This window comes from Ammospiza caudacuta, chromosome 12 (assembly GCF_027887145.1).
Source record: "Ammospiza caudacuta isolate bAmmCau1 chromosome 12, bAmmCau1.pri, whole genome shotgun sequence".
NCBI classification, from domain to species: Eukaryota; Metazoa; Chordata; class Aves; order Passeriformes; family Passerellidae; genus Ammospiza; species Ammospiza caudacuta.
The window spans coordinates 17624879-17696967 of record NC_080604.1 but is presented as its reverse complement, the minus strand read 5'-3'; the positions used below and the strand labels follow the sequence as shown (position 1 = coordinate 17696967).

The 72089-nt window shown below is 43.1% G+C and overlaps 1 protein-coding gene across 1 annotated transcript; it reads left to right on the top strand.

Annotated features, from left to right (window-relative positions):
• Positions 1–30900: 30900 nt before the first annotated feature.
• TAFA4 (TAFA chemokine like family member 4) lies at positions 30901–71524 on the top strand. The gene is given in 5 exon segments (XM_058813085.1): positions 30901–30920; positions 30922–30975; positions 33957–34072; positions 67581–67736; positions 71373–71524. Coding segments are annotated over 5 exon segments (498 nt in total).
• The last annotated feature ends 565 nt before the right edge of the window (positions 71525–72089 follow it).

Sequence of the window (72089 nt, the reverse complement as noted above, 5' to 3'; positions counted from 1 at the left end):
TAATCTCAGCCCTTGATGGAGAAGATATAGTGAAATGTTGACTTTAATTGCCATGGGACATAGATTAGCAGATGGTCCCATGGATAGGCTGCTCTCCATGTCTATAAATAGCATAAGTTAATTTATGCAAGATCTTCCTTTGCTTTTACAGCTATCTCCCGATGTGTCAATATCTCATTGGCAGGAAGGATCCAGCCCTGGAGATGGAATGGAGGTCCTGTTTCCAGCCCTGCTGTCCTGTGATTATGTTACAGCAAAAAAACACCTGATCGAGTAACTCCTGGTTGAACAGACAGGCTGTGACAGTCTGATCTGAGCACACCTTCATTTCAAATGTAACTATCAGGTATCTGCAAGTCAGCTGGAATGATGGCTGGGAGCACTGAGGGAGGCAGCACTCAAGGAGCTTCTCCTGCTTCCCTCTCAGGCTGCTGATGGTGTTTTGCTTTGCACATTTCACCCAGCCTTCATTTTCCACCTCCCACTGCTGGGTGAGTTCCTTTGCTTGAGATCTCTCTGCCACAGTCACAGGTGAGTGGTGAGAAGGTTTTGGGACCTGCCATGGCTTGTGATGGTGTTTTGCTTTGCACATCTCACTCAGCTTTCCTTTTCCACCTCCCACTGCTGGGTGAGTTCCTTTGCTTGAGATCTCTCTGCCAGTCACAGGTGAGGGGTGAGAAGGTTTTGGGACTTGCCATGGCTTGTGATGGTGTTTTGCTTTGCACATCTCACCCACCTTCAGCTTCCATCTCCCACTGCTGGGTGAGTTCCTTTGCTTGAGATCTCTCTGCCAGTCACAGGTGAGTGGTGAGAAGGTTTTGGGACCTGCCATGGCTGTGTGCAGCCAGCATCCTTCAGCCTGGCCCCTCTGCACCAAGTTTGGCCTCCCTGCACTGCAGAGACACAGCTGCCTCTCAGCTCCTGAGCACTGGAGCTCCTGTTCCTCCTTTCTGGGCTTTCCCAGGCCTCCCATTCTGTGTCTCTCTGCCCAGTTTCTGTCATGGAAACCTCTCTTTTTGGTTCACAGCTTTGGCTTCTCTGTCATTCATGTTTGGAACTGTCATGGGGTAATTTGGTACCAGAATCTCATGGATGTTTCTGCTTTTGGGCTTGTTAAGCCATTTGTGCCTTATCCAAAGAACTCCTAGAATCCCCCATTTTTAAACTCTTCATCCATCACTGTGCAAATGTCAGCATTACAAATCAGGGTCCAAGCAATCTATTTATCCAGTTCTCCCTTGCTACTCCAATGAATTAAAGAGGTACCAGTAAATACAAAATAAGCAAAGAATTTTCTAAGCCACCTAAGTACAGGCAGTATTTTAAGGCCTTTAAGCACTTTCTTTTCCCAACAGTGTCATAGTATCTCTAAGCCCCACAGAAGAACTGAGACATCCCCCTTCACCACCTGGACAGGTAAATGAAAATGTAATAGAGGACCTGCAGTGACTTTGTGCCCTTTTGAGCATATCCACCAAAATCAGCCACCAGAAATTTGTATTGGTAGATCAAGGCCCACAACCTGCTCCATGATAAATCTGAACACCCTTTGGTTCAGTAGGGATATTCTGGATTTACCTACATGTAATTTAGAGCAGATTTTGGACCCTGCCCACGAGCATTATGCCTTTCCCTACAGGAAGGAAGATTGATTCTGACCTTACTTAAACTAAGCAGCTTTAATCATTTGGTATAGAAACACCAAGACTGGGCTGGGGGCTGGGGACACAGACATGGGAATCCTATAATCTTTGGTTAAGTTGTAATGAAATTGTCCAGGATGAGAAGGAAACAGATGGATTCTGATTAATTTCTCACAAGTGTAGACCTCAGCATCCAATGTAACATATGTGGTGAGCAAATGTCACTCATGCCTCCAAAGTGCAGAAAAAATCACTATTGTCAGGATATATTCATTGGCATATTGGCTGCTGAACTCCCAAGGGTGCAAGGATGCTGTGCATTACATTTAGTCCTGAATTAAATATTCAGAGGCAGAGATACCTAACCCTTTCCTGTATGCCTCACTGGTTATCACAGTTGAGCTTAATGAATTGAAAGAGGGAGGGGAAGGGAGATTTCCCCCCCTCCTTTGTAAATCATTATTTACTGTGGAAGGAATATCAAGATGAGTTGGTGTTTCTGCTTTAGAGTGTTCAGCTGACTACCAATGGAGCCTGAGTTAGGGAAAATAATGCAGCTTTGAGCTGTAAATGAGCAACTACACCACTTTTGTCTGGTATTGATAGAAATCAGAGCCCAGCTCTGTGTTTGTGGAGTTGTTCTGGGTGTTGTCACTTCTATAATCTATTCCATGTAATTGCATATTTAAAGAAAATGTAGTTCATTTATTGATTGCCACTATATTGTTTCAGGCAGGTAAGATAAGAGGCCAGAGCTGCTTTCTCTTGTCTCCACGCAGTCTTAGGGAGTGGAAGGAGCAATGCATGTGAGTAAAGCGAGGCCCCATCTGTGCTGAGGAAAGAGATTCATTACAGCTGACTTGTCCTGTCAGAATTACTGCCCCAGACTGTTTCTGGGAAAAGGATGTCACTGAGATATCGGCTAGAGTATTTCAACCACAAACTTGAGGGATGAATGTTGAGCACTGGGGCTCCTCTGTGGCTCTGCCCTTGGCTGCAGCTCCCACTTCCAGTCCCTCCCTCTGCAAAATCTACTGATGTGTCTGGCTGTGTCTTCTCTTCTAAAAATTAATTCCTCATTCGAAAAATGTGGGAAAATGCATGTTTTGCTCTCTAACTCCCTGCAGGTTGAAATATAAAGCCTGTCTTAACATTTCCCTCTCCACCTTTGGCAAACACTGCTCCACTGACATTATGAGCTGGTTTGTTTGTCTTAATGATCTCCTATTTAACAAGTGAGTGTGCATCTTTTTTGGTGGAGAAGCTGAATAATCTCAAAAAGAGCTTTATTTCTGATTGAGGAAGATGTGGCTGATGAGGCTGGGGAAATCTTGAGACAGCCACATCAGCTGCTGTCATACACTGTTGAAATTGGCCCTTCCCATGCAGCCTTTTGTTTTTCCTGAGTGGAAGATGCAGCAAAGCTCAGTGATAGCTGGAACTATTGGCCATGAAGGCATAAGGATCTTACACAGAGCTCTGAGGCATGTCAGTCATATTGCTAATATTCTGTGTGGGTCCCCACTCACAGTCCCCATCTGCTGAATCAGAACTTTCATTTTGAGACCCCTAGTTTTGGAAAACTCGACCTGAGGTCCTTGTTTCCCTTTCTCACTGTTCAAAGCTGTGACCTGTGCTGGACTCTGGGCTCCTCTGGCCTTGTGGTGCACAGCAGTGTCTGGTTTGACTCCATTGCTCATTAGAGACAACTCTATGCTTAGTCTCTATGCTTAAACCTTTAAAAATTCTAATGAGACAAACAGACTCTGATTTCTCAGGAAGCTGATATGCAATTCACTGTTGGTTTTGTTAAAATTCCTGATTTTTTTATTTTCTGGGTTGTTTCCAAGGTTTTTTTCCTGTCATTGCCTTAATGATGTACCAAAAGGAGGTAACAATTTGTGCATCTGCAAAGCTTGTGAACACAGTGCTGCTCTTTGTCAGATGGAAACTCTAGTTTTCACTTTTTCTGTTTTTTTTCCATGGTGCCTGACAATGCATCACTTACAGTTCCCTCCTTTAAGCTGGAGTCAGTGCAATGAGCCTAAGTTTGATAATTGCTTATTGCATCCAGACTGCACAAGGCAAAATCACTTAAATCCTCCAAAGTCACTGAACAAAACTAAACTGTCTCGTTTTTCCTTGTTTTAGTACATGGCACTGGAATTCCTTATAAATGTCCTGGAGACCAGGAGCTGTGCTGGGACTCCTTGGCCCATAAAGGTGACATTGCAAAGCTACATCAGGACTTTCTGACCCAGCTTGTGTTGTGTGAAAACCTCAGAGTCTCCTGATGCCACTCCAGCTAAATAAATGGTTTTGCTGGACAAACCTACCCACTGCTTTGCTTAGCAGGGGTTTTTGTGGATGACCAGGCAAGCCTGAAGCCATGGGAAGAGGTGAAGGAGCCAAGGAGAGTGCTGGGAGATGGATTTGTAGGGCAGATAAAATGGTGGGTGCAGAGATTTGTGTTAATTATTTACAAAGCTACGGAGAAAAGGAATTTAGAACTAACACAGAATTATCTTGTGACCAAAAATATTTCCCTAAATCAGATAAGTGAGAACCTACTCACTCAAGTGAAGCCATTTCCAAGGAGCAGAGATGAGGAAAGGACCTGAGTGCACGTTGCCTTTGTCTCTCCAGCTGAGGCATCACACATCAAAGTCCCAATTGCTGCTTCCTGGGTACAGCAAAGCAGCGGAGATATAAAATTGGAGCATAATGATGAATGAAACTGTGGGATGTGTCTTGATTATCCCAGGTTTCTAATGTATAATTGAATTATTTTCTTAAGTGTATTTCAAGCCCTTTGATTTCTGGCCTCTGTTTTTAATTACTCAGCCCCCTCTTGCCCTTGTGCATTATTATGCTGCTCATTAGCATTCAGTGAGACTACAGAAGTTTGACTTCTGAATAAAGTAGCGTACAAAAGAGAAGGGATGCTTTTTATCTCTCCACTTAATAATTTAAATGCAACCCTTTTCTTTAATCAATGTTTAATAGTACAATAGTTGTTTGTTTAAACTGTGCTTTGCCTAATTTTGCAAACAAAAAAGAGAGGCAGGATAAACATGTTTAGAAATAATAAGCTTTGTAACCATTTTAATCTTCAGAAGACTTAAAATATCTCCAGCACTTCTAATGTCGGTTCATCTCAGCAAGACAGGAACGTGGGCCCTGAATGTCTCTGTATCATTTATGCAGTGCTAAGAAGCACCAGCCTATTTTTTTTTTTTTATTTGAGGGAAGCAGAAAACCTTGCTAATTGCAAAACTGAAAGCTACTCAGCAGCGTTAATATTGTTGGCATGGCCGCCAGCTGTGATGATTAGGATGTGTGACAGAGGGAGAGATAATTTGATCACAGGCCTGGGCACCAGAAGCTCCTGTGTCCTGCTCCCTCCCTGTGCACCTGCAAAGGCAAGGAAAATACAGGGGGAGATTCAGTATTTGTGAATACACAGAGGCCAGGATTTGTGGAGGGTCCTGCAGGGCACAGGGGATGCCAAAATTTAGGGTGTAACTCCAGGATGGGGAAGGGGATGGGAGCTGGAGCCCGGGCATTGACATGCCAGAGGAAATAGCTGTCTGGGGGAGTAGTAATTTATTACTAATTGGGTAGTAATTAATAATCAGGTGTGGAGGCTCTGCATGTATGGAGCTTGCTCTGTGTCACCAGCAAAACGTGGCTTTGGGTGGGATCAGACAGAAACTGATGGCAAGGTCAGGGGGACCCTCAGAATACAACATAAAAGGGATGGACTAAAGCCTCTGTCCCTCTGCCCTCCTCCTATGCAAAGCAGGAATTGATCAGGGATATGTTGAGGATTTAGGGATATCTGGGGGCCGCTTTGGAGACATTAAACCTAGTGAGCATAATATCTGCATTTCAAAGTACTCTTTGGACCTCTTAATTCGTTTTGACAGCAACCCAGTGCTAGAAATGGGGCTGTCTCTGCTGAGTGGATGGGAAAACTGAGGCTAAGAGATGGGAGGGAATTAAGAGCACAGGACAGCACCAGGCCAGGGAGAGCTGTGAGCTGCTGTCCCCTGTGGCTCAGCAGCCCAGTGAAGCACCCACAGCTGGTAAACTGCTCCCTCCACATATCAGGGGGTTGTTGATCCTGCATAATCCCTGTCTGATGTCCTGACCAACTTACTTTCAACAAACTGCACCCCAGACAGCAAGATGAGACCTTTCTTCCTGCTAATTTGTGTCTCCTGTCCTCTAAACCTTTCCATTTCCCATCAGCACATCCAGTTCCCTCCCTTTTACCCACATCTGCATCTCACATTTCTTTATGCAACCTTGGAGCTCCTTCCTGCTTCTGCCTTTTCTCTCTCCCCTTTTCTAGGCTCCCTAAAGGTCTGGAGGGGTGTTAAGTGTCAGGAACAGCAGGCAAGAAGGTGGCAGGTGAAGAAGCTCCTCAGGTAAGGATTGAGATGGAGAGATGTGGTCTCATGCTGTGGGGTTGCTCCCTCCTATTTTGACTATATAGCAAGTCCTGCTGATTAAAAGAGCACAGCTGAATTGTGCTGACATGAGATGAGGGAGAGCTAAGGCTGGGGATTTGGACCCTTTCTTTCAGGCTAAGTGAATTTTCCAGGATGTGAGAGTCTGCTTCTGGATTATTAATTTTCTGTGAACGGTGGTGTGGAAGCTGCTGGGATTTTTACTGCTTTTCACATGTGGACTAGAGAACTTGCACAAAGACAACTGGAAAGGCAATTTGCCATTCCACAACAGTAGCCAACGAGGGTTTTCCTGTAATAAAAGTAGCTTGCTCTGTTCCACAAGGCACTTTTCCAGTGGTTCTTGCAATTAAAGGAATGTTTGTCCAGGAGGATGACGATTTGTATCACAACAGGATTTAGGTAATAGAGTCGAGATCAACCTACTGTTGCACTGAGCCCTGTGCTTACCTACGGTGAGACACTGCCCTCTCTCACAGAAATGAGACTCCATTCTGCACATATTTAAACGCTGACAGCCCCCGAGCATTTATTTGGACGTCACTGTTTAGGTGAGCGGCAGAGCCACGGGAGAACCCGAGGGTGTAAAGTGGGGGGATAAAGGCTGTGCAGAGCCAGCGGCAGAGCAAGGAGGAGACTCCGCTTGCCGGGGGCTGCTGGGGAAGCAAAGTGACCCCGACTTTGTAGCCAGGGAAACACCGGCTTTCATTTTGAACATTAAAACCCAATTTGTGAAGATGATGATTTATTGATAACCCGCAGGACCGTGGACATGCAATAAGAGGAGCGGGGAGGTTACGGCCTCAGCCCCGCTCCCTTCTCAAGTTGCTGCTGTTTCCCAAAGATGCCGCGAACTCCGGCCCGGCTGCGAGCACGGAAACATCGCCCGCTCCTTCCCTCGGCTGAGCAGCGACCGCTCGGATGCTGAAATAAGGTCAGGGCTCCGTCAGGCGATTAAACCTGGGCTGAGCGAGGGCTGTGTCTGCGGGAGCAGCGCGATCGCTCTGCCCGGCGCGGAGGGAGGGAGGGAGGGAGGGAGGGAGGGGCGGCTCGCCCGAGCAGCTCCGGCTCTGCGCTCCCTCCGGGGTCAGGAGAGCCAGGGGAGGATGCTCCGCCGAGCCGGGAGAGACGCCCAAGCCCTCACACCGTGCTTCCTCCCCAGGCTCTGAGGAGGAGGAGTGGGAGGGGAGTTCCAAAGCCACTTTGGGCGCTGCGCCGCTACGTGCGGGAGTGTGTGCGGAGCATCCTCCGGGCAGCCTGAGCGCCGGTGCTGTTCCCGCTCCCCCGTGGGTGATTTCCCCTTCCCCGCACGCCGCTCCTGCCTCCGCAGCCGCTCCGGGTGATTTCCCCATCCCCGCACGCCGCTCCTGCTTTGCAGCCGCTCCGGGCCCAGGTGAGCGGGGCTGGGGCACCGCGGGGCAGGGCAGGGCTGGGCTGCGGGCTGCGGGCTGTGCTCGGTGCCGGGCACGCCGAACTGGGGCTGAGGCTGGAGCCGGGTTCCCCCCACTATCGGGGCCGGGAGGTGCCGGGCCAGGCTGGAGCCCCGTTCCCCCCGCTGTCGGGGCTGCGCGTCCCGGGCGGGCGGTGCGGGATGCGCACCCGGGGCAGGCACTGGGAGAGAAGCATCGCTCCAGCTGCCCGGTAACTTGTGTTTCGGAGTGCAGTGTGGGGCTGACAGGGGTTTATCTGCTCCCAGAGAGGCCCCGGGGGCTGCCCGGGCGGGGCAGGGGGATCCCCACCCCGGGTACCCCCGAGCTGGCGGTGCCAGCGGTGTCGGCGATGCCCAGAACGCCCGGAGCGAGCCCTGGGGCTGGGCAGGCTCGGGAGAGCGGCGGTCCGGAGCACTCCAGGGATCGGTCCTGGAGTTCAGTCTGTCTCTGCACTGGGGTGTGTGCGCCACATTCATTTACTGCCCCCGTTACTCCAGGGTGCCGCCAGCAAAGGGTCAAAACCGCCCTTTAAATGTCACTCCTTCCCCCCTTCTTTTTCTTTTTTAAAAGTGTTTATAATTTCAGCTACCGATTTTATAGCTCCTTTCATTTCCCAGAGCAGTCGGTTCCCCACCTCTGGCACTTCCACCTTTTTGAGTGGGAGGATTTACTTTCTCTAAAACAGCGCTCTAACAATACTCACTCCTTCCAGCGAGGCACGTGTCATCTCCTGACCCCAACAACTTCACTCTGACAAAAGAAAAGTTGGAAATGATCACTTAAGAGATGCCACTTTGTCTGTTTCAACAAGTTGCTTTGTTCTCTGCTCGGGTAATTTCCTCCAAGGCGCGTGGTCATTGTGGCTAGCAGAGATGGGGCGATACGTGTGGTGTCAAACCTGCAGTCACCGGGGATTAATGCACGGCCATGACATCACCGACAGCCAATGAGGGGATGGGTTTGGACACGTACTGACCCGAACTGGCTTCCAAACTGGTGATCCTGCCGTGCTCCTGGGGAACAGCGCCGGTCTGTGCAATCGGTGAGGGGTCCTGGCACGGTGTCACTGTTCCTCAGCCTTGTGTGCTGCTCTGAGATAGTCAACAACTCATTTAGTGTGTGGTTAGTCTGGTTGGCTGAAGGTTTCACTTCTTGGGAAGGGATTATTGCAAATGGGCATGTCAGTGCCCTGGCACAGGGGGAGCTGAGCTGGCATAGTGCAAACACCAAAGAGTTCCCAGCCTTGTGGCAGCAGAGCTGCCTGGGCAGCGTGTTGGAGCACGCAGCACTGTCACCTGGAGGGAATTGCTCTCCTTTGCCTGATTGCTCGGTGCAACCCCTCACCTTGGTGCCTCCAAGGAACAGCAGGTCTGAAGCCCTCGGCCTCAGCTCCTGTCCCTTTGCCTTAGGGTGGCTCAAAAACTCGGGGTAGCTTTTGGAGAATCACAACAGATGTTCCCTGGCACGGTCTGGCTGCTGAAATGTTCATTTTGGAGTTCAGGCTGCCTCTTCTGTCTGATGTTTCCTTAACCTTCAACATTTGCTGCAGCCTCATCCAATTCCCCTGCAGGTCAGGCAGGGGCTTCCCCACAGGCTGTGCAAGACCCTTTTGTGACTATCACAAATATTTGCACTCAAATCACTTCTATTTCTGTTTGCTAGAATTCTCAACGCTAAAACATAAATTTTGGGGTCCAGACTTCACCCCTGAAGTCTTTTAATATTTTTGGTTTGTTTTGTATGTCGGCACACACACACAGAGTCCCTTATCAGTGCCGTTGCATCGATAGCCCTTTGCATTGAGGGACCCACACAGAATATCAGCAACATGACTGACATGCCTCAGAGCTCTGTGCAAGATCCTTACGCCTTCATTGCCAACAAGACGTGACAGGATACATCTAATGAATTACCTTTAAATTAGAAAGCAGTAAACAAGCCATTATTGGATTAGAGGAATATTAAAATTAGAAGAACGTAACCGTCTTTTGATATCCTGTGGCACATTTTCACCAGCTAGGAAATGACATGGGGAGCTGCAGAGAGAGAGAGGGTCTCTAGAGAACTGTAATGATTTTCATCTGTGTGAAATAGATTTTTTTAAAATGCTATTACTTAGTGTCTTATGTTTAGATGATGCTGTAGCAGATTTTTTTTTCCATTCTAGTTTCATATTGATGTTTGATATATTTGTCTGAGTGACTTCAGTGCTTGTAGGAGGTACAGACTTGACGTACTCTGATGGCTAAAAATCTCCCAATTATTGAAGAAAAACACAGGCAAAAGGAAACAAGAGTCTTGGTGATAGATTTTAATCCAACACTGAAGAGCCTTTCCAGGGTGCAGAGATTGTCTGGGTTCATGCCACTTTTTCCATGGCCCTTTTCTTCAGCTGTTTAGAAGGCTGCTCCAGCTCTGGTGATTGGGGAATATAATTTAAATTGCATAAAAAATTTCACCTGGATTTCCCTGAGTTTTATATAAATTGCTGAGAATCCACCAGTCCTCCTGGTCTCCCAGCCCAGGTGCAGGTGTTAGCTGTGCTGCCTTCCAGATGTGATTGCTCTGCATTGGGTCTGAATTGGCAACTGGTTGGTGGTACTTGGGAGCAGCCCCTGATCTCCCCATGCCAATCTTTTATTAATTGAAGGCCAGCACCTGCTGTCTGTCCTCTCTCAGGCAAAGCTTCCCAATTAAGGACTGGGCTGAGAGTGAAAAGGGCAGAATTTGGCCAGTACTCCTCCAGTGTTAGGAAAAAATTGTACATGGAGAAGTAAACAGTAAAATACTTGATGGAAAGGAATTAATTTGTGAAAAATCAAGTTTCTTATGACATCTTGAAATTATTGTGGTTTTGTAATTTCACCTACCTCCGCTGGCCATGGAAAAAATGAGCTCTAAATCTAGAACTAAACTTGAATTTGTGAGTGCAAAAAATGGTTTTCTTTGGACCACCAATATTTTATAACTCTTTAAGACCAATCTTTTATTCCTTTAATCAATATGAATATGGAGCAGCAAGATACCTTTGAGTCCTAAGCCTCAATCCATTCTCTGGAGGAAAATCTCGAGCATAATGTTTTGTCCTGGATTTTGGAAGCGCACTCAGAATAAAGACATCTCCTATACAAGTACTTTTCATCCGAGGTATTGGATTTTCCTTGCCTCTCTCTCTCAGAGTTTATGGCCCTGGGACTCCTTTTCTCAAGGTCTAGTAGAACTCCTTCAGCATCTCTTCTCCCCTTTGAAAATGCGATACCCATCGCGCAGGCGGCTGCTTTGAGGCCGGTGCCAGCCCTGCAGATCAGGAGATCACAGCTCGCTCTCACCTGGGGTCAGGCAGCTGGGGCTGAGCTGCTTTGCAGTGCCAGAGCATCCCGAGGGCTCGCAAGGACAGCGTTCTGTCAGACCCGGGCTCCGAAGCCTCTTTGCTATTCTGAAGAGGCTCGTGAGGAGGAACAAAGGGCTGCGGATTTCACCCGTTTTGCTCTATTTTATATTTTCCAGCGGTTATTTTGGAAAGGCTGTGAGCTGAAAGGCTGATTTTCTCAGGCTTGGTACAACAGTGGCAGAGTAAAGCTCAAATGAGGGAAAGTAGCACCGGGTATCTCCGTGACTCCAAAGGTGACCCGTTGTTTTTATTCCCCTTTCTGTGGTGTTTCAATTTCACTTACACTTTACAGGGAACATCTGTGAATAAAAACTCTTCTGGGGTCAGGTCTTTCTCCTAGAAGGATATTTCCCCCTGCACAGCACCAGTACAAGTTTTCTCCCTCCTTCCACAGCAGTTGTGCTACGTGTGCTGTGAGGTATAACAAGGATAAATACATTAAAGGGCAGCAATCCCACCCTTGGTGTTACAGGATGGTAAAAGGTGGGTAAAGAATTTATTCCTCAACCCTCAGTGCAGAGCTCTCGCCCCTTTTTTGTTCTCCAGCCTCTTGCCAAGCATGACTCAGTCATGTTCTACATCCCTTTGAGTGAAGAACATGGAATCAGCTTGGACTTTCTGGTTCTGGAAGCAGCAAACCTCCTCCTTATAGAGGAGAGAGCAGAACTCAGTGCTTTAGCTCTTTAAGCATTTGTAGGCTTTTTTTCTGAGCCTGCAAGAGGCTGCTAACTGCTAAACCAAAATCATTTGAGTAATGCCTAGACATGGATAAACCAATTAGGAGGAGTTCTTTTGGCTTTTTAAAACAAATTACAAATTTCAGGTTCGTATTTGCATAATTCAGGTTATTAATTCATGTGTTTGCATTTCCTAAAGTGCGTGCCAAATTCCCATTTGGAGCAAGTTTCAGAGTGTTGATCTCGGTGTAAAGGGGAAAAGGTGGAAATTGAATTGTTGCAGGAAGCACTAAGTGATTTTTCTTTTCAACAAAATTAAGCAAGTTCCTTTTTTTTTTTTTTTGTGCTGCATCAATTCATTGTCACCTTAAATATTCAGTGAGAAATCCAGAAATTCTTAATTGATAGGGTACCCAACCTCTCCTTTGTGCATCTCTGGGATTTATATATATTGCAAGTTAACAAAGCTTCCAGCATCCATTCTGTGCACGTGTAATTAAGGGTGGCAGTGCCTCGATGTCCTTTGCTGTGCTGTGTGATTCCAGGGGTGAGGATCATGGAATTTTATGCTGTTGAGCACAAGGAGGAACATCCCTGCATGAGTGAATCTGTTTGTAGGACCAGGCTGTGGCTGCTTCAGTCTGGAGAGCAGTTACCCTCAGATTTTCCTGCTGCTTCCATTACTCACTGAGAGTTATGTGTGTTTATGATAGTCAGCAAACACAAGTGTGTTGCAGATGCAGATATATTGGGAAGTACAGTGGTTTACATTAATGGGAAGGATTTATCTTGTTGCAGTGTTAAATTTATGATGCCAAGCTGTGATATTTCCCTGTTTCAAAAATGTTATATTGCAGCAGGCTGGTATCAGGGTGATAAAATAAATGTTTCTTTTTTAATTCAAGCTGCTGTAAGATGCTAATAATGCTGGAGACAGGAAGAGAAATGTCACGTTTCAGAATTTAATGTAATGTATCCGTATTACAATTTCCTGGCAAAATTAACTTAGCTTGGACTCCTAAATGAAACTTCTTTTTATGTTTAAACTATTAAACAGGTGTGGTTGGGTTCTTTAATGGAAGTATTGTTGTATGACACAAGTAGGGGGGTGAATGTGCCTAAATTAGTCTTTGGGACTCTGTTCCCTATAATTTACAAGGGCTTGCAGTGACAGGGAAAGGGGGAATGGCTTTAAAATGAAAGAGAACAGGTTTAGTTTGAATATTGAGAATTCTTCACAGTAAGGGTGGTGAGGCCCTGGCACAGGCTGCCCAGAGAAGCTGCCCCATGCCTGGAAGTGTCCAAGACCAGGCTGGATGGATCCCTGGGATAGTGGAAGGTATGCTGGGGTAGGGTTTGGAACTCTAAGGTCCCTTTCAGCCCACACCATTCCATGATTCTAGGATAATTCTGAAAGGAAAATAGAGAAGCTCTGGTCCTGGTGATGGTCTCCTCACTGGACATTCAGGAGCCCATGTTCCTGGCTGGTTTCCTTCCCATTTCCTGGCAAATGCTCAGCAGGCAGGGTTACTAGGGAGGAAGGAGGGCTCATCTCTTCCTCTTTGCTGTTATCTCCTCCTCTGGCCACTGCCAGGGTCTGTGGCAATGCCAGGGCTGTACTCAGGATACCCATTTGCTTTATTCCTAGTAAAAGTAAGAGAGTGTGAAGGAAATCTTCATAGTCTTAATGACAGGAGTGTTGTGGCTGCCTTGCTCTGGGGCATTGCTTCCTCCCTAAGGAAAACTGGGATGCAACTGGAATTGTCCCAGCTTGGACCCAGGCAAGTGTAAAAGCCTGATCCTGGCTCTCTGGTGTGGCTGTGTTGCTGTTTGTGCTGAGCACTGCCAGTTCAGTGGCTCTGAAGCACCGTGGTTAGAAGTCAAGTGCTATGAAAATTTCCCCAAACACAGATCTACGGCAGTGAGATAAACCTGTGTGAGTGGCCTGCACATAAACCAGGCCCCTGAGTCTCAGAAAGGAATAGTTATTTTGTGGAATACAGAGAGACTGTCATGTGTGTGCACTCCTGTTACACTCCCCACTTAAGCAGTGCCTCTGAACCTCGGAGTTAATCTCATTGTTTGGAAGCACATCACAGAGTAATTGAAATTGGGTTATTTAACTGCAAAGCACTACTGGAGTAAGAGTTTAACTGTGGAAATACCTGCCAGTTATGTGGTGCATGGGCTTAACTGGGGCTGAAGGAGGAAAAAGCAAAATAATTATTTTATTACTAAACAATCCCTGTATTTTTGGTGTGCTGCTGAAATGATTAATTCTGCTTTTGTTTACTAACAGATCTGTTTCTGTTCAGGGACCACTGAAAGCACAAAACTTTGTTAGATAAAATACCTTTTAAAATGTGCTGATTCTTTAATTTAAGAGAGTAGCAGATAAAAGGGACTATTCCTCCTTTTCTACACCAAATTGTCATGGAGAGATGGATCTGGGGTGAAGTGGGACAGAATGAGTGTAACCTTCCACCTGAGAAATGACACTTGGTTAAGTGTTAGAAATTAATTGGTGTATTGAGCTTATCCACACACTTAAGAGCATTTCCCTCCAGAACATTTCCTCCTTGCAATATTTCTAATGTATTTTTGTGACATATATTTCAGTTTAACAACAGAAGAATAGTCACAGAATCTGTAAGCATTAAGAATAATTACTGTTTATAACTCTGAAAAAGGGTTCAAATACAATTAGTGCAGCCTCTTTAAATACAATTACTCACCCTCCAGTGTGTATCACTCACCTGTGAAATGCTCCAGGTGAGATTTCCTGACTGAGGTGTGGGGTGGTTTTAGGTGGGATGAACAGGGAGTTGCTTCCTCCCAGTAGGAGTGGGAAGGAAAACAGATAATTCAAGCAAAACTCCTGGGTTTTGCATGTGTTAAACATCCTTTTTCTTGAACACGTTCTTCAGCAGTGGATAAACTATTACTGCTAAATCTTGCTTGGAAATGTAGTGGAGACAGTCAGCTCTTTGCAATTAGCATATTTGGAATATACATAATTGTATTATGGCTAAAGATCTGATCTACCTTCTGTGCTTTCCTCATGTAAGAGGAAAAATAAAGCCTGAATAAAGCCAAATTAGTCTTATTTTAAATGCTTTTCTTTCCCCAACAGAAGAAACATCTTCTGTTACAGTTAATGAGCACTGTTGTCTTTTGTTTAAAGTCTTTGTTACAGAGGCTTAGAGCAAAAGGGCTTTAATAATAAAAAGGCCTTCTTTTCTGGAATATCTGTCTGATAATAGCCTGTATGAATTAAGAATAATGCTGTAAAATAATTGGCTTTCAAACGAATAATTTTCTATAACTAATTGGAGGGCAAGTGGAAAATCTGCATCTTCCAAATAAATGTATTGTGTCTCTTTAAATACCCAAACAATTTTTCCTCCTATTTTTCCACCCTCAAGACAAAAATAACATCAAATCTCATTCAGGTTGTACTTAAATATGACCAAACTGATAATTACATTATTACAGAGAAGGGCAGGATAGCTGGAGGATATGTACAAGGTGCATTAGTACTGCAAATAGAAGCTGATTTACTTATTGATAGTGGAGACACGTTTTAGTCACTTTATAGAATTAACAATTGATCAGCTTGTTAGGTTCTAGTTCTTCATAAGCACAGCATGTTTATTCATTATTGTCATTACATGGTGCAGGCAGCTGAGGTCATGATTAGCAAGGCAAAATCTAAAAAAAATTTAAACTTCATTAAATGTAACTTCTGCAATGGGCAGTTTCTGAGCAATGCACCAATTCTCACATCTCTGACATAAATATAACTTATACCTGCCTGGCTAATTTGCATGTCATTAACATTTTTCAGAACCATCTATTTGTTTTGCCAAATGCCAGCGATTCAGGCTTGTAAAATTGTAATAAGATGGGCAACATAAAAGCATTACTTTCAAATTGCCTTGGTCACTGTAAATATCCCCCAATCTGCAGCACTGGAACTGATAAACAAAACACACTGCTGGAGGAGAATGGCAAGATGTTATTCCAATAAATATATCCATGATTGTTTGTTACTAAGGGTAAGTTATGTTTTGAAAATCAGCATTGACTTGGGCTTGAGCAAACCCGATAGCAAAAATCCCCACAGAGGCTTCTCCTGCTGTATATGACTAATATATTAAAGAAGATAAATCGTCATTTTTAAAACTTATTACACCGTAGGACTGAACACAAGGGGAAACCATTTCACAAATCTGAAACTTAAGGTCACCTTGAGAAGAAAAGGACACTCAAGATGACAAGAAAAAGTCTGTTTGCTCCAGAAATTGAGATTCAAAGTTTGCTCCTTTCACAGTGCCTTTTATTAAGCTTTAGAATCCCAAGTATAGAACCAGAGTCTGTTTTGATGTGCAAATATTTCAAAACTGTGTAGTGGATAGCACTTAGACACTGCATCTAACGAGTGCTACAGATGAGCTTCCAGTCTCAGTAATAAAGAAAGTACAGAAAAATAATTAATAAATAATAAACCTGAGAATATAAAGCTTTTTTGCTAGTGGTTTTATAATGTAATCCAGAATTAGGGCTGAACTTTCTAAAACATTTCATTAGACTGTTTCAATAATTTTGTACCTTTTCCTTTTATCTTTATAAGCATTTTAAAAAAAATCATGATGCCTCTTTCAGTCATACTGAACACTATTAAGCTTTTGGCTCATAATTCAGACTTTTAGGAGTATGAAAATGTGTTCAATAGCATTTTCTTAGGGCTTGCTAATAAAGTTAATGAATTTTTTTTTCTATTAGTCAGTCCTAGCATAGATAATACTGCTCCCTTGTTTGAGCTGTAGCAAATCAGGACATTGATTTTCTTTAAGAGATGAATAATGAAAGACCTACATTCTTAAATATGTAGATAAAGATAAGTAACTTAATTAAAAAATTATCAGTGGAAGGTAGTAAGATGAATTAGCTGTTTTAATTTGTTGTATATGTCAATAAGCTGTACCATAACCCAGAGCTTTACATAAAATCCATTCATGATATCTTTTTCTCCAATTTCCAGTGTAATTTCATAGTGTCTTTGGCTGCTAATTCTTTTGGAAATAGCTCATGTCTCAGAACGTTAAATTCTTGGAGCTATCTGCCCTAACTTCAGCAGTGCAGGTGTTGGCTCTGCAGCAGATGTTTAATGTCCAGAGCAGAGCAGCCTGATGAAAATAGCTCTGCCCTGATCAATAGTGATGTTTACAGCTCTGTCCTCGGCGGTGAAGTCAGGTTACAGAGCCTGATTGTTTTTCCAGTGACTGGCAAATTCTGCTGTTTGATCACATGTGCTATGAATATCCCAGCTGGCGAAATTCCAGGCTAAATTGCTTGCTATTTTTTGACTAGCTTTACAAATTATACATGATGAGAAAAGGGACGGCTCGGGGCCTCCGTCTCTCATCCAACGCTGCTTTCAATATCCAGGAGGCACCATCAGGGTGCTCAGGGCAGGGGAGGAGCTGGGAGGAGGAGCTGCTCTATTAAGATGTGGTGTTATTGAAGGAGCAGACAAGCAGCCTGCTGCTGGAAGGGCTCCTCTGTGCCTCACACTCAGAGGTTTTTCAGTCTCCTGTTAATGGAGCAGGCACCCACACCGGTCCCAGGTGATTCTGTGGAGGGAGTGATGCTGTGCATGGTCTGCCCCTGGAATTTGGCTTTCACAGTCCTCATGATTGGATTCTGAGGGACTCACGAGTCCTGCTGGTTTTCAAGCTTGAATCTGCAATCTCAGTGCAGCTACAAATGCATTATTTACCAAGCATGGCTGAGCTTCTGCCTCGGGCCCTTGGGTCACTGCCTTCCTGTGGCAAATGCATTGTCCAATGGCTGGGGTGGAGTTCAGGTATTCCTGTCTTTTTTTGACATCTCTGTTGGGTTTCTAGGCTAGGACAGAGATGCTTCACAGAGATCTGCATTTTGCTTTCTCCTAACTCAGGGCTGTGTGCTGAGAAAAAGGGGCAGCTTGTAGGTGGGCCATGCCTGTAATGGGAAGGGGCTGGGGAGGCTTTGTAGGATCTCTGGTAAATCATTGCTTGGCACACAGGACAGATTTGAGCAGGATGTCTCTGTAGATCTCCCCAGGATGGTTTGACAGTAAAGTGTGATTTGGGCAGCAAATTTTATACTCTTTGTGCTCCACCCAGCAAAGCCCTGTCAAACTGCAAAGTGCTGGGGATACTCTGGTGCTTCAGGCTTGACTTTGTTTTACCTTGTTTTATTAATTTAACCTCTTGGTTAAATGTAATATTTGTGTCTCTGAGATGAGTAACAAACACTGTGCCACACTGTGGGTCTTGCTCTGCTAGGAGTAATGGATGGGAGTCAGTGGTTCTTGTCCAAAACAAGACTTTCAGAATCAAAGACATAAATAAGAGCCAAGAAAAATTAATTGTCTGTATTTTTATTACATGGCAGATCTTAGAGAATTTTTTATTTTTAAATCCTGCTCCTACTGCAAGATCACTGAAATTTACAGCAGAAATTGTTCCTAATCCTGTGTGCCAGGGGAGCAACATCTGGATTTGCCCTTTTACTCACGGTTTTTGCTCAACACTGTTCAACACACAGTCAGGACCTGGCTGTGGTTCTGTGTTTTGGGACCAGGGTGAGATCTCCAGGGGATCCCAGATAACCTCCAGCTGTTTCCAGGCTGTTGGAATGGAGCTTAAGCTGGGCTTGAGCTTCAGAGAGCTCTGCTGGCTTCTCCTGAGAGGAGAACAGGAAACTTCAGACAGCAATGCTTTCCACTTAGGGTGACAGCCACAGGAACATTCCATTATCAAATTAGAAATTTTTCATATTCTTGAAGACTAAATGCTGAGACCTTCAGGTTGAAAAGGCAATAGATTATTTATGCTATGCTGCTGTTCTCAGGTGATAAATTGGATGGTGCCGTTGCCAGCAGAGAAATAATTAAGAATTCTGGTACAATTGAGAAGTCAAATTAGAAAGGATAATATCATGGCTTAAGAAACCAACTGTCTTTGGCTGGAGAGTAAAAATAATTTAAAATGATAAACCATACCCTCCACTGGCCATTTATTCTGGTTTATGCAGCAATATCAGTGTTCCAAGTGGGTTCTTCTGTCTTTCCGACACACAGCTGCTACAGGACACTTCATACTCACAAGTACTCCTCAAAATCATACAATCTGAATGGAGCTGGACAAATAAATACCCAAGTAGCTATTCTATTTGCTCAAAGCCATCAGCCTAGAGAAAGAAAAAGGACCAGGAAGGTAAAATAAGGGTGATTGCACTCTCTGGAAAATGTCCTTTGGGTTTGGCTCACCAGACAATTTCTGTGAGCAGAGAAGTGAATTTTTGCCATTGTCTGTCAATTTTAAGGGAGCATAAAGGTGGACAGGGCTTCATCCATGGTTTAAAAATTGTGTATTAGACTAAATTGGCAGTACATAGCTATGTGAAAACATGTGGGGTTTGTTTAGTGCAAGGCACAGCTCTAAATAAGATATAGATATAGATATAGATATAGATATAGATATAGATATAGATATAGATATAGATATAGATGATATAGATATAGATATAGATATAGATCTCCCTTTTTGGATGTGGTGGTACCCTCTGGTGAGTGAAGGTTTGGCTGCCTGCAGCCTCTCTTGATAATCTTAGCCAAAACATTTGTCATTTGCAAGGAGGGGTTTCATTTGGTGAGGGGAAAATAGAAATCCAGTAAGTAATTTTTTCCATATTTTTCTTTAAATTAGTGTTGCTGTTTCTCATCTAATTAATGAACCAGTACTGAAGAAGAAGACTTAAATTCCTGCTCTGTTTCTGAGATGTAGCACGTTTTTAATGAAAGCGGTTTTTAATGCAAACCACTCCTGTGACTGTCTTTGCTGCCTTGCCTGCTGGCAGGCCATGGAAATTCTGTGTGCAATAATTTGAACCAATGGTGCAAGCACTCCATGGGCCTCTTTAAAAACCTCTCTCACAGGGCAGGGAACTCAGGTGGGAACAGTTAAACTGAGAGAGTTCCACTTTTGTGTTCCAGTTCATCAATCTTTAAAGAGACACTAGTAGGTCAAGTGGGTACAGCACTGATCAATGGACAAGAGGAATCCCTTTTTAAAGTAATCACAATTCATCTCCAATGGGCAATGGAGAAAGTAAAATAAAAAGACAGCCCTTGGGGTCCTGGTGGGGGAGAACTTAATTAGCTGAGCACTCACACACTCTTTAGAGAGCTCTTCCTCAGAGTCCATAAAGGATTTGCAGTCCATTACTCTTCCAGAGGGCAGGTTCCCTGCAATGTGACAGTGACAAAACCTGTCCGTGCCCCAGACTCTTGCCAAAGGCTCCTTGTTGTGTAACTGCACCCCAGGAACAGCCAGGAACTGCCTGGCCATCACCTGAAAGGCAAATACCTGCAGGGCAGGACCCTGCAAAGTGCTCGTGGTTGATTTTATTTGAGTTCCATTTGAGTTACAAGCAGTCTACTATTAAACTCTGTGTGGTAGCAGTAAATGAGGCATGTTGAGGGGATATTTTAATGGCATTTTTGGTAGGAAAAGCTTCTGGAAAGTTGTACACGAGCTGAAATTACTATTCAGCTGCCCATCTGAAATCACAAAAAGTGATATTTGAGATATTTCATACCTGTTGCTAATTCCAATATAATTGAAATTTGGAGGTTGCTGTCTTTATAGTAGTTAAGTTTGAGTGCTGTTTCCCCCGGGACAGAAATTCACAGACTATTTACTCAAAAATGGAAAAAAATGTGTGCTGTGGGAATCTGAGAGCCAGGGTTCTGTGAACAGTCAGAAATCAGAGAAATGGAAGCCTCATGCAATCCATTTCCTTACACAAAAAAAATCAGCAGAAATATCTGAGTGACTGCCCAGGGTGACTGAAAATACTGTTTTTATTCAGGTGTCAATATCCATAACCTCATACAAACTCAGGAAGCACAATCCAACTCGTGGCAAACGATACCTCATTGCTAAAAGAGAGAATTTAATGTGCCACTATGTTAACTTTTTTTTTGTTCTATGAATCTTGAGGTGTTTTTTTTTTTTTCTCCATAAAAATCTCAGTTTCCTGGATGAAAATAATTAGAGAAGATTTTTCTTTTCTGTTTTCTAATTATTTTTAAGAGAGTTAATAGCTCTCTAGCGGTGATGAGAAGCTGATTAAAAGCTGATTGTTGTCTACCCTGAAAATAAACAATCAATGATTTGTTACTTTCAACAGATCTCACATCTTTAAGGCAATCATAATTGCCTTCAAGAGAGGCAGGGGAAGCGGGGGGAATCTCATACTTCATTTCCAACCCTGAGCATTTCAAAGCATAATCAAAATTACACCGCTCACCCTCCCCCTTGCTCTTCCCATCACGCACATGGTTACATGATCATGAAGAGGCTTTTGCATGAATGAAGAACAGGGAAAGAAAAATCCGTCACAGGCAGATTGGGAACTGAAAGTCTGAAGTTCAGGCTTCCCTGAGCTTTGTGAAAGGGATTATTATTTAAAGAAAAAAAAAAAAAAAGAGAGAGATAAAACACCCCATATAAAGAAGAAAGTTTCCAGCCTTAGCCATGAAGAGGACCTGGTGTTGCTCATAGAAACACGTTCCCTCAGCTGGGACAGGGGCTGGAAGGAGCATCCTCTGACAATCCAGGTACTTGAGAAGGAAATACCAGTTAGCACCTCTCTTGTTCTTTCTGAAGAGCAGCTTCAGCTTTTTGTGGCTGCTGCTCTCCTCTGCTGCTAGTGCAGCCACAGGAAGGTGTCTGGGACCTTTAGGGGTTTGCTCCTTTTCCACTGCAACAGTACCCAGAGCTCTGTGAGGCTTCCTTAAACCTGTGGAGGGATGAAAACAGCATCCAGCAGATGATTAACCTGCCATGGGAGACCTTTTCCATGAATGATCAGTAGGTACCTCAGGGAGGTCTCTTCCTCTTCCTCCCAGCCCTTTTTTTGGGGATTCACACATGGGCTGCTGCCAAGCAGGGAGAGGGGCTGTGAAAGCAAGAAACACAGAGGGCTGAGAGTCACAGGCAAGGAGGCATGAAGGACCAGGCAGGAAGAGGAAAGGGTGGAGGAAATTCCTTCTGGAAGTGAGGAGCAAAATTTATGGGACTTCTGAAATGTTCTTGCATAAGGGAATGCAGTTCTTGGTGTGTCTGGAAATGAACATAGCTGGGAGTGTTGCTTTATGTGCTCATATTGGGATTTGGAATTTTTCTGGTTACCAGCAGAAAGGCAGGACCTGCTGGAGGGATTTGTCAGTCTGGGGTGTGACACCTTTTACTTTTGGGTAACAATTCCTGAAATGATAGGTCAGAAATCCTATTTTGGAATTCTCCTGCTCAGTAGAGCAATGTTTTTCCAGAGTAACTTGAGGAAGTAACTGATAAGCAAACAATATTTTCTAACACTGAGTAAGAAGCTGATTCAGATCAAGAATCTGGGTTATGGCTGCCTGGTCTGTGCTTCCTTCACCTGTGCAAGTTTTATCCTTCATTGTTGAGATTCTGTATGTTAGGGGCAGAATTTTACACCACCCCAAGATGACTGTGTTGTTTTTTTACCAAAATGGGAATACCAAAAATGCTCCTTTTCAATTTCCCAGCAGTTTCCTGTCCTACCCCACACCTGCCAGAGAGCAGGGACAGCACAGCACAAGGAATTTGCTATTGGGTTATGTAGTGGATAACACAGGTGCTAAAAAAAAGTGTGTGCAGCCTGTAATTACACTTCTGAAAATTTAGTGCTGTATTTATGAAATGCTTTTCCTTAGAATCTTTAAATAATTAGCTAATGAGTCCCAAGTGGAACAATTATCCCATACACCCAGACAGAGAGGATTCTTCATCAGCCAACGTGCATCCAGGGCTCATAAAACATGCTTGTGTTCTAAAAGCAAAGCTGGCTGTTCTGTGCTTTCCTCTTGCAGCTTTTGGGAATTGAAACCAAAGCAGGGACAGGTGACATTGGTGACAGAGAAAGGGACAGGCCCTGTTGCTGTCAGGGCCTGACACAGCTTGGGGAAGCACTCACATGCTGTGAGTGAGGTGGTTTTGGGAGTAACAAGAGAATAAAATATTCTAATGCAGTAGAACCAGAAATAACCATATTTGTTTGCATGAGGACCCTAAGAACCACAAGAATATATTGAAATACAACACACCCTGACTCTGCCTGCATGAAAAACCCATGTCCAGGAGGCATTTTCAGTTTGTTTCTGCCAGGATTTTCCTCCAGTAACCTCTGACTCGATTCAGGGTATTGAGGATGACACGAACAGTGACTGACTACCTCCCATTTATATCCCACTGTTTTCTTTTTGCTCCAGGGCATAAAGGATATGTTGTCCTGTTACATACCCTGAGCAAACATGTAATCTGCTCTGTGCATGGACAGGGGAGCCTTGATCATCCCACAAGTGCTCATCCAATTTAAAGAAACCTCCAGGAACCAGGCTCCATGAGATTCTGAGCAGTTTGTACAACTAGTTTCCCCCACTTAGATACAGAAAGTTTCTCTTCCTGCACACAATTAATCTTTGCAGGCCACTGAATTTATTTTTATGCTATTTGCAGCAGCTACAGAGAACCACTTTAAATCCTGCCCTTCTTTAAAGAAAGCCTCTTCAAGGACACAGTTGACATGTCTCCAACTAACTTTTTTTTTTTTTCTTGACTAAGCAAACAGTTATTTTCACGTTTTTTTACCACTTGCATTTGCTGACTCTCTTAATTTTCATGTTATTTCCCTTGGATTTCCTCTTTTTTTAAATTTGAACAGCCAGCCTTAGGAGTTTACTTCTTGCATGTGAGCCCTGGGCTCACCCAGAGTAGGTTTGTGAGCCACCACACACCCAGAGTAGGTCTGGGCCTCCCAGTCCATTATCAAGAGGCACAAATGGACAGGAATTTTCCTCTTCCATCCCTTCCTCCCTCCTCTGAGTGGATCCTTGGTGAGGGGAAAGGAAGGTGAGTGACCTGCTCTACAGCAGGGTCAGCTATCTTTGCCTTCCATGGGAGAAATTAAATTCCTCCATCAGCTCAGGGTATAGAAAACAGTGTTTTATGGCTCAAGATGCCCTGTGCAACAACTCTAATGCTTTGCTACCTGGCAGGCAAAGTTTACAGTAGGGGAAAATGTGGTTTTGCTGTGTTTGAAACATTCTGCTGGAGAGATTTCCTTCAAAGACATTTCTCTCCTTTTTTTTTTTTTTTTTTTTTTTTTTTTGGTGTGCTGCCTGCTTTAGATGGGAACTGCTCTGCTTCTGGGAGTGGAGCAGGGCACTGTCTCTGCTCTGAGTCCTCTTTGAACAGGGCTGCAGTAATTCCTGCTCTCCCTTGAACAAAGTGCTGGAAGCCTGCACACCTCTTTAGCAGGGCTTGTGCAGGGGGTGGAGAAGATTTTGAGCTGCAGTGGGGAACAGAAAGAACCTGGATAATCACAAGGAAAAATTCTTTCTGATAAGGGTAATTTAAAGAGTTGAAATCCTGTGCTGCAATGAGATCTCCTGTGTTGGCTGTCCACATTGGCAACCTTGAAGTGAAACCTTGGTGGTGATAGCTCCCTTTCCTGGAGTTTGGTAGAATGGTCCTTAGTGGGGTGGTGATGATTAATGAATAATATATGGAGAAAAGGGTCTATTCTGCCTCCACTTGCCAGAATAGCTGCACTTGGCCCTTGAGCAGCCCTCTTGGTCTGGGTGGAGTTTATCCTGGAGGAAAGATGAGAACTCACTTTGTGTTGAGAGAGCAGAGGAAGCAGCAGCTTTGATTTTAAACTCTTCCTTACTCTGCCTGGACTTTGGGTGTTCTGGCAATCAGCCCTCTGCTCCTGATCCTGAGCTCTGCCCTTTCTGCTGCTGTGTGACCTGAGCTCTGCTGCCTCAAATTTGGAGGCCACAGACTCTCACTCAAAACCAGTCCAGCTGGAAAACCTTTCCAACAGATGATCCACACAAGTGGCCACTGTGACTCTGGCACTATGAACTAATGAAGTCTCTGTGTCTGGGCTAGAAAATTTGGGTGATTTAGGCATGTTTTGCAGGATATCCTCCCAGGGCATCATCTTTAAACACCCATAAGAGACAAAAGGTTTGTTCTCATGTTCAAAGGAGGTGGTGAGGACAGATTTACCCTAGAGAATGCTGCTGAAGACAGCCTTGATTCCCTCCAAACCCATGGCACAGAGGATGTCTGTCTGTCTGTGCATGGTCTGGCTTGCTGGTGTGGTTGACACCTTCTGTTGTGTGGATATAACAGCAGCTCAGCTCTCCCTCCTCAGCAGGATGTGGGGTTTATTTCCTCTAGCTCTTACTGGCATTGTTTCTTTCTCTCCCCAGCACCCCCAGTCCCTGTTCAGTGAGATTTTGAAATATTCTTGTGGAAAGGCCTGACCAGAGGTGACAGACTGAGCTGCTGCCAGCAGAGACTGATGTCGTAAATGGGACGTGATGTTATAAAAAAAACAGTTCAAAAATTGCCCATGAAATGTGCAGGGAGCCTGCTGGGGTCTGAGAGCACTGGGCACTGCTGCAGTGACCCTGTGGTTTTTGGATACCTGCCTGGATGATTTTTGTGTGGTCCAAAGAGCCTTCTCACTTCACTTTGCCATGGGGAGCTTGATGTGACCAGTCCTCCATCCCTCAGAGATTCCTGTAGGGAAGCAGAAGAGCTGACATCAACTCTGGGAGTAAAGGGAAGAGGAAATTGGTCCAAGAAAAGTTTTTTCTTGCACTGTGAACTTAGTCTTGTGCTACTTTCCAGTACCTGAAGGGAGCCTACAGGAAAGGTGGTGAGGGACTTTTTACAAGTGTGTGAAATGACAGATGGGGGGAATGGATTCAAACTAATAGAGAGTAGGTTTAGATTGGATATTAGAAAAAATCCTTTGCTGTGAGGGTGGTGAGGCCCTGGCACAGGTTGCCCAGAAAGCTGTGGCTGTTCCATCCCTGGAAGTGTCCAAGGCCAGGTTGGATGGGGCTTGGAGCCACCTGGGATAGTGAAAGGTGTCCCTGCCCATGATGGGAGGTGGAATAGGATGGACTTTGAGGTCCCATCCAACCCAAAAAGTTCTGTGATTCTGTGATGATTCTGTGACTGTGATTCTGTGACTCTGTGATTCTGTGATTCTGTGACTGTACTCCATGGGTAACTTTAAATCCTCTCTTAGTTTGCTCAGTGCCTTCCTACCTGTTGTAACCCTTACTTGTTGTAAGGATTGGCAGAACGAGGCCTTTGAAGGCCTGACACATTCTGGTGTGATGTGTCAGCTGGGAAAACCACGGGAATGTACCGAGAGGTACAGGCTGAAGGTGCAGTGCTTACGGTGATGTTAATTAACTGTTGGAATAACTCAGCTGAGGTGGATTTACTGACCCTCAAAGCCTTCAGAGCACGCTGCAGTTATGTGAGCTGATGTGGAGATTTCTGGGTGATGGTTAAGGGACCAAATGCAGAATGCAAGCCGCGTTATTCCCTGTATCCACCCACTACCAGGCCCGATGGGCACCGAGGACAGGGCTGTCCCTGTGGGCTGAAGACCAGCGAGTCCCTGCCGTGCCCAGGCTCCGAGGGCAGCTCAGCGCCCGGACCCTGCGACAGCGACGCGTTCGTGTGGTTAATGTGGGGCGCTAATTGTGCTGGAGAGCTGCGGAGCGCAGGGAACGGGGCTGAGCCAGGGCTAGCCCGGGACAGGGAGCGGGGCTGGGCAGGGACAGGGAGCGGGCCTGGCCCGGGACAGGGAGCGGGACTGGCCCGGGACAGGGAGCGGGGCTGGCCCGGGACAGGGAGCGGGGCTGACCCGGGGCTAGCCCGGGGCTGGGAGCGGGCCTGGCCCGGGACAGGGAGCGGGTCTGGCCCGGGACAGGGAGCGGGGCTGGCCCGGGACAGGGAGCGGGGCTGACCCGGGGCTAGCCCGGGGCTGGGAGCGGGCCTGGCCCGGGACAGGGAGCGGGTCTGGGAGCGGGCCTGGCCCGGGACAGGGAGCGGGCCTGGCGGAGATTGCCGAGCGCGGCCGCAGCCGGGAATGGGCCGCAGCCGCAATCAGAGAGGCGCGCGGCCGCCAGGGGGCAGCACCGCCCCGATGGATCCTCGGGAAGCGCCGGGAGCGGCCCCGGCACCGCGAGAGGGACAGCGGAGACCCGGGTCGTGACAGGGACCTGTGTCCTGACAGTGATCTGTGTCCCGAATGGACAGCAGAGACCCGTGTCGTGACAGGGACCTGTGTCCTGACAGTGATCTGTGTCCCGAATGGACAGCGGAGACCCGGGTCGTGACAGGGACCTGTGTCCTGACAGTGATCTGTGTCCCGAATGGACAGCAGAGACCCGGGTCGTGACAGGGACCTGGGTCATGACAGGACATCAGTGACCTGTGTGGTGACAATGACCTGTGTCCCGACAGGACATCAGTGTCCCGTGTCCTGACAGGGAGATCGGTGACCTGTATCATGACAGGTACAGTGATCTGTGTCCCGACAGGACATCAGTGACCTGTGTTGTGGCAGGGAACTTGGTGACCTGTGTCCTGACAGGACATCAGTGATCTGTGTTGTGAAAGGTACAGTGACCTGTGTCCCGACATTGACCTGTATCCCGGCAGGACATCACTACCTGTATCATGACAGGGACAGTGATCTGTGTCGCGACAGTGACATCAGTCACCCGTGTCCCAACAGGGACATCATTACCTGTATCGTGACAGGGATGTCACTCACCTGCACCCCTACAGGGCCATCGTTCACCTGTATCCTGACAGGGACAGTCACAGTGACCCCTGCACCCCGACATCGCTCACCTGCAGCTCTGGAGCTGCACCAGGCCACAGGGCAGCATCAGACACAGCCGGGGATGGTTTGGGTTGGAAGGGCCTCAAAGCCCATCCATTCCACCCCCTGCCATGGGCAGGGACACCTTCCGCTGTCCCAGGTTACTCTGAGTCCTGTCCAACCTGGCCTGGGACACTCCCAGGGATGGGGCAGCCACAGCAGCCCTGGGCAGCCTGTGCCAGGGCCTCCTGACCCTCACAGGAAAACCTTTTATATAACATCTAATATAAATCTCTCCTCTTTTCATTTAAAACCATCCCCCTTGTCCTGTCAATACCTACCTAAAAAGTGTAAAAAGTTGCTCTTCCTCTTTTGTATACTCCCCCTTCTAGTACTGTCACTGAATAACTGAGTGTAGTGATTTAGCCCCAAAATGTGTCCTGGGTTGGTCAGTCAGTGTGTAGGTGTTTGCTTTAGCTCTCTCTTTTGTCTCTAGCTCCCCTCAACAGCAGCAGTTTTCAGATACACACAGTGTACTTGTTGTGTATCTTTTTCCCCCCTCCTCCTAGAAATGTCAGATATTGCTCTATTTTCCCTTTGTCCTTTATTCAGTGTGAGATAAGGGTTTGGCCAGGCTGACATTGGGGTTAAAGTCAGGCTGGAAAATCCCCTAAACAGTACATGGCCCCCAAATTTCTTTCCTTCTCACCCCTTGCTTTACAGAAGAGGAGACTTTAAGAGATGTACAGTTGTATTTTAAGTGAGGAATTATTCAGAATGGAGAAATTAAGGCCTTTTAAATATTTAATGAAAGGAGGTTTTCTAAATTATTTAATAGCTTATTATAAAAGATGGCACAAAATGGTTTGGTAATTTATTCTTTGCAGAAAGTAGCCATAAAAAGTATTTTACAATATGTAAATATTGGTAGGAAATGTACCTAATTTAAAGTGTTATCTTATTCCATCTGTCAAAGGAATTATACAGTGCCTATACAGTTTTCAAATAACTTTAGACCTTTATTGTTTCTGTTCTTGAAACTCTTCCGTGGCACGGGGAAATGCTGTTTATACCCATTTTACTCAAGTGCAGAGGCACAGGGAGCAGATTGTGCAGCAGCCCTGACCATTGCAATTCTCTCCAGATCCCAGATCCCACAATCTTCATCCCCTAAATACTGACCCAGGGGAGGAGTGTAGCCTCTGGGGAGCCCCTGTGCAAAGCAGGAGTTGCTCATGGGCAGTCCATGCATAAATGCTGAAAAATTCAGCCCTTCTTCTCTCCAATTCCCTCTTCCTTCTTTTCTGTATCTTTGCTGGAGATGGAGGTGGGTTCAGCTGCTCACTGGGCAGAGCTCACTGTAAAAAAACAAACAAACAGCTCTGTTTTCCAAAGTAATGTGTCACCCTGAGACAAGACAGGGCCAGCAGCTAAACCCACTGTTCACACAACACACACAAAGCATGTTTCTGCCATCAAAAGCCTGGAATTCCTTTTACAGCTCTTAACCAGGTGAGCCTCTTGTTTCTGTTCTGATCTGTCTCCTTTATTGACATAAACCAGCTGAAGCTGGTTTCAGGAGTTTGCATTAATTCCCCCTTATACAACTCTATTTTTTAAAGAAATATCAGTGCCTGGAAGGCATCAGAAAGCCTGGAGATATGCAGGTGGAGGTATCATCTGTCACTTTCAGTGCATCCACTTAATTAGGATGAGCTGGACTAATCAATACTCCCTTGCCTTTTACCAGTGTTTAACATGTGTTTACAGAGCAGGTTCCACTGATGTTTGTATTTACCTGTAGCTGCATCTGCACAGGGTTTTATTTTCCTCTCTAATAAAAATTATGGAACAGATAAGCATTAAAACCCAAGTTAGTGTACTGCAGTATTGATTTCTTCAAGAGCACTGTAAGAGTGTATTTATCTACCTGTCCTATTATGAAATGGGTAAAAATGTACCACATAACCATTTCAGTCAGTCAGTGCTGAAAATCCTGTTTGTTTGCTTCTTTCAATAGGCCTTTTGAGGCACACTCTTGTTTTATTTTTATTTTTTATTTTATGTGTATTTGTGGAAGAAAGGATGAATGCAGGATGGTAGTGCTTTTTCTTAAGACAACTCTTTGCCTACATTTTGTTTTGATATCCACTGCTGATTTGATAGAACTGCTGGTTTTGGCTCAGCCTGGAACTCCACATTGGAAAGCAAAGAGAGCAAAATGTGATTAATTATAGATTGCTGGCCTGGCACCTCTTTAATTCCAGCAATTACTCTATTTTCTCATGGCATTCTAAACAAATAAGAGTTGTTAGGGCCAGGTTGGATGGGGCTTTGAGCAGCCTGGTCCAGTGGAAGGTGTCCTTGCCATGGTTTGGAACAAGATGAGCTTTAAGGTCCCTTCCAACCTGTGATTGGAAGGTTCTGTGATTCCATGAGTGTGTTGAGCAGGGGCTTTCCTGTCTTGAGCTCTGAAAGGAGCTTTTATGTGCTTTTATGACCCCAGACAGCTCTGCTCTCCAGTGTGGTGCTGTAATTTTGTGTTTCTTAAAAGCAAATTTCTAATTGATTAAAGGATGAGTGAAATGGAAAGAATGGTGGGTAAGATAAGAAAAGGTTGGGATTGCTGTCTAGGTGAAGACCACATTATTACCACTCTCACAAATTGCTCTGTGTCATATTTTCAGTAGCAGAAGGTCAAGTTGTGCCCAGGAATGGAAGTGAGAGAACAAATATAAACAGCAAAAGCAAAGAGGCCTGAGTGTCTATAAAATGGAGTGTTTGAGCTCCTCATTCTGCAGAACATGTGTCAGAGCTGCTGTGAAAGTGCTTCCACGTGGAGGTTTCAAAGTGTAACTCCTGGATTACAGCATCAGCTGTAACCTGTGTGTTTCTCATGGAGAGGCTGAGAAAACTAAGGTTAAAAAAAAAAAAAAAAGTTCAGTCACCTGGGAAAGATTTGGATGACCAAAATCTGAATGGTACACTGATTTTAGAGCTTGCCAGGAGAGGCAGCAGGGTCAGAGGGTGCAATAATGCACAATTCCAGACACTCCCCTGGGGGTGTGACCCTCTCTGCTGAGGCAGGCACAGGGCCTGGGCCAAATCTTTATGAAGACAGTGACAGATTTTCCCCACTATTTTTAATAATCTCTGCTTCAAACTCTGGGGTGTTGGGTGGAGAGACCCCAGAGAGCTGCTCACATTCTGTTTGCAACCCCATGTACAGCAAACTCTGCCTTTGGTTAATGTAGTGACACCCCAGAGCTGCCTCACCACAGCTTCTCTGTGCTCTCAGAAAGAAAAGAGAAGTAAACCTGCTGCCTTTTGCCCCGGATTGCACTGTAGATGGCACTGTGAAACTAAGATTTTGGTAACAAAGATGTGTTTTACAGCACCTTTGCAGACGTTAATTGCAGTGTAATGTGGCTTTCTTTCTAGGTCCCCGAAGTGAAGGAAAAAATTCTGAGATGCAGAAAGGCTTATTTGCTGCTGCAAATGGGAATCTGGAATAACTATGTACACTGAAATAATTGTGTTTGACTGGAACAAAATTCTTGCAAAGTCCCCAAGGTAAGAGCACTTTTTATCTTTCAAATGACACTGAAGATTCTCTGTTCTGGTTAGCAACAATATCCACTTGAATCCAATAGAGAATGAAGGCTTGACATTTCTGAAAGCAGCAGCCCACTGACGCTGAAGGGCTCAGCACCCCTTGCTGCATCTGTCTGCCAAATTTCATTTTTTCCCTGCCTTTTCAAAGATCCTCTTGTATTTCTTTACATTAGCAGGCTGAAAACTTGTGTCCTGCCTACCTGCAAGGCAGACTAAAGCCTGCAGATGTGTCCTTTGGATGGCACTGGATGCTTTCAGCAGCCTTTCAGTTTGGATAGGAGCGAGTGGATGCTTTGTGGTGATACACTTCTTCCTGGAATTGAATGTTCTCACTCAGGGCTGAGGTTACCCTGTTAACCTGATGAGCCCTGGTTTCACATTCCTTGTTTAGTGTCTCAAAAGAGTCAAACTCAGCTGGGGAAAACTTTTGGAAATAGGTCAGTACAATTCTATTTCCACTGAGACCGGTTTCGCTGCTGCACTGGGAGTGGTGGGAACACCTGGGTCCAATAAAGTGCTGGAACAGCAACTGTTGAGCATATGATGCATGATTTGGGACCTGTCCATCATCACACCTGCCCCTTCCATCACCTCCCACCAGAAATGGCACGTTCAGAATGCCTGAGCAGTGTTTAAGGGGTGTTTAATTCCACGGGAAAGCTGGAGGAAGGTTTGTATCTTCACGGTGACACATCAGAGTGACACCAGAACTTGGATCAGATCTGAGTATTTGCATTTAGAGCAACAGAAGGATGGGGTTGGAAGCTGAGCAGATGATGACATCCTGTTCATGAGCTGTAACCTGTGTGTTTTGAAAACTAAGGTTAAATTCAGCTCTCTCTCTCTCAAAAAAAAAAAAAAAAAAAAAAAAAAAAGAGTTCAGTCACCTGGGAAAGATTTGGATGACCAAAATCTGAAATGGTACAGTGATTTTAGAACTTACCAGGCAGTTTTCCTAGGCTAATACTGGACCAAGAGCAGTAGTGACATTTATGCTGGTTTCACAGTGACTCAATCCCATTAGCTGCAGTGACATTATGGGTTCAGCTGCATGCAAGAGGTGAATTTGGTTCAGCTGCTCTGAATTAGCCTGGGAGTGCTCCAGGAGAGGGCACTTACAGGGTGGGTGAGGAGCAGTGGTGTCTTTATCTGCTGGGCTTGATTCATGCTCGCAGAAGTCTCCTACAAACAGCTGTAAAAGGCCAGCAGGGTGTTTGTTCCTGCATTCAGCATGGAAATATACTGGGCTCAAAACAGAGCATCTTCTCAAAGCCAGAAAAGGTACCCTCTTGCCAAATCCATGCTTAAAGTGTGGCTTCTTTACATATAATTTTCATTCTCTGAAATCTGCAGACATGGTGAGCTGGTTTATTTGCAATATTTATGTATTTTTTTTTTAAATTGTAGGCTGGAGGTGCTGGAGTTTGCACCAATGTATTTTTTTCTACAGCGTAAACCAGAATTTGTTGTTAAAATCTATTTACATGCAGCAGGCTTCTGGTCTCTTAACTTTTGATATTAATAAGTGCATTTTTTATTTGTTTGGGCTTTATCAACATTTGCAATTAGAGAAAAATATTGTTCTGCAAAGCTTGAAAAGGGAAATTGTGTGAGCAATTTTAAGAGAGAAAACAAGGCCTCTGTTTTGGTTTCATTGGTAGATGTTCATCAAATTTAAACAAGATCCAAGTGTGTCACCTGGCTGTGATGGTAGATCTGTCTAAGGCATGTGTTGCTTGGGATTTCCTTTTTAAATTTGTCTCTTTAGCACTTGAATATTGGATTAGCTGAATAGTCTTAGGTATTTTCAAGAAATACAGATAATTTTGTTGTAGAAAAGACTCAGAACTGGAATCTGCAGAGGAAAAGCAGTTCCCAAAGGACTTTTTGGTGCAAATAAATTCGTGATAGGCTTGCCCAAATCCCAGCATGCTGATTAGCTGCAGACAGACGTCACTGCCATGAAAACAGTATTTGCTTCAATTTATGCAAATCTATAAATTGCCTTTAATTAATTTGATGTATTCCTGCTTGCAGAATTTGCTGAAATTGTGGAACACAGTATCTAAGGGTTCAAGTACATAACGCCCATTTATGTATCATGCAAGCAATAAATCATCACAACTCAGTTAAAAAAGATTATTAGATTCCCTTTCTGTATGATGAATGGCATAACATAAGCTATTGAGGGATTTAATTCTAGATATTTGCAGAAAAATGGTGGAGGATTTGGGATCTTAGTTCTAAGAATAACAGGAATAAGAGTAACAACACCTTCTATAGAGCAAATATTTTCTGAAATGCAGTTTCCAACACAGAGAAGTGAGTCCTTGCATGTTTGACTGAGGTGCTGCTTCATGAGTGTTTTACCCTCAGTAAATATTTGGGTGATCTCCAGGAAATCTCCCAAATATTGTGTGGTGGGGAGACCCAGCCCAGAACTGTGCAAGGCTACAGTAAATTTTACGTTATATTACAGTAAATTATTATATGATATATTTATTTAGTTAATATTTCTTGAGAAGTGTTAAGTAAAAATGACTTTTTTTCTGTCATTGGGGGAGGTGCAGTTCAAAAATAGTAGCACAACTCATAAATGTGTGTGTTTAACTTTGAATCTGGCTGGATCTTGATAAAAGAAAAAAGAACCCATCCCTTATCTCAGATTCATACAACTGCATGGCACTCATAATGTGTTATTATAAACATGTGTTTGTGGGTAATGTGATGTGTGATAGACATTGCTTGTAATTATAAAATGTCCTTAACAAAGAATCGATCCCAACCAAGTAATGAATATGATTTTGTGAGCGTTGCCTTGCAATAACCCACATCAGTTATTCTTCAGCATCCCTTCAGCTTTTCCTCCCCGCATCGTTTTTATGTTATTCCCTACTTGCATTGTTCTTTCACTCAACTGCTTCCTTTTCTGCCTCCAGGATGAGATTCTGTGCCAAATCAATGCTTCTGTCTGACTGGCTCTTTCTGCTCTATGTGTTAATGGTCTGCTGTAAATTGTTGTCCGCCTCTAGTCACCATCCCCGGGGGCACACAGGTAGGAGCTTTTAAACTCATTATGTGCTACTGAGACCAATTAATACCACTTGCAGCATGTTAGAGCCCACTTTCTAGCAATGGATAATTGATGAGGCTGTTGACAGCATGTTATAATCAGTGCAATAGGTTAAAAATACACCACCAACAAGGAAGAAAAAAAAAAAGAGTTATTGTAAATGTTCATGGCTTTTCTCTAGTTATTTATGTACTGAAGCTCGCCAGGAGGTTTTTGGAGTGACTTCATGACTGCTAGGTCTTTGGCATTTGTTTGTGTCATTTTGCTCTATCCTTATCCAAAAACATTCTGAAATGTATCTTTATCTTCACCCTCTTAATCCTGTTGTTATCAACTGACTTTACAGCAGTGGTGGGCAATAAATCGAAGCCCTCAGACTCATGTTAGCCAGTTCTCCCACTGACTGACACAAATTCTGACCTGTGCTTAGATCAGCCTCTGATACTCTCCTCCTTTTCCTAACTGGCATAATGAGGAAAACAAAGATCTTGCTTTTAAGGGATGCACTATTGTAGTAGGGAAATACCTACCAGGCATTAATAATATGATGTGTTATCATATTATTAATGCCAGAAAAAGCTCAGAATGAGCTGGATTGGCTTCCAGCCTGGATTTTTGTGGCAACATCTCTGGTAGGATCATGCAGACATCAGCTTGAGAGCAGAAAGAGATGGAGATGTAGCAGTGAAGGTATCTGTGCAAGTCCTGAATAAAATGGGATAGCTGTGCTAAGACTCTGCTACCTTTGATCCCACTAGAGAGAGGTAAGGTAGCAAAATACCCCGTGTCAGAGCTGCTTTTCAGGAGAGATCAAAAGTCTGGCTACAAACCCCACAATGGGTTTGTTCTCAGCACCATAGACAGCTTCATGGCTTGGGGATTTCTGCAAGTCTTCCTCTCTGTGATGTGCCCCTAAATCAGGTGTTACTCCTCAAATCCATATGCAATGTTCTTAGCTCTGAGCCAGACTCCTGTGGGTCCAGGTCTAATGTTAGCATCCACTCCCCTCAGGGCTGGGAGGTGAGGATGCATTTGGTAAAGGCTCCATCCTCCAGGAGAGACAAACTATTGATCTCTTTCCTGGCTGCTTCAGTGGCTGTCTGGGCAGGAGCTGAAGGCTCCTCCTGTGCTCACCAAAATACCTCCAGAACTGGCAGGCAGGACTGACTGACCTGCACGTAGCTGCTGCGTCTCTGAGAGCTACAAAACCTCCTACTTGCCTTCCCCCATCACCAGCTCTGCTTTCCCTGGCTGTGCAGCACTCTGGTTGCTGCAAAACACAGCCACAGTTTATGGAAAGTAACTGCATTGGGAGGCAAAAGCCTGAGGAGTGACTCCAGAGAATGCAGAGGTGGAGGATGACCCACGTTGCTGCTTTGCTCTGGGAATTAGTTGTGTCCCTTCCATGAGGAAGGGAGGTCTGTGCACAGTCACAAGTTGATAGCAAAACATTTCAGAGCTGACTCTGCAGACAAACCTGGAGAGGAGCCTTCTGCAGATTTTGTCATTTGGGGAGTGGTCATGTCAGAAGAAATGTTGTTTTTGTCCTTTCAAGATGCACTTTGCCTGTATACCTAAGGGAAATACCTGTAATAAGGCAGCAGTGATATTGTATTGTGGGCTTGTATGATGAACACAGTGTATTATGTGAATCATGACAATATTTTTTACATGAAATTTCGGACTACTTGACAGCATACCTTAAATTGACACCAGGAATTCCTTCTTCCCTGTCAAAGAGGTACCACGAACACAGTCAAGTTACTTGACTTTAATCATGTTTGTGTGCTGTGATTTCTCTGGTGAGCTAAAAGAAGGTTCTGCTCCTCATCAATAGCTTGGTCCAGCTGTGGAGCTGTTTTTTCAGATGGACCCCCTTGAAGCTGGAGCCTTCATGCACCTTTTTTAGATCATGGTATCCTGTTCTTCCCCAAGTGTGAGTTTCCCTCTTTGCACACTGAAGTGACCCCCATCCCTCTTTGATTCCATGTGGTAGATGAAGCAGTGATCCCAATTTTGATTCTCTAAATCTGACTCTTGGCACCACAGAGGGTTTAGGGATCTGTTCTCAAGGGCCCTGTGTTTCCCAGCCCCATCTTATCTTTGCTGCCTGACACAACACATAGATTGCCCTTCTAATGGATAATCAAATCTCTGATGGAATCTATTATGTGAGCAAGGTGCTGCCTTGTTCATCAGGAAAACAAATAATTCAGAGCTTTTAGCAGAGCCTGTTTTGTGGAAAGCAAATAATTAGCCTCATTTATTTCATACAAATTAGCATGTTCTTGGATAGCAATTGAGATAAAATTTTTGCAGTCAATAGGCAGCATTCCCATTTTTCAAAGTAAAATGTCCTGAAGCACATTAGAGGGATGAATCCAAGGCTTGGGTTCAGCAAGGGCTTTGTCCTTTAGGTCCAGCAGGTACTGCTGAGCTGGGAGGCATCAGGAGCCCAGCCTGGGGTGCTTTGAGAGGAGCTGGTTTTTGAGAGCAGGTTGTGTCTGCTCCTGACACTCATTGTGTTTCAAATTATTTACTTGACATCATCAGCACCTTTTAAATAAGTGTGTGCTCACTACAGCTAAGAAACTTTGTTAACCAAGAGCAGACAAGAGAATTCAAGATGAAAAGTGGGAATTGACATCTTCTTTTCAAAATGCTGCCATTTTTAAGGAGCCTAATCTGGGAAAAGACAATTATTGACCTAGGTCATGCTAGATGGTGCTTGAAAAAATCACATTTGGCAACTGTGTGCCCTATTCAGGCCGGGACAGAGACTGGATCTTATGGACCCAAGAGCCATCCTGCTCCTGAAAAATGGGAGACAATGGCATTGAGAAATCCCTTTGACAATGGAGGCTCTTCCCTGGAATGAAGTGTAAGACAGACCTGGTTCTCTCTTTTGCTCTGTGAAATATTCACCACAAATATCCCCTGAAATACCTGTCAGAGGAGAGATGCTCAATCCTGCCTTGCTTTGGAGCAGTTTGGGTCTTGAACTCAGCTTGGTGACTGCAGCCTGTTTTTCATTGGAACAGTGATTGCCCTGACTGACAGCGGCAAAAGGCAGAGGAGGAATTTTTCTTCTCATCACCATTAGATCATTAAAAATGCCATTTTTAGATCATTAAAGATGCTGCTTGTGCAGATTATTTTAGCAGCCCCTTGGATATTTGTGTGGAGAAGAAACCTGAGAATGTTCATCTGACTTTGTTGCTGTGAATGCCCTTCTGAAGAGTTTCTCTTTTGCCCTGACAATAACTAAGGGAAGCATAAGCACCAATTTTACTTCTTTTTTTAAAAAAATGGGCAGTATTTCAGGATTTTTGAGTACCTAATACCAATATAATGATCAATTCCATGCTGTTCTGGATGAAGCAACATACATTTAGCACCAGAAAAGGTTTGTTTCCACCTCACTGCTCAAAGCCACAAATGAAGAAGCATTGAAAAGACATTTTGTCAGGTCAGCTCATGTGAGGGCTGGCCCTGCAGACCCTGAGCTGGCACAGCCGGCTGAGCAGTTTCTGCCATGAATTACCTGGCTTTTTGGAGACTGGTTTATGTGGTGATGCTCACCTGCAATGCTTCCAGCTTTACTGAAGGGTCTAAATTTTTGGGCAGAATGTTCCACATTACTGCTGCTTTTCACAGCTTTTCTCTACTTTCAGGGCTTTGTAGACGGACTCTGCTCCCACTGGAGTCAGAGGAAGAATTCCTTACTTACACAGGCTCCAGGATTTAATCTCCTTAAAGGAGAGCTGAAAAACGCAGCTTTATATCAGAAATATTGCTGCTTTTAAGAAAACAGGGAAAACCCATGCTGCTTGCTGTCCCTTTATTTTGGGGTTGGAGCCTCGTTTTTCCTGGCAGGGCTGCTGGGCAGCCGTGAGATGGATTCCTGTTTCCACCAGAGGGCCCTGCAAGGCTGTGCCAGGGGCTCCAGCACTCAGCCACCACCAGCTTCCTCCTGATTTAAATCCCAACTCTGCATTTTGCTAACTAGAATTATGAGTTTTCTGTATTTCCACGGGTCAGGCATGGTTACTGCACAATAAGCTTTAGCCCTTTGTTCTATTGAACTCCTTTTATGTCTTAATGTTTTATTCAGTGTGCTATTTATGTGGTTTATTACCCAGCTTCTAAATACAGGGTGGCTGCAATATACAGCCCTGACTGTAATCTCTTCAAGTAATAAGGTAGGGAAGGCAATTCACTTGAGAAATAGGTTCTCTTTAAGACAAAAAGGAGCAGAATTCTCAGTGTGAAGTTTGCCGGTGTACTTATTTTTGTGGAGAAAAAAAGTGTAAGAAATATTTATTTTCCATTTTAATTTTTTTCTAAATAACAATGAGAGCTTTTGATACTTATGACAGACTTTGACAATGACTTAAAATTAGATGCATATCTATGTTACCAGTAACAATTCAGTGTTGATTTTTTTTTTTTTTTAATAGAGTAAAATGTAGCTTCTGGTATCATTTTCCAAGAATGCACACTTTAACTATGTGATTGCATATGGAAACATTTGTGTATTCCTGGGAGCTGAGGGGTGGGAGGGGGAGAATTACAGGCACTTTTAAATGTGTGTGTGTTGTGTTTGAAATGTCATTGTTTCAAAAGTGGGAGGGAAATTCTGTAATAAATAAGAGAGAGTCTCATTTAATACAAATGGTCAAGCACAGTTTGTCAAACTGTGGAGCAGGAGGCTGATACCAAGCACTTTCCTGCAGTATCAAAGTGACCTTATTTTAAAGCCATTGGGGAAAGCTTGTGAAAATATTGTCATTTTACAATGGCACCATCATTTTTTTTACATAACTGTCACCTGCTGTAAATGATAATCTTTATATTGCATTGACCAAAATTCTAACCAGGAAAGCTTTCTTTATTCTGTGTCTTTTCTTTTAAACCTACTTCTCCCAAACTTAGATCTGATAACAGAAAAAAAATATTACCTTGCAAATGGATTGTCTTGTGCTAGTGTGAGACAGAAATGGTTGGATAAGTGTAAATCCACAAATAGAATGGAAAAGATCTCATCCTTGGTGTTCACTTGAGTGAAGTGATGCAACAAAAAGCTCTGTTCTGGGTTTCCATGGAGGTCAGCCTGCTGAGTCCTTGGGAGGATGGATGCCAGAGTGATGAAGGCAAGAGATTGAGATGTAAAGGACTTGCATCAGTTCCTTGCTCTGAAATGATTAAAAGACCTGCCTAAGATGAAGTCCTGACCCCACTGAAGTGGGAGTTTGATTCTTCTGTGATTTAGTTTCCAGCCCACTCCGGATGTGTCTCAGCTGAAAAGTTAAACTCCATACTTATGGTTTTATTAAAGCTTAAAGCAGTCACTCACAGCATTCACCACTGGCAAATCACTGCCTTTTTGAAGGATGGAAACTCTTTTAGGGTCTGTTCTTCTGTTGATCCCCAGCTCTGTGCTCACTGGCTGGGCTGCGCTGCCACAGCCTTCCAGTTAACATTGATTGTGACAGCAGGGCAGAGCCTGCCCCAGAATCCCAGTCCCATTTCAGTGTAATTGTAAGGCCTTTCATCCCAAATGGCTGGCTGCCCAGGCCTGAATGGATGCCCATGGCAATGGGCAGCAGTTTCTGGTGATTTATTTAGGCTGTCTGTTTTTGTGTGTCTGCCTGGTGCAGGGAGGCTCAGAGGCTGCCCAGGGAGGGATTACTCTCCCTGGTGGGTTTCATTTGCCCACCCGGCTGTGGGTGGGTACAAAATACTCACCTTGTGTTGAAGAGCAGGAGATCTGCTGTCATCCTTGGCTGTAGCATCAGGCGTGGTCCAGCTGTGCCTGCTCCACTCACACTCTGGAGTGCCCAGCTCTGCTCTGGTGCCAAGCACAGTGCTCTGTCCTCCAGAAATCTGCCCCTCAACTTTAACTTTGAAAGTTTGTGGCGCTGATGTGCCTGGTTTCAAGGGCGTCTTTGAGCAAGCACTTCTTGGAAACCGTTATTAATGAATAATGGAAGAACCTGGAGATGGAATTTTTTTTTTTTTACTAACATTTAAGTGTTTTGCTGGCAGAGTACCTCGGGATTGCTGCTGGTAGCCCTTTGCTGCTGCTGTTTTTCAGTGTTTGGCAGCATTCTTGCATTCCTTCAGGAGAGTGACAACTGATAGCAGACAATGGATTCTAAATCAGGAGATTAAAGATGTCTTGTAGGCTTCAGCAGGGTAATCTCTCCTCATCACACTGGACATGGAAGCTACACCTGACATTCATTATCTTCCAGGGTGGCAATCTTTAACAATACCTCCAGAAATGCCAGAAGTTATGAGTGGAAAATTCTAGGATCAACTGTACTGTTGCTTAGTGTTTGGCCTTTATTTATTTATTTATTTATTTCCTTTATTTCCACTTATTTTTTCTCCTTATGGATATCATCCATATGCCTTGCAGTCTGTGAATGGTCACTAGTTTTCTGATTTATGTTGTTATTTTGGGAAATAATGACCAGGGAAGTGTGAGGCAAGATTTCCCTTAGCTTTATTTCCTACTTGCATCCTCCTGATACCAGTTCTTTTTTTACCTGTGTTTTCTTCAGGTAGCATCTTAAGATGAAGTCCATATTTTGGAATAAGCAGATTTATTTTGGTGTCTTTTTTTTTTTTTTTTTTTTTGTACAAAGAGTCACAAATTAGCTGGGGTGGAATGGCAAGCTCTGTGTTTAGCAGACCTGGGGTGTGTTAACAGCTGTTTGTAGGGTGTTGCATCACGTTGGCTGGTTTTGCCTGATAGCAAAAACAAAATTATGATTGTAAAGCAAAAATACAAATGTATCAAGGTGTACATTTCATAAATGAACCCAATCAAGGTGTACATTTCATAAATGAACCCAACTTTTGGGTTTATTTTATTTTCAGATTGGGTGTAAAACATTAAAATATCTTTTGTGCTCTGTATATCCCATATTCTACAGCTTCCATTCTTTTCCCAGGAGATTTCCTTCTGCATAACAGCAAATAAGGCTGAGAGGGAGCAGACACTGATCTTCCTTGTTCGTGGTGTCCCTGATTGTCTCTGAAAGGGACACAAAATCTCTCCTGACTTCCCATGTTGAGGAGATGCCCTTTTCAGAGGAGATCAAACAGGAAGATCTTAAGACTCTGTGTCAGCACTGACACTTGTTACTAAATTTTCTCAGATTTGTCTTTAGAAAACATAATTTATTGAAAATGTTAAAAATCAAGTCAGAATATAACTTGAGAAAAGAGCATATGATGTCAGTTGGCTTAACTCACCCAGCAATGTGAGTGTCTGGCATGAATTGTGGCTGGGCTGATGATTTCTGTCCAGTGAGTCCTTTCAGCAGATGCTGGTATTCTTCCAGCTGGAAAAAATAAAGCAACAAAACAACAACAACAAAAAAACCCCCAAAAAACCCTACTAAAATTCAGTCAACTGAAATTTGCTCATCTAAAAGAGTTTGAATGCAGAAATAGGTCCTTGCTGTTCTCTGCAGGCGCTCCATTGGAGTTAGTACTGTTGTGTCACTGAGGAAAAAAGTATAGCTGATAATTTTATTTTCAGTGTTTCTAAATGCATGTTGTTAAAAGAAAGTCTGATTGCTCTGCCAGGATTGTCACTTGCTTGGCTGGGTGTCCAGCTCTATCTGTTTTTAGAAATGGCTGCTGACAACTGAGTTTAATAATTTACTTGCCTAGAGTTAATTTTTCAGCCTTTGTTCCTCTTCCAAGGTTTCAGAAATATGGAGACAATATATTGGGTTTTATTATCAGATCTATGTTCAATGTTGTTTGAATTATATAGAAAAAAGCAATAGTTTGATATTTCATTCAGAAACACTGTGACAGATGGGCTATTTTTCTCCCCCTACCACACACTATTTTTAATATTTCATTTGGAAATACAAAAGACCCCTCAACTTTGTGTTGACACTCTTTAGAAATTGAGTAAAATTGCTGCCCTCAGCAAAATGCAATTTACTGCAAGGGATGCCACAGTCCCCAAACAAGGAGCCAAGATAATTAGTCTGCAACTGACAAATAAGTCTGCTATGCTAATGTGATGAAACATCCTCTTATCAGGCTGTATCACATGATAGTTTGTGCCAAGCTAGAGAGAAAAGAGAGTTTACTCTGAAAACATGTCCTCTTCTGGGGCAACAAATCTAATCCAGCACTGACTTGAAAGAATTTTCCTGACCCTTCCCTGGTATCAAGGGATTTGGATTGACTGAATTCTGGATCAAACCCAAGACCTGAGTAGGGTTTTTTGCAAAATCATTTCCATTTTTCTTTTGGCTGTAGCCAGAACAGCATCAAAGCAGCATTAAAAAGAGCTATGGCTGCAGAAGGAGCAGTTTAGGGAATAAAGGTGATTCAGCATTTTCTCTGTATCATCCCTCCAAAAAAGAGATGGGTCTTTGCCCCAAATCCTGCAGCCTAAATAAACAGTGATCTCTCCTCTGGCAGCCAAACCAAAGGGAAGTGTGATCATTCTCATTTAAGAGATGGAGATGAAACCCTTGTGTGCATGGTGAGCACTTCAGTGTCATGGGAACCAACAGGTCTCAGGTGCAGAACTTTGGTTTGGATTGTCCTGCCTGGGACTTGGTGGCTGGGCTGTGATTTATGCAAGCAACACACTTAAACACCATCACTGCTCTGTGCTGGCCAGCACAGGTACCACCAGTTAGAGCTGGCACGTGACTGGGGAGCTCCTTCCCAAACTCATTTCCAGCATTTCTCAGTCCAGAGTCTGTCAGCTGAGTTGGTCAAAAGGCACTGCAAAGAAAGGACATTTATTCTTATTTATTAGGTTTTGCTCACTATATATTTTTGGTGAAATATGACATGACCTTTCAGCCTGAGATCTGTTAGATGATAAAGATCATTAGCAGGGTCACTCCTTGACCAGGGGAAAGCTGCCTGTTGTGCAGTGATGAATTCAGTCAGGGGACAAGCAGAGGGAAGATGTCTGCTTTGTGGCAGCCTCAGCAGATGGTTGTGCTGAGAGGATATTGCTAATTGCCACTGCTCTTATATTAGCATGGTGATTAGGAACTGGTTTGCTACTTGGCTGTGGGGATGGGGAGAGAAGAAATGGGCTCCTGGTGTCTCAGGTGAGAGCACAGGGGTTGTGCACCCACTGGCTGACCCTGGTTTCATGCATGTGAAACACAGGTGACACCAAGGAACCTGGAGCTGAGGGGCAGCAGGTACTGGCCTCCAGCAGAGGAGGGATCAGTGATGTTATAACACACTGTAAATAAAGCATTAAACAAAGTGATTCTGAATATAAAAAGAAATTGGTATGAAAATCACAAGGATAAACACCATGCTTCAGTAAGAGTGTGTGTAAAAATCCAATTGCAAAGTGCTCTCTGGGGCAATGAGAGTTATTTAGTCTTTTTTGTATAAATCTGGTGATTTAAGCGATTTGCTTTGTGAAAGGACTGCAGGATGGAGTGAACAGGATGCGAGTCTTAGGGAAAAGAAGGGCAGAAATCCCTTTCAGTGGAGACAGGATCTCATGATGTCATTGAACGCTTGATAGGCCAATTGAAATTCAAAAATCACATTTCAGTTTCTGAATGATGACATGAGAGGGAGATAAATAGGTCTGCATTAGTGATTACATAACCTCTTGGCTAGAATAAAATAATATGTTGTACATTTTCTGTTAAGTCTGCGGTCTTGTGTCCAAAAATGTGCTAAAGTTCAAAATGCATTTGAGAAGTAACATCGTGGAAATGTCCAAAGCTGAGTTTATTCTTCATGTTAGGTGCTGTGCAAGTCTTGTTTGTAGGGGTGTGTGAATGATCAGGGCTTTAATGCTCCAGTTAACTTGTTTAACAGGTAAATGGATTTATTGTGTTTTGGTACAGAGGCAAATCAAGGATATCTCTCTACTGATGGAGCACAACTATCCTAAATGAGTCCTCCTGAAATTAATCACTGGGAGTGTCCTGGGCTGGGTGTCTTCTCAGACAGAGCTGAACTGAACACAGGGCAGTAAATCAAAGCAGACACCCTTGCAGAGTCTCTGTAAAAGCTGACTTGGTGCAGTGTGCAGCCTGTAATCACAGGGCAGCCCTGGCTTCTGCCTGTGACTCCAGTAGAGTGATTTTATAGCACCCAGGACTTCCTGGAGAGTGGAGGAGTTCTGGTTGTGCCCCTGCTTTCCTGGCAGGTTGACTGAACAGGGAGGACAACGTGTCAGGCTTTCAAACTGTTACCAAAACCCCAAGATAATCAAACCAGATGAAATGTGGATTATGATTCTCCCATTCTGCCGATGGTGCAGTTGAATATCAGGTACTGGTGAGTGCTTATCAGTCACCTGTTTCTCCCCATACACCAAAAATAAAGCAGCATCCCCTTCTTTGTTGGCTGCTACACCACTGCTGCTCTTTGGGAGAATTCTGTTTAGTGGGATTTAAAGATGAGTTAAATTAGAAGGATAAATGATCATTTTATGTTTCTTGTAGCAATTTTACAGTAAATATGAAGGTCTGAAAAATACAGAGACTGACACTTCTCTGTCTCAGCAGTGTCTCAGAGCACAGCACTGATTGTGCAGCTGAACTGCTGAGGAAATCTTCATCTTTTCCTCTTTCCTGGTCCCAAGTCAGCCACCTTTCCCTCTGCTTCCCTCCCATTCTCCTTGATTTGGAGGAGTCTGTGCCATTGATATCTTGCTGTAGTCTCCTATTAGCATCAGGAATTTATCTTCTTCATAAATTGCCCTGTAGTACCCTGACAATTTGTGTTGGCTTTAAATTGTTGTCACTGTCTCTGCTTCATCATCCACAAGTAACGATGTTGGTAATGAAAATGTTATGCTATCATTTACAAATTCTTAGCTTGTCTGTAATCTTTGAGGAGATAAGTAGATAGCAGAACATCAAAGTCTCATTTTGCTCTACGTGTATTCTGAGCTCCCAAATACTGAAACAAGGCAGATACAGGCTTTTAACGCTAGATTTAACAAGATATTTAGGTACCTATCACAGCAGATTAACAGCCAGTAGGATTTTTCTAGTGGGTTTATGCAAGGTATGTGCTGAACCTCCATTTTAAGTGTAGTGAAATTCTAGATCTGAAGACTTGGAATCTGTGCTGGTATAAGATCCTGCATGTTACAAAGCTCTGTGTGACCATTCCTCTCTCAGCTCCAGCATCTCAAACACCTCAAGAGCTGCAGGGTGGAGATGGATTGAGCCCATGGAGTGATTTCTCAGGCAGCACCAGGAGTGAGTCTGGGCAGGAGGTGCCTCTTTGTTCCTTGTGCAGAAGGAGCAGATTCTTACAAAGGCTTCTGTGGTGGTGTTCACAGGGGTCCCAGGAAGAGGGAAGAGATGAGAATCTGACTCCATGTTTCAGAAGGCTAATTTATTATTTTATGATATATATATATAATATTAAAACTATACTAAAAGAATAGAAGGAAGGATTTCATCAGAAGGCTTGAAAGCAAAGAAAGAAAAGGAATGATAAAAGCTTGTGACTGACCAAGAGTCTGAGACAGCTGGACTGTGATTGGCCATTAATTAGAAACAACCACATGAGACCAATCACAGATGCACCTGTTGCACTCCAGAGCAGCACATAACCATTGTTTACATTTTGTTCCTGAGGCCTCTTGTGACCGTGTTCACAGGGGTCCCAGGTTGAGGGAAGAGATGAGGATCTGACTCTATGTTTCAGAAGGCTTGATTTATTATTTTATGATATATATTATACTAAAAATATGCTAAAAGAATAGAAGAAAGGATTTCTTCAGAAGGCTAGCTAAGAATAGAAGAAGAAGGAATGATAACAAAGGCAGCTGTCTCAGACTCTCTGTCTGAGCCAGCTGGACTGTGGTTGGCCATTAATTAGAAACAACTAACACGGACTAATCAAAGATCTACCTGTTGCATTCCACAGCAGCAGATAACCATTGTTTACATTTTGTTCCTGAGGCCTCCAGCTTCTCAGGAGAAAAAATCCTAAGGAAAGGGTTGTTCATAAAACACGTCTGTGACGGGCTTCTCATTCACGCTTTATTTTCCTTTCCCTGCACACCTTAGCCGTGCTGGGCATTGCCAGGAGGAGCAGCAGGAGCATCCCTGTGCCCGTGGCGCTCTCTCCATCCTCGGCCGGGTCCCTGTGCCGAGCCCCGCTGGATGGCAGCAGCGCGACAGCCACGGCCCGAGCACTGCCGCGCTCCCGTTGGGGACACGCTCTCCCACATTTCCACGGGATTTCTCCCCACTTCATCTCTTATTTACCTCTCTGTGTGTCCAGGGAGAAGCACAGCTCGGTGTTTAGCTGGCTCAGTGTCCAACACGCGTGTTGCTGTTGCAGATTTTGGAGGCGCAGGGGCCAGGCGAGGCAGTGAGGAGGGGACGCATCCCTGGTGTGGTAACCCTGCAGCAGGACCAGCCCAGCCCGCTGCTTCTCAGGCACATCTGGACCTCGGAAGAGAAATGAAATTGAGCCTGAACGTTTCCTTTCCAAGTTTTATTAGGCTGTATCAACAGCAATTAAAACAGGCAGGTATTTACTGCCTGATAGCGCTGACAAATAGTTTAATTTTGCACCGCTTAAAAAACGATCCTCGTCTCAGCAGGCTTTGTAATTAGGTTTGACCTTAAGCAGCCCCACATTCCTCATGTTGGTATCCTCGTGTTAGAAGCAGTTATCTGAATTTTGGGGTCTATTTAAAATGTAAATTATGTTTCTTAAAATTTGTAGCAGCATCTCGTACAGCATCAAGATGTTTAACGTTTATGTTATAAAGGTACATAATAACTAAATATTTCACAACCAGATGCCATGATTTTATGCTGAGTGCTTGGACCTGCCATACTTTATATGTGTGCTCGTATTTAAATGAGATCCAGCACAGCTCCAAGGCTAACAATCTATTATGATAAAAGTGTGGGCAGTTCACCTCAGTGTCACTGCTGTATTTTTCAGCTATTCATGTGTGGACTCTGTACTTTGAGAGAAAATATCTTGCTGTCAGCTACAGAATTTATTAATTATCCAAGAGCAATTTAAAGAAATGCATCGACTGAATATTTAGTTGCAGGAGATCAGATGTTAAAAACTAAAAAGCTGTGTCTTGCTCATTGAAGTTTGGGCTCTACCTAGATACCCAAGATGTTGCTATGATTTGAATTTTAATTTTTGTGATACTTTCTCATGTTAAAGAGAAACCCTTGACTATAAAAATTTTTATTTTAGATCACACCTGCTTTCTTTGGAAGTGGTTCTAGGTTTAAGAGAAAATATTTGTGTTTACAAGGGTGTGAATATGGCATTAAGTGGTTCCAATAAGGATAGTGCTGTTTGTGCAAGCAGGAAGTATGATATCAGAACAGACTATTTCCCTAGAACAGCAGGGTTATAAGTGCAGAATTATTAACAGTAAATCCACAGCATTTCTTTTTGGATATGTAGAAGAGACTTAATCCCAGCCACAGGTCTTGATGATGGTTTTAGGCAAGAAGATGGAGACAATGAAGTGAGGAAAATTGCTATATGGAAAAAAAATTGCAAGCTTGGAGCTGGTACAGACATGACCTCTGTTATAGCCCTTAATCCTGGAATGAAACAAGATTTTGGCAACTTGTTCACCTCCTTCTGAACTTGCTTGCAGATACAGTGACACAAAACTCTTTCAAACTTATCAACACCAGCACTGGCTGAATGCATTATCTGATGCTGCACTGTGGAAATTGGGGCTGTTGGATTGATCTGGTTGACTGAAAAGCTGCAAGGAAAAATTGCTTTGAAGGAGAATTTTTAAAAAGTAAAGAGATCCCTTAGTTTTGGGTTAATTGTGCCATCCAGGGAAGGTATTTCATTAGCATTATTAATCTAGGACTCTGCCTGGCCCTGTGGGAGAGTGCTGTGCATGCTCCAGGTGACAGAAGATGGAATATCCATGGAGAGGACAGAGCAGCTCTAGCAGGCAGACATAAAATAATCCATATGAAACTGGGGAGTTTTAGGGAACTTTGGAAGTTTTAAGGCCATTGCTTAGAAGTGCACTGGGATTTGGTCCTGTACATTCATTATGAAATGATACAGTTTAATCAAGAGGTGATTTATGCACCTGTAACAGTGGTATAGACAGGCTGCTAAGTTCATCCTGATATTGGTGCCTTGTTCCAGGTGTTGGGATGGGCTACAGGTGATGAGAACAATGCTTTGTTTTTGTCCTAGTTTGTTACATTTCAATTTGCTCTTATTATATTTGTCAATCCAACAGTCCAGCATGTTCTGAATTAATTATGAAATGCCTCAGAGTAAATGGGACTGGGACTGCTGCAGAGAACAGGAGATTGCTGTGGTTTGCTGAGTTTAGTGAGACTCTGTGTTTCACAGTGCTTTCCTAAAGGGCAACCATGTGTGCACCTTGAATTTCAAACACTTCTTAACCCTGAAGGACTGAAATTCTAAAGGAGCAGGAGAGATGATATTTTCCAGTGCCTCCACCTGCCACTGACTCTCCAGTAATTTTTGAGAGTGCTGGGCCAGCAGAGGTTGTGTCAGTGCAGACTGTAACCCAAACACTGGGCTCCATCCCTCCCAGCACAGCCTGTGCTGTTCTCAGGTGTCAGTGTCCAGCTCACACTTAGATTTTGACTATTAGATGTCATCCCTTTGAGACATCAAGCATTAGATATCATCAGCAAATGCTGAACTGGAAAGGTCATTGTTTTCAGTGTTCCCTTAAGACTCTTCTGAAAATCCCACCTTTCAACTCTCTCATTAGTCACATTTGTTACATGAACAATGTCATTCCTCATCCTCAAATGACAGGGTAACACCAGTAGTAGCTCACCTTTAATTTCTTTAGTGGTTTTTTTGTGTTCAGTGACAAAGTTATAAAATATGTGTAGCAGGATGCCATAAATAACTGCAAGCTGAGAACAGAATAATGATGGAAAGCAACTAGTTAGCCAGATCATTTAACTGCAATGCTTTGTACTGCTGGAAGGACTCACACCAGGTTGCTTGCAGAGTTGCTGTTCTGAACCTTCTAGAAACCTGGAAGGTGTGTAATTTGAGAACGCTTATGGATTTCTTTATATAATAGTTCCAAGAAGCCTTGCCCCCTGTGACCTAATTATGTCACCTGCATGCTGCACAACTTTGTACTCAAGCAAGACTGCCACGGGCATGTGAGCTTTGTACTGAAATTTTTTTAAAAATTGGACTTCATCTTTTCTTCCCCTCTCTCCCAGTACAAGCTCCTTGACTTTAACATTTTACCTTAGGTTGGATACTTCACTTTTTTTTCCCCCTTGGTGTTTTGCTTATGTTTTTGTTGTGTGTGTTTTGGGTTTTTTTTCCTTTTTTTTTGTTCCCCAAAAGGCCGAGGATGCAATGCTACAACTAATTTGTATTTTTAATCTGTACCTTGTAATTAGAGCTAGGAGGGGCTGGAGGGAGATGCCAAATGAGTAAGAGCTTTTCCTTTAAAAGCTCTCCAGGCACATAACTGAGTTTTGGGAGAGCTTTAAAGGAAAGCACTAATGAAATTCCTGCAGAAAAGGAAAAATAAGCCAACAAAATTAAGACTTAAATGTGCTATTTTTATTCAGGACTGGGGTTAAAAAGACTTTGCTACCCCCTGGGTTCACTCTCAGATAAAACATGTGAATCACTAATTATTATATTCCTTTTGTGTGGATGAGTTTCTACCCCATTGATTTCCCCAGTACTGAAATTTTTAGGTGATTGAAGATGATGTTGCTGTTACTTGGAGGTTTTGCATTGTTCTACCTCAGCTTTGTTTGAAGACCAGGCTGTTTTTACTGTGAGATCAGTAATTTTCATGAAGTTTTGTTTTTCTAGAGGGCAGAACTCCAAAGCACAAACACCAACTTATTTAAGTCTTGGAAACTGAATAACTGTGGAATTGTGAAGGTTTAGAAATACACCTTTCACTCAAGCAGAGCAATGAATTAGAAACAAAAGAGTCATGGTTATAACCTCCAGGAAGGTGCTGGTGGTGAGGAAGGGTGGAGGTGGCAGAGCAGGTCTCTTGTGAAGCTGAAATAGGAGGTTGCCATCCTTTTGGGCAGGATTCTGCAGTTTAAAGCCAGTAGATCTCCAGTGGCAGAGCAGCACAGAGCCTTGTGCATGGATCTGCTGATGGGATTGCTCTAGCACAGAGGATCTTTGTTTCTGGGAAACACATACGCAAAATTTTCATTATCTGTTCCCTTCTGAGCGCGTGTGACTCCATGAGTGCAGTGAACTCCAGTGCCTTCCTTCTGCCAGCTGATCCTCTAAGGGCCCCTGACTTCTGCTCTCTGTGGCTTTTCTCCCTAATCTGTGACAACCTTTATTTAAAAATACCAGTTTATAGAATGGAAATGATGGCTCTGAACATTTCTCTGAAGCAGAGATTGCAGAGCTGAGCCATGTTCATTGGCAGGTTAAGCTGTGCATGAGAGGATGATTTTGCATTCCATGTGCAAGAAGGAACACAAGCCTCAGCCTGTGCTGGCATTCCCAAGGACAAATGAAAACAAATGTTGAATGAGATTTCTTTTGATAAAGAAGATAACCAGTTAAAATGAAACTCAAGCCTTTTGCTTATGCAAGACTAGCTTTTAGTCTTTCTAAAGAAGACATATCCAGGTGAACATACTGGGTCTTACCTGGTATTGCTTAAAACTGGGTTATTCCCTCCCTTCCCTGGTGGGAGCCATGGATAGCTGCCTTTCCCTAATCTTATTTTTGTATGCAAAGCTGGTTTTCTCTCCATAATATTTAGTACCTATCCTCTGTGACTTGACTTTTCCAGAGTAGTTTGGGTGATTTCTTTGTTTTCTGTGGCTTAGTGAAGGCAGCTTTCTCTCCTGTCATAGCTGGAGGACCAGGCTGAAGATCCAAGTGAAGTATCATCCATAGTCTGAAGAAAGAGAAGGACAACTAGCTATCAGGATTTGTGAATTGAAGAGTAAATGACAAGGATTTTTGTATTTCTGAAACTAAATTTTGCAAAGGAGCAATATCCCCTACCATCCAGGGCATTCTCAGCTATACCTCTAACTTAGGTATATTAGTTTTCCAAGTGTTGTAAATAAAATTAATGGGCCTGACTTTGTTTATGGGCTGTGTCTCTGTGCAGGCTCAGCCCTGGTGCAAGCACTCCCATCCTGGTGTTAGCAGGCAGCTGTAAACCTCTATTCCTTATGGCTCCCTTGTAGCTCTGTGCTCTGATGCAGCTCAGCATGCAGATTTTTGAGTAAGGAGAGCCAATAGTTTTCAACATAAACAAGTCCACTGGGTCACATTAACCTCCTTCAGTCTCTGTGTTAAATAATTAAAATAAACTAGGTAATGTTTAACTATACGTATTTAGAGGCTTTCTGGAGGAGCTTATTAGTTCAATATTCTAACACAGTGTCTTAAACCTTCTTGAGCTCCAGGATCTCTTATTAAATATTTAATGCATATTGCTGAAAAAGTCAAGATTTGCTTTATTTCTTAGAAGAAATGTCTATTCTAAAAACTCACTCAGCCTTTAAAACACTGGCCATCTATAAATACTACTTTTCTCAAGTTGTCATTTCTTGCAGCAAGGAGTATTTTTCATTTGTACCAATCTTAATAACAAGAATGAATACTTGCAGGAGGCTCTGCAGTGCATCCTTGCTGCATTCTGTAGAACCACCTCAAATACCTTTTTAAGCAATTCATTTGACAGCAGCTCCTTTGGATAGAAAGAAGATGTGTGTCAGCTGCTGACTGTGCTTGGGAGACATCAATATTTCTCTTCTGCTTCTAAAACTGTCAAAATGAAATTAGTTAATTGGTGGGTACTTTAGTGTAGTTGCTGTGGGATAGTAATTATTGGTGACAAGAGCTGCTGGATGTGCACTAATACAGTACAGCAAAACCTGAAATTTGGAAATGTAAGGCATTATCCTGCACTGCTATTATGACTAGTCATTTTGCCACAGTCTGACTTGCTAGAGATTCAAACCTTCAGGTTCAAGGACTTCTTGCCAGGAGAGAGAAGGTTTTGCTTTGTGCAGAGCAGAGTTTTATAAGAATTGCCACATAGCTAAGCAGCAGCAGCTTAGTGGATTAAAATAGCATCAGTGATATCTCCAGTCTCTGGGGTAATGAGTTCTAAGCAAGGCAAAGACCTCTAGGAAGGGATTTTGTTTCTGTGGAGTCTCTATCAGATGTTAGTGAATTATAAACAAATATCAAGTTGTTTCACTGAGTCCACTCTCATTTTGGCTAATTGCCTGTCTTGGTTCAGTACTTCTAAAGACAAGACACAAACCAGGTTGCATTTACCTTTACATGCAGGCCTGATTCCTTACTGCAAGCAACACAAATCCTGTGTTTTCCCTCTGCCTCTAGCCAGAAACTGGTCACCCCTGCTCCAGAATTGTCCCTTTAATTCATCACTTTCCGTGTTGTGGTGTGGTCTGACCTGTCAGCTGGGAGAAAACGGTCCCTGCTCAGCCCCCATGACAGCAGCACCTTGCAGTGTGAAGGTATCTGAGGAAACCATTCACAGAATCCTGCAAACAAAGCTGCTTTCCACTTCTAAAGACTCCCCATAAATGCTCTGTGTGCCATAAAACGTAAACTACTAAAAATCCACCCCTGTACAGATGCTTAAAGTTACTCAAGACAAAGGCTGATGTGTTGGACTGGCAGCATGCTGGATCTCTGACACAGGATCTATTCATCCTGGTCATTGCCATCCACCTCTCCCATGGAAATCACCTGTGCTTCGGGTTGTGCACCATGGTCAGTCATAGCTCTGATCTCACAATGCTGGGAAGGAGAAATGCGAGGTGAGAAACTCTTTTACAGAGTCTCAATTTTGACAAGGTGTTTCATGCACAAATATGTTTGTTTCTTCACTTGCAGTATTTTCAGGTTTTATGGGGTCTAGATTAACAGATTTTTCTTCTCTACTCACTGAATTTTTTTCCTGAAATTTGATGGACATGTAAAAAGTTAACTAAAAAAAAAATTCTTCTGGTTTGAACTGACAGGAATGTTAGAAGAAATAGAAACCTATTCTCTCTTACCCAACTTCAGTGCTTTTTGAATAACAATATATTACTGAAGTTCCTGATAAAATGTCAGTGATTTTAAATAAATAAAAGGGAGAATGAATTATGATTCTCAAAATACTGTACCTTTTAATCTTAGAGAGCAAAATGCATTCCTGAAGGAGAAATAATGCTGTTTTTTTTCCTAGACAATTACAAGTAGATGTCAGGTTTGTTGCCAAATAACATGTCTGATTTCATGTCTAATAGTTAGTGGAATTTAATGAGTACAAACTGAAAAGTGGAATGGTTCTCAGTAGGAAGGGAGCTGAGTTCTTCTTTGACACACCCTGCTGTTCAGTGGCTTGTAAAAGATACCCACAGGTGGCAATTCAGTGCTCTCAGTGCCTTGCCTGTGTGAAAGAATAAATGTGAAGCCAGGGCACACTGGGAACAAACCCACCCTGGCTCACAGGCTCAATAGATTTCAAGAGGAGTGAAAAAGGGCAGCCTTTTAACTAAGGGAGGGTGTTGGTGGTCTGAGATTTTACTATTGATATTTCAGGTACTTGATATTGAAGGTAATTATACCTAAAACTTATGTAGGGAATGAAATTTATACTAAATGCAGTGGTTCAGGCCTTCAGGTGCCCCACTGCTGCAGTCAGTTTGGAAGAAATACTTGAAAACTCCTCCAAGTTCTTTTCTGGAGATCACTTGCCAGCTGGCTCCATCAGAACCCTGTACTGTGGGCTCTGTGGAGAGACAGCAGGGAAATCCTTGTGAGGGCTGAAGGGGGCTGAGAGAGAGATGGAGAGAGACTAATGAGACTAATTTACAAGGGCCTGTAGTGACAAGAGAAGGGGGAAGGGCTTCAAACTGAAAGAGAGCAGCTTTAGATGGGATATTGGGAAGGAATTTTTTGCTGTGGGGATGTTTGCCCGAAGAAGCCCATGGCAGGCAGGTTGGGACTGATTTTCCACATCCCTTCTAACCCAAGCCTATGATTTGATGATTTTATGATTATCTCACTTTTCTGCCACTGTCCCACCCACCACCAGTGCAGAATGTTTGGCTCAGGGACTCTCATGTGGATGTTCCCTTCCCCGGGGTTGTCCTGGTACCTAGGGGAATCACATCTTTGTGATGGTTCAGTTGTCCAGCTCTTGCCTCTAGGATGTGTGAGAGTTAAGAGCCTCTGAGAAACAGTTGATGCTGAAATTTGCAATTTACTTGCCCCATGTGGAACTGGGGGTGCTGGCAATGCATGTGGTTTCTGATGCTTTCCTGCTTTTTCAGGAAACTTGCATGGCAACTTTTCTTCAGGTAAAAGTAGGAAACTCTAAGTGAAGTGTCAGATATTTCCAATATCTGAAGGTCTAATTCTCTCTGGTGCTGAGCCTTGTGAAGCAGTGCTGTGTGAAAATTGGAGTTAGGAGCACTCTGTACATGGCCAGGTCAAATTATGAGCACGTTTATTGTCAGCTCATTGGTCTGGCTTGCTGTGTAGGTTTGAATTGTGATTGAAGATAAATCATCATTTTGCAGCCTCATAGAACATAGAATACTTGGATCAGGATAGTGAGAAACCTGTTTTCTTGTTTGTAAGTGAGCTCTTCGGGGGTTTTGTTGCTGAAGCTGGATCCCTTCTCAGCTAAGGCTACTTCCAAAGTGTACATATTTATGATAACCTCAGGCCATCTGCCACTGATTTCAGAATGAATTAAAATATTCATTCTAGATGTATCCTGCCTTATCACAGCCACTGATTCACAGTGGAATGTATCTTTTGCTGTATTTTCTTGTTTTAAGCCCAATAAGTTTTTTATACTAATTTTAGAATCTTTTAAGTCTTCCACATTTTTTGTCTCTCCCTTAGCCTTTCCCCAAAAATAAAGGGAAAATTTTACCTTAGATTCTGTACTGCCATTTTGCCTCCTCAGAAGGAATTTGTTGGGGACTGCAATTAAAATTATTGCATATTTCACCTGTAATTCAGGAGTAAAAAGTAAATGACTTTGTTAGAAGTATTTAAACAGAAATCTTGCAGGCATTTAATCACATATGAAATAACAAAAGACTTTTGAAAAGCCATTCTATTTCTACATTGTCATGTTGAATACCACCATGCCTGTTCCCCAACAATAAACTTTTTTCATATTTGTTAAGCAAAACTCATTTTTATTAAGTGCAGAAATGTAGGTACTTTTACATTACAAGGCTCAGACTATTTCATTAAAGAAAAGTCATGGCAGTTCAAGTGGGTGAGTTATTTTCCTTGAGAGTTCTGTTTGTCAAGGTAGAATTAAACTGGGCTAGGCAGGACTGTCAGTGTGCTGACAATTGAGTTCTCTTCAGGTAGCGCAGAAACCAACCTGTTAATTATATTGTTTAATCTCAGCTGGCCAGGTTTGCATGCTCTGAAGGTGGATAGTCACTATAAAGAAAATCTTGTAATTTCTTGTGCTCAGAAGAGGTGCCTGCAAATAATTGCAAGATGCAATCCCATGAGATCAGGAAGCTTTGATGGATTAGTAATGAGATATAGAGCCTTTCACCTCAAGGTTGTTCCTGAGCCAGGAAGTGCCCTCAGACAGGTGCTGGGTTTGCAGAGAGCTGGAGCTCTCAGGGCTGTTGATGAGTACAAATTCACTGAAGAAAAGCCGTGGCTGTGCTTTTCTCTCTGGCTGTCTCCTTCCCTCTTATCCAGAGAGGAGACAGAATTTCTGCTGTTTTCTTGGGTTGTGCTGACTGAGGGAGATGAATGTGATTCTGGGCAGGTTCCTGCAGCTGGGAGCTGCCTGCTGGGCAGTGATGATGCTGCTGGACATGAGAGCTCTGGCGTGGGCACTGGAGGGAGCCCAGCAGCAGGAGGCAGGGCAGCAGTTCCTGTTTAAAGCAGAGCCTGCCAAAAGTTCACGTTTAAAAGCTCAAAGAACAGTGTGATGGAGGCTGTCCAACCCCACACAGAGTCCTGAGAAGCTTTGAAAATAACAGGAGTTGAGCAGGTGTGAATGGAAGGGGAAGTCTTTTTCCATGGGCATGTGTGCTGTTCAGGGCTGGAGCACCTGGCAGCTCCTCACAGACAGTGCCACTAATGCAGCTCTCACTGTCTCCTGCTGCTGGCATTCACTTCACATTAAACTGCCCTTTTCTTGGCTTCTCAGGACCTTCAAGCAAGGGGTCTTGCAGAGGAATGTGCCTTTGTGGAGCTGCTGCTGCTCTGTAGGAATATCTATTGCAAACAATGGCTGCTTCCCACCCTGTCCCTGCTGAGGCACTGAGTTGAAGGAAGCATCAAAAGGACACTGAATATAATCTCACAATGTCCATGGATTTTCAAAGCTATCTACTGTTCTGACAATTTATATTGCAAGGCAATGTGTGTTTTGAGATCGAGAAAAGCCACACTGGCAGAAACTGTTTTCTAGTGAGTTAAATCAACACAATTTTTAAGGGTAGAAAACCTCTGCAGAAACTGGGGGTTGAAAGGTATTTTTGAGAATACCATCAGAAAAAACCTGTTAATAGCTTCTCCTTTTTAATATGCTGATTTCAAGAGGAAAACCCAACTGCTTTATTTAGAGTACTATCCTTGTGGAAGGAGTGAAACTAATGACAACTGTGCCAGGTCACCTTTAACTTGCTCACACAGGACATGGTGGAGCATTGCTGTTAAAGTCAATGGCTCTTGGGGGAGACTCACCAGCACTGCAGAAGGTAATGACATGTCCTCTCCTGCCACCTATGGCTGCTCCATTATCCTTGAAAGCAGCCATGAAATTTGCAAGGCTTTAACTGGAACATCTGCTTCTCTCCCTTGGTTGTTTCCCTCACATCTGCAGCGGTGGTGACAGGGCACGTGCTCTTCTTCATTCACCCTCGCTGCTCTGACCTTTCCTGTGGCTCATTTTTTATGCTCTGTCTCCTTAATGACTATTCTAATTCATCTCTGCATTTGCTGATAGTCTTATTAGGGCCAAGGGAAAATTCCCCAGGTGAGGAAGCCTGTTGTTTTCTGGTAAGAATGCAACTTTGTCAAATCTGACAAGCTGGCTGGGACACTTTCAAGGGACAATTTCACTACATTGGTTCTGCAACTTGCCCAGTTGTGACAAGTGTTCCTGCTAAAAAGAGCAATCCCTCTCTTCTGTGGTGAATGAAGTAAATCTCCTTTTCAGAATTACATGCATGACTTACTTCTTTTCTGGCCAACATCTAGAAAAATATCCAAGTGTTCTCCTGCTAGTTAAGCATCTAATTGCTGTAATTTCAAATAGATTTCATTGCCAGCATAGGAACGGAACACTTAAAAGCCCTTGGGAATTTGAGACTTCCTTTTCAATTCTAACTCCTCTGAGCTTCTAATCCAAATATGCTTTGTCAAGTGTCCTGGAGCTAAGCCAGTGTCTGTCTGGTTTCCTACAGGCACAGGGAAATGCTATTATTGCATCTGCTGCATCCCAAAAGAAATGTGCTCAGTTATTGGGGGGCAAATTTCCATCTCATGGTCAAAACCCCCCTTCCAAATATAATAATCTGCAAGAGTCAAGAGCTCTCTTAGTCCTTTGAGGGATGGCAGTGAGGATTGAATTTCATTCAAGGATCAAACTCCCAGAGTTGTGGTCTCTTTCTGTCAAAGCTGTGACATGGTCTGGGAGGAAGCTTTTGAAACTATGTTCCAATTTGTTCCTGTGGTACGTATTGCAGAATATGGTGGCTTCTGTTATTATAGTTATATTTTAACTTTTCACTTTAAGCTGAATGGCTTAATTAAAATAGAAAATCTACCAAATTGTTGTCAAGGACTGTCAATTTTAATAAGAATGGAAGAAGAATAGGATTCTTGGATGCTTGGAATGGGATGCATGGAACAAAAAAATAATGTTTTAACTGATAGCTCTTTCATTTCTGAGAAGGGTCTGTTAACACTCTGTCTTTACTGATTTGAACAGCCTTTTAATAATAATTCACATTTTAAGCCTGGGTGAAATGTCTTGATTGTTGCTAGGTGCCAAATAAAAAAAGCTAAATTTATGTAGAACTAGCTGTACACTGACTTCCAAATCAGCTTTTTGCTGCACAAAATAATAGGGTTGATCATATAAATGGCATGGAGGAAATAAAGTGTGAGATCACAGCAGTTTGTGTGTTGTAGCAGCACCCACTTGTGCATGCCCAGGTACTGAGCAGAGATCTCCACATTTGGCTCTTTGAACTGCACCCTTCTGGGATTTTTTTGGGTTATAGCCTGCAATCGGAATGTTAAAAATTGTAGTCTTGCACCTTTATTCTTAGGTAAAGAAGATTAAAAAGTGAAAGTTGAGAGGCTCAAGAAAGCTGCAGAATCTTGAGAAGAGAAAGAAGAATTAATGGTGATCCTTTGACAGAGTCGGCAGTATAAAATAGGAAATGTGCAGACCCTGACAGCTTCTGAATTCTGACCTTTAAATTATTTTTCTGTCATTAGCAGTGTAAGTTGGGGTCAGGAGTTTAAACGTGGGCCTATGGGAAGCAGTTACCAGGCTGATTCTCACTTTATTTCATTGTTATTATATTTTATTGTGTGTCTGTTACACTGCAGCTTGAAGTGCTGGGCAGTCTGCAGTGTGTAAGAAAACCCCCCATGTTTCAACAGTGCTGACTAAAAAAATGTCTGTTGACATTCTGGAAACCTCACTTATGCTTTGCACTGCTGGATCTGGCAGTTAAAATAACTTAAGTTCAATTAACTGTTCAGCCAGGCTGGATAGAGTCTGTACATGCTGAAACCACTTAAAAGTCCTCATGGCACTCAGAGTTAAAAATGCATTTGTTCAATTTAGTTTTATGGCCTGTTATTGCATAACTGGCAGCTGGATCTTATATTTGGGCTGCTGTGATGCTTTCCTTGTCTATTCCATCAGATAAACCCAAGGTAATCATTACAGCTGATATAAAATGAGACAAACTTTGAAAATAATTAATCACTAGTGATCAAGACAGAGGGCTTTTCCCAGGGATTAAAGAGCAGCTGAGGAGCTGGTGGCCTGGTGCCCAGTGCATTAACTCCTCTGATGATTGCTTGTGACATTCCTCAGAATTCCATTTGCCTGATTTGCCTATCACAGGAAAACTCCATCCCACTTGTTCAGTGAAATCTATCATTCACATTCAGTCTTATCTGCTGGTTCTGGTTTCTGCAAAAGACAGTTCTTCCACTGGCAACAAATGCTGCTCTGATTTTAATAAACACAGAGTAATTAGTGGAAAGAGGGATTCACAGCCCATCTTTTAAATTAAGAATGTCAAACAGGACAAGCAGAAGTGTTTCATAAACCACACCATTTAATGATAACAGTTATGTCTAGATCTTTCTGGAACAGATTGCCAAATGAGGGTTAATTAATGAATAATTAGTTATTTGCCAATTTTAACTATCAAATTTGGGCAAAGTCCTATTATTCTATAGTCCCATCAAAGTAATTTAAGGAGGGAAATATACCTTGGCATTATAAAAATAAACCCCAGAGAAGCAGAATCTCTTTATGCTTTGTGAGTGTGAGCTGTTTTGAGCAGTGAAATGGAGTACAGTACGTGTTTCCTTGGTTGCTCTCCCCAGTTTCACTGATTCTATTTGGACATGAGAATAAAGATTCAATTTTCACTTGAAATGAAGAGAATGCTTTTCCCCCCAAACATCTACTTTGTTTTCTGGCAGCTTCCATTTACTTAAGCTGCAGAGCCTAATGACTTAGATGACAATTAGTGTTTCATATTCTCTAAACAAATATAATTCTTTTCTGATGAATGACCTTGAACTGGGTTAAAAATACCTCTGGTATTTAGTAGATTACAAATGTTTGTTTTACACAAGTAAGCCTGAAATGATCATTAGATATTTCAGGTGCTGGAGGAATGCTCAGAAAGGCACAAGGCTTAATCCTCAAAATATATTTTTTTGCATGCATGAGACAGACTTAAAAGGTTTTGATTTTTTGTTTTTGTTCTTTTTTTTTTTTTTTAATTTCTTGAAGATTATGATACTATTAAATGAACTTCTGTCATGCCATAGATGAGCAGCAATAAGCTGCACTGAGACTGGGTATGGAGAGCAACTGCAAATGGCAGTGAGCTCCTGGTGCCTGCAAGGGCTGTGTTAGTGACACCTTGGGCAGGATGGCTTCATTATTGCTGTGGATGGGATTGCCTTTCTCAGTTTGTGGTCCCAAATATGCTATTTTTGCTTTCCTATGGCAAGAACAACCCTTTTGTAGGAGGAAATCAGCTCTCACTTGAGGCAGAAAATTAAATTTTTGCTTACAAAGTGGTAACTGTAAGCCTGGCCTGTATGGATGTGTGTGTACCTGCTTTCTCCAGGCAAGCAGAAATCTCTCCAGGGAACTGGTTTCATTCTCTTTCTTTTCTCTCATGATAAATTTGTGAAGGAAGGAACAAATGAGAGAAAAATAGTGGTCCACATGTAATAGCGGGAGTGAATGTTAATGGGACACCTGGGAAATTCTTCTATATTAGAGAGCACAATGTTGCTCATTTGCTCCAAGTTATGATTGAAAACCAAATCTTTCCTTTGCATTTTCTCCTCTGCCTCACCTAAAATAGCCCCTCAGCAGGAAGCTGCCCGTAGGAAATTATTAACACTGCTTTGCTCTGAGGTGCCTTATGAGGTTTTAAGTCTTGGATTCTGTCTGTACAAGTGATGTGTGTGCTTGAAGCAGATGAATATTGGTGCCCAGCTGAAAGGCAGCAGACCTCATTGATTGACTTCAGCGAGCCCCCTGGCAGACAGAGACCACTCATGCTTTAATTTGTTTTTGCTTCCAGGTCACCCTTCATCCACCTTCCCATTTGCAGCAGCTTTCCCCTCCTCCCCCCTGCATTTCCAGCACCTTCTCATCTGTTTTGATTTATTGACCACTCAGATTTAATGCTTCATCCCTCAGAGAAGTCTCTGTGCTTGTGTCTGATCTAAGGTCACCTGTGCTACTTATTCCAGGGGACTTTAATCTCCATATGGATGTGACCCCTGATACTCAGCACAGAATTCTCTGTGTTACATGGTTCTCTCCACCTGTGTCAGCAGCTTCCTCCAGCTGCTATGAAGGGTTATGATTTCATTAACTCTTTGGGTCTCATTATCAGGGTTTGAGGTCACTCACCTATTTTCTGATATGGAGGTACACCCACTGTACCCCTGGGGTTTCTTTCTATTTAGGTGCTTGTTTTGAGAGTTGTTTGTTTTTTTACCCCATGTGTTTCTTCTCACCTGAAACAACTTAAAGTGGTTCAGGGCTGCTTGCCTGAATCCCCAGTTAAAATCTTGTGATTTTGCACATACCACACTGCTGGTTTCCACAAGGAAAAAAGCACAAATGGCTTGATGAGAACAAAATCTGTAACTTTATAAATTGTAAGAAAAACTCTTTGGTTTGAAACCTGCACATTATGGAGGCTCCATCCTCTATTCCTACATCTGTTAAATGGCTGTATATTTACCTGCCTTTTTCTTACAGATGTTAGCACTAGGAATCACAATCCTGCAGTGTATTTGAGGACTGTAAGAGTAATGGTTAGCAAACAGGATTCTTTTTCCCCTTTTTTAAAATTTTTGTTTGATTTTTTTTTTTTGTGTTACATCCTACTTTGCCTACTATCATGGGCAGATTATGGGAAGATATTTCTTGTCTGTTTATTCCTAGAACAGCTGAACTGGGCTTTTGGGGCAGATCTGGACTATCTCTGAGCACTCCCTTACTGCCCATAAGTGAAAAGGTTGAACTTTAAAAGTGGAACTGCACTGATTTGTATATTCAGAGACAATTTCTGAGAAAGTGTGTCTGTGTATACATATATCTGTACCCTTGAAGGAGGAGAGCATCTAAGATAGAACCTTGGGACATGAATGTGAAATTATGAAAAATCCCAGTAGCTTATGGAATGGTAGTAAAGAAAAAGCTCTGCTGATACTCTCAGCCTCTAACATGGTGTGTAGTTTTTACTTTCCAAGTGACTTTTAGCTTCTTTTCTTGAGAAGAGTTGTCATCTTTAGAAACAGCCTTTTTCCACTTTTACCCCTTGAAAAACCCTGCCCTGTGAGCTGGATTGGTTCTTGTAAATATGTTTGGCAAATAATATGCAAAATAGCAAGTGTTATTTCCTCTAATGTTTGTGTTTTTCTAACAGTATTTGCCTTCTGGTGTGTGCTTCCTATGCCCATGTATTTGTAAGCAAAAGTCAGCATGAGATGAAGGCAGATGATGAACTGGCACCAAGCTTCTTAAAGTGCTTTCCTCTTCCAAACAGCATCAGTGCTGACTTCTAAACTCATTTGTTTCTCTTAATGTTGTCTGCAATATTTAGTTCCATGGCTGTTCATCCTCCTATTGACATCCATCCTCTTACCCTTTAAATAAATGATGCAGTTGATTTTGTGCAGACCAAGCTTGCTGCTTTTGAGGCTTTCTGAGGAATGTGCTGAGCTGGGCTCATCCTACTCCAGATTTGCTGCCCTCCACAGCATAGTAGCTCTCTTCATCAGAGGTGGCAGATTATGAAACAGAGATAAAAACTCCCTTTAAATTTGTATTTTCCTTATGTTTCTTAGCCAAGAAATGAGCAGAAAGAGGCGTTTGTTCAGGATTTCTGGTGGAGGCATGCTGCCTGCATGTATATTGCATTGAGACAGCACTCCCTGGGAGTGATCAGAATTAGTCACAGAGATGAAATGCATGTGGACAGAATTGGTTAGCAACCTTCTGAAAGCCTCCTTCTTTCTTTGATATGTTCCCTGTGGTTTTGAAGTGCATCACTACCATGTTTGATATTTTATTAACAATAATTGTATTTCCCTCTTTTCTTTTGAGCATTTCGAAGAGTTTTAGAAGTATTAATTGGTATCTGCCCTTTGACTCCTATGAAGAAAGTGAAAATAAGGTCTTGTCAAATATGTTTGTTGAAAAAAAAGTACTAAGAGTAATACTGAGAATATTAAGAATACCACTGGGAATAAACAGTTCAGTAGTGATTATTGAGTCATCTCCACAAGCCAACACAACTGCTGTGAGTAATGTTCAAGTTCAATAATTTTCTAGTTTGTGCTTTCTTGTTCTTCAGAGATGTCTGTGTTCTCTGAAATCCTGGGGGGCTGCATTGCAGCTCTGCACAAAACATTCTCCTGTGATAAAAATCCTACAGATGGCAAGTAAATGGTCACAGAACCTTCATGTGGCCACTTCTTGAGGTCATTAAGAAGCATTCTAGACCTGGGCACCTGAGGGCTGCTGTTATCTGTAGGTATTTCATTATGGAAGGCAGCAAAATTCAAGGCAGGGAGAATCCTGGAGGTTGTTTCATCAGGGAGCCTTGTCCCATTGTGTCTGTGCCTGTATGGGAGACAGAGAAAGTGAACCAGAGCAGCACTGGTGTTTCTGGGGAGGAAAAGCTGTAAGGAAATTAGGATATGGATAGAAACACACATGCCAAACTGCTGATAGGAGGAAACACAGAGCTGTGTGGTTTTCAACACCCATCCCTTGTCCTGTACCATGCCTGGCTGGCCCACGCTCTCGCTTCAGTGTGCAGAAGCTGCTCTGTGACACAGACCTTCCTGTGATGCTGATAAAATGTTTCTGCCTCTGGAGGGTTTACTTATTTAAAAGGGAAGATGTAACCAAATTTCAACCCCAAATACTGACAGCCCTGAAGTCACAGATCTGAGTAGGTTTACACATGATGAGCTATGAATTTATGGGCTTTGCTCTCCACAGCTTTTCTCCCTCTCTCTCACTGCATTTCTCCCTGAAATGGCTTTCCTGATGTGTCCAGCATAGAATTCATTTACTGTGATCTTCACATTTTGAAAACTCTTCACTCCCTGCTCTTCTAATGACTTGGCTTCCAGAGAATCCATCAATTATAAAATATTTTAAGGCATTTCTTGAGTGTTTCTGTCAGTATAATCTCAGCTGCATGTTAAGTGTACTTTAAACCTGAGGTGAAGGTTTATTTAGTGCAAGATGAATATTAAAATGTACAGGAGAGAATTCTTATATTCTTTCTTTTTGCTGATGTTAGGCACTTGAATGCAAATACAACAGGTTTCAGTAGATCTAGGGAGGAATAGATTGAGTTAGGGTTGGTTAAGATTTTTTGTGAATTTTCTTAAATGTGGAAGCCACTCTGCAAACAAATGTTTATCCTCTAGATTCCTGAGCACTGGCAAAAACAGGACTGAAAGGCACCACTTTAACCCTCAGCATTTGTTCAGCACCTGCTCACAGATGTGCCTGAATATTAAGGAGAAATTCATATGGTGCTCAACAGCATAAAAAGTGTCAGGATGTGTGTGAACAAGCAGGAGGAAATATCGATGTGAGCGTGTAGGAGGGGAAAGACTATTACAAGGGCAATCCAATTAATGCAAATGATGCATGCAGATGTCTGGGGCTTTTTAGTGCTGTACTCCATAAGAGCTGTGCATGAGGGGTGAGGGAGGGGAGTGCTGCCTTCCCTTGTGTGGCAGGGCTGTTTTCAGATCTGGCATCCCACTCCTGCCCGGAGATGGAGAGGGGACACCTTCCCTCACCTGCTGGTGGAGCTGCCAAAGAGGAATGTGAGTGAAACAGCTCCTGAACCCAGGGCTGCTTTCAGGAGGCATCTTAATCTCAGCTTCTGCAAACAGCTGTGTGTCTGTTGACTCCTGGCACTCCAGGGCACCACTGTCACTGCTTCAAAAGTCAAACAAGATAATTGAAAGGCAGCCCCAGGTTTTTGGGGCTGTATGCTCAGGGCCCGAGTGTTTGATTTGCTTTGGTATTGGCTTAACAGGACTGTACACCTAAAGGAAGCAGGGTTTGAGGTGGAAAATAGACACCCTTGCAGCTACATATTGATCCTTGGAGCTGGATCTTGTCCGTCCTTATGACGTACCCTCTGGAAAAAAGGCTTCTCTTATCTCGGCATCTGATGTCTGGTGAATTGTGACTTTGCTTAAGGACAAGGCCTGGCCGCTTGGTTTTTCAGATGAGATACGTGGCAAACGCAAATATGTGGCCTGAGCAGCTCAGAATTTTTGCTTTATATTTCTTCCTTTGTAAAATCTCATTCTCAAGAGACCAAGCAGACTCTGACCTTGCTCTCCTGAAGTGAATAGAAACTCTGCTGTTGATTCCAGTCAATGCAGGACAAGCACGGTGAGCACTGTAGGAAACCAATGGAAATTTTTCCTGTTTACTCCAAAGAGTTTTGATTCAAGATATAGCACTAAAAAACCAGATAATTAAATAAATATTAAAGTTATTTAATAAGTAAATTAACAACCTCTCTTAAATAACAATCTCATTTTACAAAATCTTTTCTGTCACAACTTGTGCCACCTTTTCTCCAAGCATTGTCATGTCAGGTATTTTGAGGAACAATGCTTTGGGATGAAGTGAGAAATTTGCTTTCTCTTTTGTGTGTTTTCCATATTGACTTACAGAGAAGTTGTTGTTCTCCTGACTAGTAGCTGTTTTCATTTTTTCCATGTTTATTATTAAGTACTCGCATGAAAAGTCAGTCTCCCAACAAACTTATTACAGTGGCTCTGAAGATACTTTTATGTTGTCTTCAGCATTTTGCCAACTTGCTGTAAAATACCTTATACATTTTTCTACTGTAGCAAATTTTGCTTAAAAGTAGTGTAGCTTTGTCCTCAGGGAAAGAAAAAGGAAAAAACCTCAAAAAGCTCTGTGTAGATATAATTTTTAAAAAAGTTGAGTGCTCAAGTAGAACACCACATTTCCACTCCAAGATTGAATATGCATAGTTTCTTGTCCATTGAGGTTGTTATGAATACAAATTTGGCAAGAAAATCCAGGCAGCCAAGTGCTTTCACAAGTATTTCAGCTGTGCTTGAAATACTTGTGAAACCAAAACATACACAGCAAGGAACACTGCCAAGCCAACTTTTTAAAAGAGTTATATGTATGTATTTAATACTTTTTTTTTAAGAACTCCCCCCATAGAAGTATAAATTGCATTGCTAACTCTTTTTGAAAGTTAAGATCTCACACTAATCAAGTTATAACATTTTCTGCACAAAAATTACAGTAATCTTTATTCCTCAGGAAAATTTCATTTGTAAAGGTGCGCCTGATGTTAGTTAGCAGCAGATACTGTAAAAAAATAACCCAACCTAAAAAATCCAAACAAAAACCTCCAAACAGGGCAAACATGGAGTGAGGAAGAAGCAGGATAACTCTGAGGTTTGTCGCTTGGAGGATTTTCTGTTTGTGGAGAGTTCTCTGCCTTCCCCCTGCATTTCTTTATTCTCTGTGCCTTTGATATCAGCCACACCTACACCAATATCTGGGCTGTCTCTCTTCTCATGCTTTGTGCTGCTTTGATGGTGACTATTTTTGTTATTCTCAGTGTTGTCTCTGTCTCTCTCTCTTATGAAATAACTCACCCTGCTCTGTAGTGCTGTTAATTTACAAGGTGCTTTACAAACACAGATAAGAGCCATCCAAGGCTCTACTCTAAATAAGACAAGACAAATGCAAGATGAAGCACTTGAAGGCTGCTCAGGAAAGTGAGGACATGGAAATTACTTTATGCAAGGAGCTGAGGGGCTTGTGAAGTGGAGTTTCTGAGAGGAGGTTTAGGCAGGATGGAGAGGAAGTTTGGCAGGGGAGGAAAATGATCAGCTGCAAGGAGCACTGAGGTGAGATGTGAAGGCAAGAGCAAAGGAGGGGAAAAATCAACTTGGAGAAAAGCAGGAGCAGATAATATTTATCAGAGGTTTGTTCAGAATGGTCTGTGAGGGAACTGAAGAAATCCATACAGTTTGGGTATGTTTACTTTTTCTCCTTATGGACAAAATTTGACTATCTCTGACAGCTTTACAGCCTACCTTGTTCTCAGCCTGTCTGTGATGGCAAGCATAGCAAGCAGTGCTTACATGTGGATGTGTCAAAAAGTTTCCCTACTGTTTAAGATGTCTCTCTTGTATTAAATATTACCCTATCCACTGTGTCCATTTATGAAGGGAAAGATCTAAATATAAAACCTGATGGATGTCAGGACGGCAAAGGAAGATGACTGTGCTCTTTTTGCCTTCATCATTTAACTGATTACTCTGACCTGCTCTGTTTTTGTAAGGGTGAGGGAAGATAGATTGGAAAACTGACTTACAAAAGCTAATTTCATAAGGAAGAATAGTATATATAAACTCAGGGAATGAGCCAGATCCTGTTGGAACCCTGGCTGCTGAGAATTTAAGCTTTCTGTGCTGACAGACACTGACCCCCAAGAGAACGCTGCATTTGACCTGAGGCCATGGAGAAAGCTTCCAAAAAGCTTCACCTTCTAATAAGATGAAGTCCCCCTCATCATTCTTCCCTGCCACAACAGTCATCCTATTTCGACGGTTTCTCACAGGCACTGATGTGTTTTTTCTCTCCATCCTTTGCCTCTGGGGCTGTTAGGGCAGCACCAGGTGAAGCAGGGCACGTGTGAGGTGGTGGCCGTGCACCGGTGCTGCAACAAGAACCGGATCGAGGAGCGCTCCCAGACCGTGAAGTGCTCCTGCTTCCCAGGCCAGGTGGCCGGCACCACGCGGGCCCAGCCCTCCTGCGTGGAAGGTGAGTGCTGGGTTGTCATTTCAGGCTTTACCCCAAAACCTGTGTCCCTCCTCTGAAGATTCTCTCCCAGGTGTGTCAGTCATCCTTCCTTTCCCCTCCCTGACCCCTCCCAGCACTGTCTGTCAGTCCTGCAATTCCAGAAGGGCGTTGAGTGATTGGCAGAATCAAAGGATGCCCTCTACCCCTGGGGGGCATTGGGCCATCCAGGTGTCCTTTGTCCCTTGAGACCTCTCATGTACACCTGGTTGGTGGCTCCCTACCCCTCTCCCTGGGGTTCAAAGGAGCAGCAACCCCAGGCTCAGGGAGTTCTGTTGGAGCTGCTGCTGCATTCAGAGGCCTGTGGGTCAGAATAAAGCTCTGGATCCAAACCCTCCATCAGAACCGACTCCTTTCTTTCACCACTGCCTTAAAGGTGAAGGAAAGAGATGAAACCTTCTCTGTCAGGGGAAAACCTGAGGAGCAGACCCTCTTAAGGGAGGAGGCTCCATCCCACCACCACCAGAGCTCCTGCAGGCCTGGACTTGTCTCCACAAGGCCAGCTGCAGCATCCAGCCGGCCAAAAGTGTCTCTGGAATGAAACACCACACATCCAGCCGGCCAAAAGTGTCTGTGGGGTGAAACACCACACACCTAGCCAGCCAAAAGTGTCTGTGGGGTGAAACACCACATACCCAGCCGGCCAAAAGCGTCTGTGGAGTGAAACACCACACACCCAGCCGGCCAAAAGTGTCTCTGGGGTGAAACACCACACATCCCACAGCCAAAAGTGTCTGTGGGGTGAAACACCACACACCCAGCCGGCCAAAAGTGTCTCTGGGGTGAAACACCACAGTGCTGCTGTTTGGTTCAGCACCAAGGCCAGACGAGCTCAGGCACGTCCTGTCCACCTATATTGGTAAATATTCCGATAGTGAGAGCCTCTGCTCACTCCTGCCTTGTTAAGATTGTTTGAGTTTATTCTCCTTGATGTCTGACTTCCCACTGCCTCAAAAAAGCATAATCCTTCCTTTTGTTAATTTTAGAGACATCTCTGTGTGTTGTTGATAATGAGCCTGTGCATAAATCTTGGTGTAATTAATCCTCTTAATATATGTGCTGGTCCATTTCATGTCTGTGCCAATAAAACTTCTCAATTTTTTTCCCACAGAAGAATTCTCCTCTAAAACTAGTTTGAAAACAGCATAAGCCAAGAAATTCAGGCTTATGATATTAACTCTTCCAGATGTCTTAAGACTTAGTAGCTTGGCTAAAAATTCACTGGATAATAAATGCAGCCCTAAGACTGGGAATGCACATGGGGCCGGGACATCTGACATGGAGAGCTTTTCTCTAAATCAATATTCACCATTTAATTTGCCTATTTTTTTAGGGATTGCTGCTCTTGTTAAGTTAGTAAATCTACTTCAAGACAGATTTTTTTCTTCATCTTAAAGTTACCAAAATCCCTCATTCCATTAATTCATAAGCAAGATCCTGTTTTTATTCTTTTGTGCCTCAAATCGCAACCAGTTCACTTAAACATAAAAAAAAAGTTTTTAAGTCCAGTTCTAATCTAATATTCAGAAATATTTAGTGTCAGACATAGAACTCTATGTTCTGTGTGAATGTAAATATGTTCTATGTAAATTTGTGTTCTATGTAAACATGAATCTGTTTTGTGATTTTTTTTTTACCTATTACAAAGCTGTCAAAAGAGATATTTTTTAAAAGTAGATTTAAAAAAAATAGGTGCCTAGTGTTTTTATGCTTTATAATTCAGCAGTTCAGTTTAATGGTGCATTTTCTTAGGGAGTTTTCTTGTTACATCAGGAGTGTCTTCTGCATTTTTAGGTAACACATCAAATAGCAGAAATACTTTTACATGTAACAGATAATAGAAGTCAGGCATTATTTTAAGCTCACTTAAAGACTGCAAAAGTGGCACTGTCATTCTATGGCAGAAATATATAAATACTGCAGAAGCTTGATTCAGCCAACAGTTGCTGAAGGAATTTAGTTTTTTTTTTATTCAAGTATAGTTGCAATTAAGTGTAACAAAATATTATGAATGTAAGATTTTGACTGTTCAAGTGGAAGCCTTTGATTCCCCTCACTCCTTAGGGTAATGCTTTACCAGGCTTAGCTTATTTTTGCCAGCATCTGGGACTGGAGTGAGTTGCTGCAGCACAGAAGCTGAAACTCCCTTTCCTCAGCCTCAGGATCTGATGTGTTTTCTCCCACTCTGTACATACCCTGCAGTAGACTCCTACACTGTGAAAGCAAGAAACTGTTTGAGTCTTCAATTTGCATACTACAGACTGATACAGACATTTAGGGGCTTTGTCCTGAGTGCAGGCTTTATCAGAAATGATCTCTCACCTCCCAGGGAAGCACAGTCAGGTTTCACCCATTTTTTGTCCACAATCAATCAGTATCAATGCAAATGATCTGAGACCCAGATGGAAGTTCATACATTTATTTTGTAATGTTATAAGGCTGAAATGTTAGTTTATAAAAGCCAAAGCTGTGTTCCAAAAGTGTGTCTTTTCATAACATTTTTCAGTAAAAGTGCAAAACAAAGGTAACTGAATGAACATTTCAGCAATATCCTGATGTCAGCTTCCCTGCTTGACACCCCAATTTAAAGGTTGCAGAAGAACAAATATGTCTTGAAATTAAAAGGGAAAAAAGTGCTTTACAAGAAGTAGACTCCATTATTTTTGTTCATCTCATCTGAATATGTTATCTTTTAAGGCATGTGATTCAATAGTTTGTGCACATAGTAGCATAATGCAGACTGGCTGAATCCACATCTTAAGCCATATTTTATTTTGAAATCCAATATAGATTATGTAGGATTGTGTACTGATATGATTCATAACAATTTTCTGGGATTTGATGAGTGCCATGAACAATGCAAACCTGAGAAATGCATGCAGGTGTTTGTGCTGTTGTTAACAGCAGGTTTATAAGGTCATGGCTACATTTCTAAAAGGAATAGGCATGGTCTTAATAGAAATTGGCTTAAGGGTAGAGAATTAATAAATTTGCCCAGTTAAGGTGTACAACTGTGGCCTTCCAAAACATATTGCAGAAGTGGCAGTGTGACTGCAAATGGATTTTTTAGTCAATATTCTAGTGCTTGCCAGAGGTTTCCCTGTTCTTACCTGCAGTATTTGCTGACACACCTCTGGGGTTTACGTCTCTGTGCAATTCTATTTTCTCACCCAGTGAAGGGAGAAACTGGCATTTCTCTGTCCAGTCTCCCATATGCATGTATGGATTAAACAAGAAGTCTCGGCTTCATTCCCCCTTACAGCAGGTACATGACTGAAGCATGCAAATGAAGGAGAAAAGTCGTTTTTGTAGTCTGTGGAGATGGAAAGGCACTTCCAGAGGTCAATTCAAATGTTGGAATCAGTCTCTGGTGGTGCCTGCCTCTTTCTCATTTGGATATGGCATTTACCTTTCTGAGAGCTGGTGAAGTGTTCTCTCACTTTTTTACCTCAAACACACTCCATGTAATTCACTATTAAACCAGTCATTGTTGATTTTCCATTTTGAAATCAACTAATTGAACATGGCACAGACAACCGCCCTGCAATAAAACAAGGGTGACAAAAAATATATTGTTTCTGTTTCCTGCTTCTTTTTCAGCTTCCATTGTCCTGCAGAAGTGGTGGTGTCACATGAACCCCTGTTTGGATGGAGAGGACTGTAAAGTACTACCAGACTATTCAGGTTGGTCTTGCAGCAGTGGAAATAAAATCAAAACCACAAAGGCAAGTACAGAGATCACCTATATTTAAAGGTGCCATTCTGCTGATTGCTCTTATTGCATTTTGTCTGTGGGTGTGAGCACCAGTCTTGGCCTTCTCAAAGTTTTGGAAAGCTGTGATTAATTGGTTGCTCTCAGAGAGGAAATATTAGCTCAGAACTGCCCCTTCACTCCTGCAATCACACTGAAAATGGCCCTGATTCAGTCTGCAGTGAGCCAAAGAAATTATTTCATTGTGCTCAGTGCTAGAGGGATAATCATGTTCCAGAACCAATTCTTCAATTTGCAGGCTGAGTACAGGGATCCAAGATCTTTACCACTGTCACATAAACTTAGATTCCTGTGCTGGACAGCGTTTTACCTTTTGAAAGTACCAGTCTGGCTTGGGAGTTGCTGAGAACCTGCACTGATGACAGTGTGCCATACTGAGCATCACTGGAAATCAGGCTGGTTCAGAATATTTCTAATTACAGACCACCCTGTAGGTGGCCTGATTTATTTTTTTTTAAACCAAACCTTTGCTTATGTCATCTTATTTCTTAACTAATGGAGAGAAAATATCATGTCCTCTGTCTGCCTGGCAATTTAAAATGAGT